Raw genomic sequence first — 72,089 nt, forward strand, 5'->3', positions numbered from 1 at the left:
GGGGGGGGGCACAACTTGTAAATGTACCGACGAAAACTTTTTTTGCCGACGGAAGTTGTGAATTGTTGACCCCAATTTTTTTGGGCCAGTGCGGTTCTCGAAAATCTAAAAAGTGTGTGTGGGGGGGGCAAAAATTTCCAAAAAACATTCACAGCGTTTTTATGTTTATATATCAATATCCTTCATGTGCTAACGTAAAAAAATGAAGAGTCATATCCAAGATTTTGAAGTATTTGAACGACATGCTCTATGTTTCTTCAACTGAGCGGGGGGGGGGGCACCCCCCTGGTTACGCCACTGAATACCCTATATCTACTGCTGATAGCAGGTAGCTTAGCAATGCCCTCTATCTACTGATGATAATAGGTAGTTTATCAATGCCCTATCTACTGCTGATAGCAGGTAGTTCATCAATGCCCTATACTATATCTACTGCTGATAGCATGTTGTTCATCAATTCCTATATCTACTGCTGATAGCAGGTAGTTCATCAATGCCCTATATCTGCTGCTGATAGCAGGTAGCTTATCAATGCCCTCTATCTTCTGCTGATAGCAGGTAGTTCATCAATGCCCTATATCTTCTGCTGATAGCAGGTAGTTCATCAATGCCCTATATCTTCTGCTGATAGCAGGTAGTTCATCAATGCCCTATATCTTCTGCTGATAGCAGGTAGTTCATCAATGCCCTATATCTTCTGCTGATAGCAGGTAGTTCATCAATGCCCTATATCTTCTGCTGATAGCAGGTAGTTCATCAATGCCATATATCTTCTGCTGATAGCAGATCCAATGTCATATATCTACTGCTGTACTGTTCGCCAATGTCTTATATACAGCTGATAGCAGGTAGTTCATCAATGCCCAAATATCTTCTGTTGATAGCAGGTAGCTCATCAGTGCCATTATATCTGCTGCTAATAGCAGGTAGTTCACCAATGACCCTATCACTGCTGCTGATAGCAGGTAGTTCACCAATACCATATATCTACTGCTGTTAGCAGGTAGTTCATCAATGCCCTATCTCTGCTGCTGATAGCAGGTAGTTCATCAATGCCATATATCTTCTGCTGCTAGCAGGTAGTTCATCAATGCCCTATATCTTCTGCTGATAGCAGGTAGTTCATCAATGCCCTATATCGTCTGCTGATAGCAGGTAGTTCATCAATGCCCTATATCTTCTGCTGATAGCAGGTAGTTCATCAATGCCCTATATCTTCTGCTGATAGCAGGTAGTTCATCAATGCCCTATATCTGCTGCGGATAGCAGATCCAATGTCATATATCTACTGCTGTACTGTTCGCCAATGTCTTATATACAGCTGATAGCAGGTAGTTCATCAATGCCCAAATATCTTCTGTTGATAGCAGGTAGCTCATCGGTGCCATTATATCTGCTGCTAATAGCAGGTAGTTCACCAATTACCCTATCACTGCTGCTGATAGCAGGTAGTTCACCAATACCATATATCTACTGCTGTTAGCAGGTAGTTCATCAATGCCCTATCTCTGCTGCTGATAGCAGGTAGTTCATCAATGCCATATATCTTCTGCTGATAGCAGGTAGTTCATCAATGCCCTATATCTTCTGCTGATAGCAGGTAGTTCATCAATGCCCTATATCGTCTGCTGATAGCAGGTAGTTCATCAATGCCCTATATCTCCTGCTGATAGCAGGTAGTTCATCAATGCCCTATATCTTCTGCTGATAGCAGGTAGTTCATCAATGCCCTATATCTTCTGCTGATAGCAGGTAGTTCATCAATGCCCTATATCTGCTGCTGATAGCAGATCCAATGTCATATATCTACTGCTGTACTGTTCGCCAATGTCTTATATACAGCTGATAGCAGGTAGTTCATCAATGCCCAAATATCTTTTGTTGATAGCAGGTAGCTCATCGGTGCCATTATATCTGCTGCTAATAGCAGGTAGTTCACCAATACCATATATCTACTGCTGTTAGCAGGTAGTTCATCAATGCTCATATCTACTGCTGATAGCAGGTAGTTCATTAATGCCCAATCTTCTGATAGCAGTAAGCTCATCAGTTAATTACCCAGCAAACACAAAAACGTTTTTAAAACGTTTTAAATAAGTTATGTTTTGGGTTTTGGTTTAGGTAAAAACGTTTTAATAACATTAAAATGTCGGGTTATATAAAGGTCATGAAATCGTTTTAAAATTTAAAATAAAAGTTTCCGAAATCTGGAAAGTGCCCACACCTTTCAGTGGCGTGCGCAAAGGGGGGCACAGGGGGGGCACGGTCCCCACTTTTGTTGGCCATTCGGGGAAATCAGTCATTTCCCCCGAAATGACTGATTTCGCCCGCACCGTACACTCCTAATCAGACTCCATTCGGGGGAACTGAACAACCTGGCCCCCCACTTTCAATGTGCTGTGCACGCCACTGGCAACTTTACTACTTAACTTGTTACAAAAACATGTAAAAATTGATTTAAATCACGATTTAAATAATAAAATGATTAAAAAAAAATATTACATTAACTTATTCAATTTAATACCATTTTGATCAATTAAAGTCAATTTCATTCTTTAATAAATTGACTGTTTTACTTTATTCCAAATGCTTCTACACCTTTTGGATACAATTAAAATGCCTGTATGGTGTCATTTTATCTAGTACTAAAAAATTTCCCATGATTTTACCAATTTTTTTCTTAGAAATTTATATCACATGTAAAAACTTGATTAAAATAAAAGACCTGATAGAATTGCACTAGTCTATCATTCCACTGGTCTCTTTTGAATTTATCATGGGGTAGCTAGCTATTTTAACAGTTCTTGGAATGATTTTTTAAAATCGATTTAAGGGCTCTAAAATGAGCGTTTATTGCGTTTCGACAGTATTTTTGTGGGACATGAGAGCACCTCAGACCTATCGAATTGCATTCTGAATACGAAGCATGTCTTTCTGATATCAAATAATTTTCATTTTTGAAAATCACAATATAATACAAATTTTATGACAAATTATAAAAATTTGATATTTTTCAAATTTTGATATATAATAGTCCTCGAAGTAAATTATATAAATCTAATGACATATTCTTAAAGTGTATGTAGCAGGAGTTAAAGTTGACGGTCAATTGAAAATGTTGACCTTTCATATTGAAGATATGGATTTTTTCCCAAAAGACCTAATTTTTTTGGTGTTTTGGGAAAAAAATCCATATCTTCAATACGAAAGGTCAAAATTTTCAATTGATCGTCGGCTTTTCATCACACCTACATACACTTTAAGTATAAATCATCAGATTTATAAAGTTTACTTCAAGTACTGTTAAATATCAAAAATATCAATTTTAATGATTTGCCATAAAATGTATTAAATTGCGAATTTCAAAAATCAAAATTATTTGATATCAGAATGACATTCTTCGTATTCAGAATGCAATTCGATATGTCTGATGTGCTCTAATGCCCCACAATAAATACTGTCCAAACGTTCATACCCCAGCCCTTAAATATAAAAAAATCTGATCAAAAATCGCCAACCCTGATAAAAGATAAAACATATAGATTCTCATCACGTTGGTTGTATGTTAGACTACCCTGTAGTCCACTTGCCCATTGTGCATACTCTGTATATTGTATTTAAGCTTAAAACTCTGATTTAATTAACGTGTGCACAATTGATAGATTTTCACATCTGATCTTTTCAATCACCCTACTCCCTCTGTTTGTTAGCTTCCCAAGTGGACTACTGACTTTGCCTTGCGGTGAAGATTTTTAACACGGGACTCTATGGAGAGTTAGGCCAATTTCTGGCCTAACTAAAATTGGCCATGATGTAATGCATCTTAAAATGAATCTGCCTTGTGATTGGTCGCCCATATCTCGCTATGGTTTAAATCTTCTGGGCCCGCGCCATTGAAAAGGGGTATAATCCTTCTTGCCTTCCATGAGCAACCGCGTCACATCGGGTATAATCTTCCTTCCAGGAGCAACCACTGTGCATGATTGACGGGCTATTCCATTGCTCGTAATAGGGTAGTGTATTTTAGCGGGACAATGCTGGATCATAGTGGTGCACGCGCGCGTGCACGATGTGCAAGGTAGACTTTCGCCCCTTGGCATGTGGTTGTTGGTGTAGGGGTGTGGGGGTGTGTGTGTTGGGGGAGGGGGCGTGTTGTCCGAGATGTTAGGAATGATTTAATAATAGTTATTAATATTGGAAGAACGTTTTAAACTTTTAATTTAAGGCATCATATAGGCCTAAGATTTTATACTATTTTAGATTTAGACAAAATAATAAAATAGCATTTAAAAATTATATTAATAGGCCTATTTATTATCGCACGCCATGGTAACAATAAAAAAAATGGCACACTTTCCGATAAAAATTTGGGAAACAAATTAATTTAAAAAAAAGAAAAATAAAAACAATCTTTCTTAAACCAAATTTTCATGAAATTGAGGGCCAGCAATAAACCATAATGCACCCCGAATCTGTCGCACATCCCCATAGTAGGCCTACCTTCCTTTCCACCCCGTTGCCCTAAACTAGACGTGTAATATAACCGCCGCGCCACGAGTATTTTTTTTTTACCTGTAGGCAAGCTCACCCCTACAGTCGCAATAGTTCTAGCCCAGATAGCTTTTAACTCACGCCTACTAATAACGTACTTATGGCGCTATAAGGTTTACCACGGAAGCTGTTTGGTTATACCGTGGAAGAAGATTATACCCTATATGGCGCCATTACCATTAACTACACCGTACACAACTGTCTGTGGTGTTTGCGGCGCTTTTGTGTTGACGCGAAAGTTAATCTCTCATCAAACATCTAGCGCGTCTTGTACTATACCATGCTTAGCACTTGTGGTTAATGGACTGATAAACAAGTATGCTTGACAGTGTATTTTTAGAGAGCAAAGTCCAGGGGGTAAAGTTCTGCTTAAAATTCAAAGTCCATAGTCGGATTTTCGGGGTTCGCTATCAATAAACTGGTAAATTCCAAAATCAGAATTGTTCAGTATTAAAGTGAGCCATTATAATTATGCAAGATAATGTTGCATTCAATTACTTTTATTGTCACTAATCATCTGATATTTTTAACTCTTTATGACCATTTTACTATTGAATAGGCCTACTTTAATTTTAATAAACATCAGTATAAATTTGAGTGGGTTCATCATGACTAATAATAACATATTTTTAATAAAATTCGACTATGGCATAGTCTAGTTGTATGTGTGCTTTTTTATGCTTTTATCTTTTTATTTATTGAAAGCCTTATGTAGGCCTACGATTTCCTTCAAATTTTAAATTTGTTCTTCTATAGGGCCTACTCAAAATGCTGAAATAATACAAGTAATAATTGTCGGGAAGGGCTTCTCCGTGTCCACTGATTTTGTAAGGTCCAAGGTAGTAGCTTATTTGGCCGTTTCAGTTCTAAAAGTCATAAGGCCAAGTAAAAAATAAAACATGTTTCACGTCCGGGTTTTCGAAAAAAAGGAGGAGGAGGGGGCTTTTTATTTTCTATTTTTTATCGCAAAATTTGTGTAAATACCCATACTTAGAGCTGTTTTAGCGTATATAATAATGCCTGGAAAAAGAAGGAGGCCCTTTTTTATTTGTTGTTCTGAGAGTTAAACCCCCTCCAATGATCACAAAACCTTCTTAAAATGTTTCTTGTATCTTAACAAGGCTATAGAAAGCATCCCAACTTCTAGACATATTTTTTGAAAAGTTATAACTGAATTTCAAAAAATAAAAATATATTTGAGGAAACCTCAAAAAAGGAAGCGGGAGGGGACGTGAAACATGTTTATTTTTTTATTTTGCCTAATTATGACTTTATGTCAAACTTTGCTCTGTTGGCTTTATACAAACACAATTGGCTGATTCCATTTAGGAATTGGGACATGTATAAACATTACAAATTACTGTGCCAAAAAATCAGGTTTGAAAAAAACTAACCAATTTCATATAAATTAGGCCTATTAGGCCTATCATGATTATAGCTCGTAGGCTACATTTATAGCTATTTATGGCTTTAAAAAAATTCAAAGTAGGCTACATGAGAGAATATTTTCACCAGGTTCTTGCAACGACAATTTTAATAAATCAACAGTTTTATTTTTATCTCATTAATTCTTCTTGTAGCCAAGCCCACTTGTAAACAAAAGTTTTTGTCGTATCAATGTGTCATCAATCAATGTTGTACACACTTCTTCCACCGTGTAACATCCGGGACCCTTTATATGCAGACATTACGTCACCGATCTACAAGAACAGCCGTACTAGCCTAAGTAACAAAACCCTCAATATTTTTATGCTATATATTGAGTTTAAGCTGCAGTGCGTATGGAATAGTAAACAACAGACGCACTGTAGGGGCGTTCGAGATAGCCGGCCGCCATTGCAAATGGTGGATATATTTACAATCGGAGAAGAACTATAATCAGTTGGGAATCGTAATCATCCAGCCGATTAAAACATCAAAGGGAACATTTTTGTTATCCCAGATAAATGTCAAGGGATCATAAGACCCTTTATTTTATTATCGTGTATAGTAGGCATTTTTAAAGGTATTTATTTTGTTAGAAGGGAGTAATCCGGAAGTTGAACTTCTCGATAGCTCTATAACGTAAACGTATCTAACCAAGCCCAGTTCACAAAATGGGAACCAAAGACGACGAATACGATTATCTATTCAAAGGTAGGTGTAACACGCTGATAGTTACAGGTAGAAACAAATACCTACTGTAAATTGATATTAATTTAAAAGTTAATTAGTGAACGAAAATGACAAAATTAGCTTGTCTGCTGACATTCATTTGCAGGTTGTTTACCATGTTTACGTACCGTCCGTACGTGTATACACTTCCTATTTGACTTGGGTCTTGGGGGGAAAATTGGATTGATACCTGACTTCTGTACAGACATGAGAGATACAGTATATCTTCTTCTTTTAGTTAAGTCGGTAAATAAAGGTGCACAATGTGCATATCACACCAACTGAAATGACCTGGTGACTCGCGTGAAGATTTAGTGACTTGCGAAATGCTTTGTTGTGATGAAAATGGGAGCGATCGCAAGACACGTCCGCCTTCTGCGAAGTCACACAGGTCTATGAATTCTCAATATCTAATAACTTGATTCTGATTTAAGATACAATGCATTCATGACCATGATCACTGCAGAATTAACTTGTCAACTCACTCTCAAATGATAACTATCGCCGCTCACTTTAATTTAAAATTGTGATTATCTGTATCTGTCGTCGTCAGCAGAATCTCCTCTTGTAGAGGCAACATCGCCAACCTTGACTAAAGAGCATGACTTGGATGGACGTGCGGGTTAAATTGAAAATTTTTTAGTTGCATAATTCTTTGTTGACTTGATTCTTGAAGGCTTCAATCAATGGTAGCGGCATTTACAGTTGCTGCAGACAAGTTGTTCCATAGGGATGGTAGATGGAAAAAATGTATCCCCATAGCGCCTGGTTTTGTATCGGATCTGGCTAAAACTTTTGTTGTGCCCCTGGTTTCTCTGGTTTGGTGAACAAGGTGACTTCCAAGTGAAATGTCGACTAGCCCATGCCGGATCTTGTAAAGCATGGATACTTTCTTGATCTTTCGTCTGGTCTCTAATGGTTGCCACTCTAGTTCAGCCAAGATTTTTGTAACAGTACCCTCCTCTCTGCTGTAGTTATTTTTACAGAAACGTGCTGCTTGCCGTTGTACTCTATTAAGCTGGTTGTTGTTTGATTGGATTTGAGTATCCCACAAACTAGCAGCGTACTCCAGCAATAGTCTGATGAGGGTGGAATATGCCGTAGATTTGACATGGACGTTACATCCCCACAAGTTGCGGCGAACCAAGCCTAGCACTCTTTGTGCCTTCTTACATACTTCCCTGACATGATCATTCCAGGTTAAGGTGTTGTTGAAACATACCCCCAGGTAACGGTGTGAATCGACAGATTGTAGCTGCTCACCACAGAAACTGTAAATATGCTTAGGTGGATTTCTAAACATTAGTTTTCCTTAGTACTTTACTACTAGCAGTTTCAGGCAGGTGTGGCAGAGCATGAAGGTTATATTTTGAGTTGTTTCATGATCACAGAAACTTCATAAAGTAGAACAAGGTCCCACAGTGACAGTCGCACAATTGAAATATGCATGATTCACCATAACAATACATGCGCGAAGCCGTAGGCAAACGCACTTGAACAAATTGTGTTGTTGCTAAAGGCTCTCACCAATTCCTGGGTATTCACTAGTTCCCGCCCGTCCTGGCCTACCCGGGTCAAAATTCCAGCCCAGGTAACAGGTTAGGCACTTGAAACTTGATTCTGAGTTTAGCATCCACCGCCCGCGTTATGAATTTTGTGCCGTGTTTGAGATGTAAAATCTGAAAATAATTCATTACCCGGTATTTTGCAAATTACTACTAGTACTAAACCAGAAAGAAAATTTGTTCTGCAAATTTTTTAAACCCCTTTTTTGTATTTGAACCCGTCAAAAACTATAGAAAGCCTTGAGAACTATTAGATGAATCCATCTAAATATTTTAGCATTAAAAATATACAGGTTTTTGACCCTTGCTCTATCCAATTATTTCAATTATACCTTTGGGATACCAGGGTAGACTACAGTAGAAGGGAAATCAACCTAGGGTCAGTCCATGTCGAAACAGATTGAGTGTACACCCACCCTCTTGGATTTTGCTCTCCTTTGGCTCAGGGGTACCTTTCATGGATCCCTAGGTGAGGTCACAAGAAAAAAAATTAAATTCCATTCGTTTGCGAATGGCCGGCAATCAAAGTTTGGCGACCTCGACCAAAATTGTGAATTTAAGGGGTCCAAATGACAAAGTGCTCTCTTTGAGGGCACTTTCTTCTTAATTGAATCAGTTGTGATCCTCTTTTTTGAATGTGGTCACTCACTGGCTGTGTCTGAAATACCTAATGCCAAAAAAGATAGATTTCGTTGTTGGGATTTCAGAGGGGGTCAAAATCAGCACTTCGTACTGTTCAATCAAATTATCTTGATTTTGAAGGACCCATGATAATGTCACAGTGCACTTATAGGTCCTAATTATGTTCAGAATAGATTAACCATATGCCAATGTCTATGAGCAATTCAAAAAAAGAGAAATTTCTAGACCCTACAGAATTTTAGGCCACCCCTAAAGTGGTTCAGCCACAAATGGCACTTAAAGTCGGCAAATTTTGACCCCTAATAACTTTAGGTGTACACCAGATATGAATTTCTAGTCTTTTGCATCTGAAAGAATGTAGTTTAATGTTACTAGGAACATAAGATTTGTTTTGTATTTTTTGTGTTTTAGTATTAAGTTGACGCTTTCAAAAATAGTCATTTTTGCCTAACATACCATGCATACAGGATACGGTACAAAATGCCAATTTTAGTATGATATTTTTTTATATTTTTGATCACTTTATAGCCATTTGTATTATTTATCCTGATATTTCAAGTTGCTCTTGAGTCAAGTAATAAGAAAAAACTACTTTCTAATCCTCTGTATGGATTTTTAAGGGGTCAAAAATGCACTTCCTGGCAACGATGCACATGCAAAGTACAGGTTATGGGGGTCAAATTTTCAGAATGCTCCCAATTATGTCAAGTAATATATCAAATTACTCGTATGGTCATGAGGATTCCAAAATGTATAGTTTGTTATGTGTCAGACCTTTCAGGAGGGCGCTATGATTTAAAAATGTTCATAGGTCAACGACCTATTTGAAAGTATCAAAACACAAAAAATACAAAACAAATCTTATGTTCCTAGTAACATACGACTACATTCTTTCAGATGCAAAAGACTAGAAATTCATATCTGGTGTACACCTAAAGTTATTAGGTGTCAAAATTTGCCGATTTTAAGCGCCATTTGTGGCTGAACCACTTTAGGTGGGCCTAAAATTCTGTAGGGGGTCTAGAAATTTCTCTTTTTTTGAATTGCTCATAGACATTGGCACATGGTTAATCCATTCTGAACATAATTAGGACCTATAAGTGCACTGTGGCATTATCATAAGGCCCTTCAAAATCAAAGATAATTTGATTGAACGGTATGAAGTGCTGATTTTGACCCCTCTGAAATCCCAAATCGAAATTCAAATCAATCTTTTTGGCATTAGGCATTTCAGACACAGCCAGTGAGTGACCACATTCAAAAAGAGGGTCACAACTGATTTAATTAAGAAGAAAATGCCTCTCAAAGAGAGCGCTTTGTCATTTGGACACCTTAAATTCCCAATTTTGGTCAAGGTCGCCAAACTTAGATGGCCCGCCATTCGAAACGAAATTGAATTTGAATTTTTTCTTGTGACCTCACCTAGGGATCCATGAAAGGTACCCCTGAGCCAAAGGAGAGCAAAATCCAAGAGGGTGGGTGTACACTCAATCTGTTTCGACATGGACTGACCCCCTAGCCAAAATGTTTTTACCAGATTGTTGATACAATTGTGTATTAAGAGTTGTAAATAATTTAACTAGGAAAGACCTAGTTTTGACAAATTGGTGCCAAAAATTTATTTCATTTAATGTTCTGCATGAGTGTTATTTTTGTATTTAATGAGTCACCCCCCCATTGCCCCTATCCTCAAATGTATACGGAGAGGTTAGTACAAATTGGAGTGAAGAAGACTGATATGGTATTCTTCGGAATATATTTAGTTTGTTTTAAAACTTGAAAAACAAAAAGCAAGATAATTATACTTTTATAAATGTACATGTGTGTTTGTGACATTATATTGCGACTGGCGATACCCAATTAAAATGTACAAAGCGCATAAGCATTGGTAAAAGGCCGCTGATAATGAAGCCTTGAAAATAATGAATAATGAAATAGTTGCCTCATTATGAGCTGACAAAATGGGACGCTAAACACAACATCAAGTTTCAATAGCCTCACCCGAATCCAAAAAAAAGAAAGATTTTTTTTTTTGTTTTAAAAAATTGTGAAAGCAGTTGTAATATATTATAGGGCCTATGCCCTGAATTACAAGTTATTCAAGGTTGGAAACCAGAGAAATACTAACTGCTAATAAAACTTATGTTTTAATTACTTTTACTTCAGTTTAACTTCTTTTGAGTCCCCTGCATACCAGTAAACCTTGTTTGCCGTCGAATAGCAGCGAAACTGTCAGTTTTCACTGCACATTGTTTACCGGGAAATGAACAACATCGATTGACATGCCATCAAAGTTTGCTGGTGAAAGGTCGTGTTCTGGGGTCAATCGCAAAGCATTGTAGATTCTATAAAATTTTAAAGACACAGATAAAAAGAATTTATCGCGTCTGACGTCATCTGTCAATCAAATTCGAGCACGTTTTGTTTACAAGTGTCGTGATTTATAACCGGGCGCCTTATTGTTAATTTTGCACCTTTCAACATGCAAACCATCTCAAAAGTTAGGTCTTTATAGTAGGAAACTTTCTTAACGGAAGGCACCATGTCCACAATGCCTAGAAAAGCTGCTTTTTGCCTTGTAAAAGTACGGAATTTTTCACCATTTGCTGCTATTCCTTTTCTCCGATCAGCACCAGATAGATCGGTCTTCCTTTTACGCGCTGATTAACCTGTGTTAACCAATCGAAGATCGTAATTGACAGTGACATTAGACACGATAAATTCTTTTTATCCTTGTCTCTAATTATAGTATTGTAGTATTTTCTTGTTTGGCTATATGAGCCTGTAGCAAACTTGAGAAAAGAACACTGAAGATTGAAGAATATATGTTTTTCTTTTTAAATATAAAGCGTTGTCATTCGTTCTTGTATCATGCCATTGGGGAAATCCTATTCCTTATCAGTTCTTAAATCGACCTGAGGATTCAGTATTGTTGCGCACATTCCGCGCAAGAAAATAACATCAAAAATGGCCTCAGAATTTGATCCACACATGTAAACAATATCAACAACATAATATTAAGGGGTTACTACACCCCTGCCCAATTTTGTGCCTATTTTTTGCATTTTTCTCAAAAATTATAGCGCATTGGGGACAAGTACATGTAAGATATGTATATTATAGGGGCAAGGACTACAACTACTGCACTGGAAATTTTTATTTCAGCACAGACAATAGTTGTGGAGTTACAGTCAAAAATGAGGGAAAACCAATATTTGATCAATAAATCAATAACTACTTGCTTTGAGTTGCTGAATTTTCAGTACAGTAGTTGTAGTCCTTGCCCCCATAATATACATATCTTACTTGTCACCAATGCGCTATAATTTTTGAGAAAAATGCAAAAATAGGCACAAAATTGGCCAGGGGGTGTAGTACCCCCTTAAAATCTTTCTTATTTTCTCTGAGCACTATATTTTTAAAAAGTACCGTACAATGTTTCTACCTACATACAATGTAGGCTACCGGTATACAACTCGTACATTAGTGACTGATAGTGAGAGTCCCTGGGTGACCTAATCTACTAAACATTAAACGTTTCCCCTATGAACTCTGACCTCTTGCAATATGGCGCCTTGTCTAGTCCTAGGATGCACACACTTGAATCGTCACAATTCCAGTGATTCCCATCCCATTATTCAAAATCCCTGACTTACTGTAGACATCACAACCAAACCTCCTTTTTTCAGAAGTAAGCAATAATGCTACACCTGTTCGGTGTAGCATTAAAGCCTTAATGTACGATCTTTTTAAATTTTTAGATTTTTCTTTTTTTCTTCTAAAATGATAATATGCAATCATTATGAAAGTTCCCAATACATTTGGACGCAAAAAACATTGAGAATTTGCTAAGAAACAACATCATAAACTTCACCTCTATCACTCAAACATCTCGCACTATTTGGATTAGGACAGTTTGGTTATAATAATAATAATAATAATCTTTCTTTATTGAGGGTAATTCCACTTCAGTGTCAAGCACTGCTTTCCAAGCAGGCCCTCATACAATTATAAAATACTGTAATACATATTGATACATATTGATACATAGTAAATTTACATCTTACACATGGTAAATCAATAACATAATAACATAATAAATAGTATTGAACTCATATGGCAAAGATTATACAAAATACAAGCTTAAGCTAAAATGTCCTTATAAAAAGTACAATTTATAAGGGAATAGAAATCCCAAATTATTTAGCAGAAGTATTTGTTCGCGCTTTAAATTGATACAAAGACATATTATTTAATTCTTTATGGATTTGAGGTGCAATTTCATTCCAAGTATTAACAGCTCTGGCATGGAATGTACGCTTGGCTTAATTTGAATTACATTTTGGTACAACAAGAGTATTTGATGAATGATTCCTGGTAATTGTATGCATATGACTATCATGAACAAATTCAAATTTAGATGATAGATAAGATGGACCCAGGTTTCTTAAACACTTAAAAACTAAAATAAGAAGTTGATTATTCCATCTATCATTTAGTTTTATCCACTGTAGTGCACTCATTAAGTTACTTATTGGTGTTCTAATATCAGCAGATAAAATTGTCCTGGCTAGCTGATTTTGTAACACTTGCAGCCTTGCTTGAGATTCACAAGAAAAATTACTCCATACAGAACTACCATAATCAAATTGAGGCATAACAAGTGCATTTGATAACATAACAATGGTTTGACGAGGCAGGAAGTATTTAACACACCTAATGACATCAATTTTTTTAGAAACATTTTTACATAAATAATCTACATGAGCTGACCAAGAAAGTTTAGAATCAAGTTTTACTCCAAGATATTTAAACTCGTGAACACGATCAATAATAAAAGTATCCTCATATGTTAGATTTATATCATTAAACTTTTCAAGCATTTGGTTGGTACCAAAGACCATAAACTTGGTCTTATCAACATTTAAAGTAAGTTTGCTTGCATGAAACCAATTTGCTACACTGCAAAGACTTGACTCTAATTTAGCTTGCAATTCCAAAACATTCTTTCCTTTACACATTAAACTTGTGTCATCTGCGTACATGATAGTTTTACAGTTAACAGCATCCTCCCTCCACAGTTAACAGCACGCTTCCTCCACATGTGGAGGGAGCGTAACCAAGCTAGTTTTGTACGAGACTACGGTTTATGATCGGTGGCCGACATAAAGTCATAATCTAAAATTATGACTTTATGTCGGATTTAACAGAAAATCGTCCCGCTTTTACTACAAATAGGGACTTAATTTGACAGTTTGCTCATATATTTAAGTTAGAACATGTGTAAGTATTACAAATATGCCAAAAAATCGGTTTTGTAAAAAATAAAGGTAAATTCTGAAAAAAGATCGTACATTATGACTTTAAGTCACCCCTTGATTTCTTTTCCCCATAAACATTTCAAACTTTCTGCTGGGAAATGGCCAGAATGTCTATTGTCCCTTCAATCCTGACGCCTCAATTGGATTATTCACACTATGAATGTGCTTCATGACTAAACTGCATTGTAAATCTTGCCAGACACATCTGAATTGATCTCAGTGTCACTGTGTCAATCAAACTTACATGTGGCATAATGATGACTGCATATTGATTTAAGATGTTGCTGATGCATTTGAATGTTTGTTTAGAAGGAATCATGTCCAATACTGTATGTTACATCATAGCACGTATATATTGTACAACAGGACAATTACATGTACGTATGTGACCCAACATGGGTAAATGAAGCTGAATGAGGGAAAGGGCAAAACTTTTGATATATCACAGTGTTGAATCAATGAACATTTTGATACTGAAATCAGTGTTACATCATGATCATTCCTTTCAAAAGTTATGAATAATTGAGAATCATGCTGTCATCACATGAAGTTATATCACCATTTGAAGTTTTCAATTTGGTAATAAGTCAGTGGAAGAAATAAAAACAACTATGTTTACATACTAATAGAAAATTAATTTTTCTCTGCTGCAAGTGCATTATTATAAAGTTGACCCACATTGATGGTTTGACCTTGTTCCACAATTTGTGTTCATAAATCAAAATGGCATTTGCTGCATTCAGCTAAAATTCACTTGTGTTGGGTGACTTGGGTCACATAATATGTCAAGTGAAGTTGTTCATGTCTAGAACGGGAGTCCCGACCTTCTTTTGAACAAGCCAATTCTTGACACTAAGGCTTGCAAAATGTGTTGAATGCCCCCCCCCCCTACTCCTGGGTAATCTCACAACCCCAGTTTTAAGATCGTAATGGTAACCCCAAATGGGATTGCAATGATTTGACAGGTTTTTAACAAAGAATTCCTGTAGATTTATGGAGAGGGCTGTTGTGTGTAACTGTGTATACATGTACATGGTACATGTATGTGTGATTGTCTTTTGTAGTGAATCCATTCAATTCTTTATATAGCTCGACAATGATGTATTACAAGTATTTAACGTGAATCGCTTCCTTTTTTTTTCTTTTGTGTTTTTGCTTTGCAGTTGTTCTCATCGGAGACTCAGGAGTAGGAAAGTCTAATTTATTGTCCAGATTTACAAGAAATGAATTCAATTTAGAAAGTAAAAGTACCATTGGTGTGGAATTTGCAACACGGAGCATACAAGTTGATGGTAAAACAATAAAAGCCCAGATTTGGGACACAGCAGGCCAAGAACGGTATAGGGCCATCACTAGTGCGTAAGTATCATACATGTACCCTCAAAATAAAGCACACATCTTTATAGAGTCAGAGTTTTGCATGCTTTATGACAAGGCTGTCGATTTCTGTATGATAAAAACGGGAAATAAATATATCACAAAGTACTCATAAAATATGCCAATTTCATATTTTATGCATTATTAATTACCTAATTTGCATAGTGCAAATTATGACAATTAAAAAAAAATTGTAGCTCTGCAATAAAACATCACAGAAAGCTGGTTGAGGTGTCATATGAAAGCCTTTGAAAAGATCTATGCATTGGTCATACTTTGGGAAATATACAAATATCCCAACAATAGAGGGGTGTGATACTATTCTGTCGGTCCGTGCCACGTCACTTCCGGTTGATGATGCGACTCACGGTCGAGTGAAAACAAGTCCCTGATTCGATTTTTGTTGATGATTTCTGTCATTGGTGTTATGTAAATTTCGATCGCAAATAGTCAGTGGAATCAAACAACCGCTTTCTAAGTCTTCAGAGTGGAAGAAACTTACTTGATTTACCGCTTATATACTGACAAACTTAAAATTAAATTCCATGGTCGAGTGTCTTTTTTTCCGAAATTGAATGTCACTCCAACAACATCGCTATGTAGCCTCCTTCACAGCCGGTTTCTGTTGTTCATAACAAACCGTGAGCCACATGCAGTTTGGGCCCGAGACTAGAGCCCGGATGTTGGACCGACAGAATACATGAAAATTCCATTTGTCCTCGCATTTGTCCCACCTGAATTTTGGAGAAAATGATCAGTGATAAAGGGTGTGCACTCAGGTATTTCCAGGTATTGGCTCCTACATTTTTTGGAAAACATATCGGAAAATCTACTTATACTGCTTAAAATTTGAATATTAATTAGCTAATTAGCATATAAGTAATATTATAAGAGAAATTCTAAAAATTGTGTTTTTGGCACCCAATCCATCCCCTTATACCTGAATCAAACATAATATTTTTGGCCAAAAAAGCAAACTATTGGAGATCCAAAACAAGTCAACAATACAAAGGCTGGAACCCTTTTAAAACAATTTTTAAAAAGTGCACACTAAATTTGAAAAGTGCACACAATATTATTGTCAGTTAAGGGGGTACTACACCCCTGTGGTAAATTTGTAATTATTTTTGCATTTATCTCAAAAAATAATAACACACTGATAACAAAAGTTATGTATATTATTGGGGCAAGGAATCCAATTACTACACTGAAATTTCAGTGACTCAAGACGAGTGGTTCGGTATATATGATAGGAAATGAGGTACATCCTAGCGGTAGGCCTACCTTATTTTTTATCATAAATAACGAACGGCTTGTCTTGGGTCACTGAAATTTCAGTGTACTAATTGGATTCCCTGCCCCTATAATATATGTAACTTTTGTTACCACTGTGTTATTAGTTTTTGAGAAAAATGCAAAAATAGCCACAAATTTATCGAGGGGTGTAGTGATGTAAATATTATTTGAATACTTTCTAGTATATTTGGCCAATACATATAGAATGGGGGTACATTATAGTGTATGTCTTGATTGTAGAAATGAAATCCAAGTTCAACTTGTGCCCACTACTAAACTCGGATCGTTCGAGCTAGTGATGTTCAAGAAAATATCTCATTCCATCTCACCTTGAAACTGAGTAAAATAAAAAGCATGTTTCGCGTCCGGATTTTTGAAAAAAAGGAGGAGGAGGAGGCTTTTTATTTTTTATAGCAAAATCGGTGTAAATACCCATAATAAGAGCTGTTTTAGCGTACACAATAATGCCTGGAAAAAGGAGGAGGCCTCTTTTTATTTGTTGTGCTGAGAGGTAGGCCCCCTCTCAATATCTCAAAAAGTGTTTCTTGTATATTAGCAAGGCTATAGAAAGCATCTCTACTTCCTAGACATATTTTTTGAAAAGTTATAACTGAATTTCAAAAAATAAAAAATAATTGAAGAAACCTCAAAAAAGGAAGCGTGAGGGGACGTGAAACATATTTATTTTTTTATTTGGCCTAATGCGTGGTCATGATTTTAAAATATGTTGGTTGAACAAAATGGAGTCTCACATATTTTATGACCAAAACCGATTTATATCCTGGCTTCACTAGCATTGTTTGTGTGCATTGATATTTAACCTGATGACCTCTATTATATTGATATCACTTGTTAGAAGTGTTTACATACTTGAGCAATGAGGTGTCACTTGCATGGACATCCATCTTGGCATTCCATTATCACTAGCAATAAATACCTGCACAAAATACAGTACATTGTTTTGGGAAATAATTAAAAATAATTGAAATACTGAGTAGATGCTTGTATTTAAAGCTTTAAATGGGGTCATATGTACTAGTTCCATGCAAGGGTAAAAAGACTTGATAATGACGGCTACCAATCCATATTCTAACACCCTGTGTGGAATTTTTCAAGTAACAAAGTCTGTAGCCCCTTTTTAATGCAGGTCTGCACAACTAAATTTTGTGAAATACCTACATGTAAAAATAAAATTACCATAAATAGAGTTAACAGCACATCTGGATTTATTCATAAAGTGTTACACAATCTCAGTATTTTATGGATTATCATAATCCATGATAATGAAAGTGTCCAACTCCTCAAGGTCTTGACCATCTAAAAGAACATTGTGATACTATTACTAAGGACAAGGTTACCCGCCTAAATCCTATAATATTTAGTACAATATTTTGGTATTTAGTTCATGCATAAACCTACCAGTTGACCAGGCCAATGATGTTAGACCTTTTCCTTCAAGCTTTAAATACTTGGAATTACATGTATGATGATTTTGATCATTGCATGGATTTTAATGGGTGCATTTTAATTCATGAAAGATCCCATTGAATTGGGCATTAAAATTTTGTTTTTAAAAAAATCAGGCATGTGAATTTCCAATCAAAACACTGGAACCAGACTTTTGTGATGTCAAAGTTCATGGAATTTTATTTATTTTTAGGTGTTTTTGTCCAATTTTACAGTTCTTTCCAGCTTTCTTAAAACAATTTCTAGACTTTTTCATGAATGTGTATTCCCTGCCTGATCAATAATTAAAAAGTCAAATTATGCTAATATTCAAGGCTTATATTAGGGGGGTGTATTAACCCTAAATTTTTGAGACCCCCCCTCAAAATATGTGACTACATATACACCAAAAAATAAAGTTTTGGTTGAAACAAACCCCCCTGTACATTAGCCTCTCACAGTGTAATTTACCCATTACCAACTTCAAAGTAATGCGCCATATTGCCTTACCTCCAAAGCTGCAGCACCCATATTTATCCAACAGTCAAATATGGTGAAAAATCACTCATGAACTTTCATGTTCATTTATTTTTCAGGTTCAAATTATTGTTAAATTATTCAAATGCTTATATTTACCCCATAACGTATTTGAGATTAAACATTGAATTGGTTGTATATTTTACACCCTGCTACGATTGGTACACTCAGTCAGCAGTACTAGTGTTTATGCATGCAGGTCGTTATTAACAGAATCCATGCGTGCATAGCTGACCCCCGTTCCCACACACACACACACAGCGGCCATGCGAAAGATGGATTTTAATGTCACAAAAACAAGAGAACCGCCAAATTTGCAACGGACCCGCCTCACAAGCTTCAGCGCATTCAACGCTACGATAATACATGATGTTAATTTGAGATAGACATTGACATTCATACACACAAAAATTAAATATTTGCAATTAAAAACTTGTGTTTTTGAATGATTTTGAATTTTATCAATGAAAATGCAGCGATGACGTCATTGGGTTAACGATTTTCCAACTGCTGATTGGTTGATTGCGGCACTGTCAGTGATCTGTGCATGCACGGTATGGTCCGTACGGAATGATTTTTCGTATGGGTAAAATAGTTGTGCCTCTGAAAGGCTCCTGTTGTCGAAACTCGTAATGAGATTTAAAAATGTAAATGTCAAAAACTAACACTCAGTAACATGAAAATAAACTTTTCAATAATGATGGAAAAAAATCATGGAATAGGCAGACAGCTTGATTTATGCATTACTTTGCTGACATCAAGCTGTTTCCCCACTGATTAATTTTGTAGCTCTGGTGCAGTATGTGCATATAAAATGTATACATGTATTATGTACAATGTATCCACAGTTTGGCCAAACACGCAACTTATATGATAATTATGTGATTGCAATCTTGGTCAAGAATCCAAAGTGAAAATGAATAATTCACACTTACAAATGTAGTAAAATAAATACCCTGTGTTAACACACTGATTCTTGCCTCGCCAACTTTGCAGGTACTATAGAGGAGCAGTAGGAGCATTACTTGTATATGACATAGCCAAACACTTGACATATGAAAATGTTGAACGGTGGTTAAAAGAGCTACGAGATCATGCAGATAATAACATTGTTATCATGTTAGTTGGTAACAAGAGTGACCTTCGACATTTGAGGGCAGTACCTACAGATGAAGCTAAAGCATTTGCAGGTGAGTAGCCTCTTAACGCATGTATACACGTACCGTAAAGATTCACCTAATGGTGTATATGGGCTACCAGGGATGTGAGAGTTCCTTAACTTCCTTGTACGCACAGGGATGTGAGAGTTCCTTGTTTCTGCGGAATTCCACCTTATATTGCTTCATTTTTATTTGTCCCAAACCTTATCAGCCTTTCAGCTATGTAATGAAGATAATACATTGTATGTCCCTCTGTGTTGTTGTATAAATGTATGAATGAGACTTAAAGGAAGGTGATCTGATAAATTTGGAAAATCAATTTAAACTTACATGTATTATAACATAAAATGTCATCCCTTTCAAGCACTCATGCAAAAAGAACAGGCAAATGTTTTTGTACATTTGTAAATGTGACTAATTCCTTATTGAATTACTGACATTTATACAGCGTGATATTGGTAGTCAGCAGTGTTTTTATTAATGATAATCATGTAATATATTGATTTCAAGTGACAGACTTTTTTTTTCTCAGTACCATATTGATATTAGAAGTTCCAACTTGGTGTGTTTCAGAAGATATCATCAAAAAACTGTCTAATTAACTAGTCTCAAATGTGGTATACCACAGTTGAGACTAATCAGGGTTTGCAGGGTTTTCCAAGAGGTTGAAAAAATCTGCAAAACCGCATACCAAAAACAGTTTTTATGAGTTCTTGAAAATGGCAAAAACTAATAAAGTGATTTATAAGTTCAGTTTTTCATCTCAAAACAAACAAGTTTCAAAAAGAGTGTAACAAGGCCAGATTTTGTAATTACCGGGTATAAGTAACATATTAAGAAATTAATGGCATGCGTTTTCATTGCTTGCTATAGTGGGAATTCCAATTGAATGAATGCACCTTTCAATACTGTAGTTTTTTTGCATACACTGCACGATGTATGCCAGCGTGTGCGACTGTGAGTGAGTAACGTGGAAGTGAATCCAACCATGCCAACGCACTCGTGATTGGTTAGCATTATATCCAAGGTTGTGCACCCATGATGCAACCAGCCATAGTCATACATGTATACCGTATGGCGCTATGGGCTGCCTTGACATAAATGGAATTTTAGGCACAACCTAAAAGTGCCCTCTCGTTAAATTCCCACCAGCAAATTAGGGCACAGAACCTTAATTTTTGTTAGGATTTCAGAGGAGGGAGCTCTCTAATTTTCACAAGAAATTTACCCCAAGGCAAAGGAGCCCAAGTGCGCCATTGGACGAATCTTTACAGTATACCCACATAAATGCTGGCCATGCCAGTGAAATCCCAGTGGCTACAAGTTGGTAAATGCTGATCATGTGCTTGTCACCCGAGGGGTCTAAGGTTCGAATCCTGGGGTGCCAAGTAACTTGTTTATTCATCTTCTCTCCTTTTTTGTTACTTCTTTCTTTACTGATAGCCAAAAACCACATTTAGCGTTAGGGTTAAATATATTTAAATATTCAGTGTATTTATAATGAGATTTGCCATAATGGAACTAGAATACTCCTTCAACAGTAAGTTTTTATTTTATATGTGACAGGAGCTAAAATATTTTATGTCGGATCTATTTTAGTTAGTTGGCTGGGAAGCGGAATCCTTATTTTTCCTTCCCAGTTCCAGCACACAAAAATATTTTGGGAATGTAGAGTGTTACAAGAAGGTATTGGTCACCTGACCGGATAGTCGGATACACACAAATATTTTTGTCCAGCCTTACAAACACATCACAAGAAATAACAAAATTTTGTCATAACATCGTAAAATAAAACTGTACCATTAAAGCTAACTTCAAAATAATTATATGACTGTTTACTAAGTGTTTTGTGAAAATGAAAGATGTCCATGACTTCATGGCAGAATGAGCCCAAATTAAAGACAAAAACTGCCCTTTCCAAAAGTCACAAAGTACATGTAGGCCAATGTATGTTAACTGCAATGTGTATTGGGACAAGGAATGGGACTAGCCAATTTACAACTCACTGTGCTGAACTCTGCACCAAGAAGGGGATTTGTATGGTTGAATGATCAAGAATTGATACACAATTACACATTAAGAGTAAATACATGTTTAAACTGCACTCAACCATGTGGGTTTTTCCATCAGTAACAGGCCATGAATCAACTTTTGTGACAAGCATACATGTAGGTAGGCCTACTTTGTGACTAGCATACACCTACTTTGTGACTTTTGAAAAGGGAAGTTTTTGTCTTCAATTTGGGCTCATTCAGCCCTGAAGTCGTGGACATCTTTCATTTTCACACAACACTTAGTAAACGGTCATATAATTATTTCAAAATTAGTTTTATTGGTACAAAACGAAACCTTACAATGTTATGACGAAATGTTGAGAGGGGGACTTCTTTATTCTGCTGTGTTTACAAACCACCAGACCTCATGCTAGGATTCATCTGTTCATTTGCTGTTTCAAATTATATTATGTACTGTGGAACATACACATTAAGAAATATTGAACTTAGAAATGAACTTGTGGTTTTCTCCTCTCGCATCCTCTTCGGCCTTCGCCTTAATGTTAATACCTTTCCCTAAAAAGTACCCCTTATTGACTTTCAAACTGGCAGCTGTTCACCCTAATGCACATACAAAGTGGAATGGCATAAGTTATTTCAAAATGATCTGGACATATGAGTTGCATCACCTGTAACATTTGTTTGGGGTATTGTATAGGGTTACATCAAATGTTGTTTACATTTGTAGACTCAATAGTTATTAAAACAATTGAAAAAAAAGGTGAAGTTCACTTTGAATTATCCAATTTACAGTTCTTTCCCTTACATACATACATGTCATACATGTATGTACACAGTGATATGCAGGTCCTGCTGTGTTGACAAAGAATATTTTTTTAATGATGATTGCATTTTCTTGTTATATGAATTTACAGAAAGGAATTCACTATCATTTATTGAGACATCAGCCTTGGATTCAACAAATGTGGAACAGGCCTTTGTGCAAATATTAACAGGTAAGAAACATGGAGGAAATGTGATCATGCTATAATTTGGTATTACGCTGGCCGCAGTAGTGAATGGCATACGTAAAGTTAATCACATTGACCATACACTTACGTGTACTAGAGCGCTTTGATATCAATTGATATCACTGCCAAACTTGAAGCAATTCAAATTATGCAGTAGGTAGGTGAACCTCACAAGAGGTGGCATCACAGGTTTAAGGGATGCAGCAGGAACAGCCAGGGATGCATTTCTTTATACAATTGTTAAGGGAACAACCCAAAAGTTCGATGAAGCCCTATAAATGAAAGTCCTTTCGTTAGGGAGGGAGGGGGTCAAAAAGTCCGATTACGTTTGTAAAGAAGTAGTTAAAACATCAGTCAAAGTTGATCTTTTTTAAGGATTTATTGTAAAATTGTAAAATTTTAGTAATTTCTGAAGTACGATATTGACATTTTACAGTGGTTGATTCAAAATGATTTCAAATAAATATAGAGTGCAGGACTCGCAACCTGCAACTTGTAAGTTCATTTTTTAAAGCAGCTGTACCACACTGTGATTCTTTTTTATTTGAAAAAAGTTAGTTTGGTCCAAGTGTACATGTAACACAAATTTTAGCATCTCCTCTAAGCTGTTGACCAAAATAGGAAATTAATCTGTAACACTTTTTTGTTTGTTTGTTTGTCTGTCCACAGAAATCTATAAGATAGTATCACAAAAGAATATTCGCGATGGCGGCAATGGAGAAGACTCACCCAGCTCTGATGTTAAACCAATCACAATTCCACCAACAACGGACTCAGAACCCAAGAAGAGAAACTGCTGTCAAACATAAAGTGCACCCTTGTTGTTTTATTGTCATAGGTTTTTTTTTCTTTTTTTTTTCTTTTGTTTAATTTGTCTGTTCCATTTATGGAATAAAAGCTGTTGGGGATGTACACATAACCAAGATACTTAGGAGTGCCCTTTGGTAAACAGACACAGTATAGCATTGGAGTTGAGCACCTGTTGCCTACCTGTATGGACATTAGTGGCATTGGACATTGTAATGGATATATTTGCTTTAAGGTCCCTCTCTCTATTAAGCCTTATACAGAGAGAGGGTCCCTAAAGAATGCCAGTGTTTTACCACATTTAAGCCTACTATTTCTTCTGGTGTATTTTTTTCCAAAAAGAAAGGAACTTTTTCCTGTAAGGTATCAACCTATAGGCTTGTAAGCAGAGTTGCAGAGACACGTACATCTGATTTGCCCCTTTTCATGACAATGAGGTATAGGACATCATTTTCTGGTGGGCAGTGGCTAGGAAACTATTGAATTTTTATACCTGTATGCTTTACCATCGTACATGGCTTATTCCTGTTTTGTACATAATGTATCCATCCAGTCAATGTTTTGGCAAAGTGCCAAAATTAAGCTATGTAAAATAGGGCATGACATGAAAATGGAGATCAGCTTGGTATTACCTTCAAGTAAGCACACTCAGAGTTAGCCTAGTATCAAGACAGGATTTAACAGCTTACAGAATAAAGCTGTCTAATCCCTCAATCAAGTCTTGACAATAGGCTAATTTATGTGCTTACATGAAGGAAGATGAATGTTAGCATTTGTCATAGAAAGCATATAGACCTTGTAGGTTCAATTGTTGTGCGAGTACAAAACGGTTGTAAGTGACATTTCTGGCAAAAACACGAGGAATGCTGCAAAATGACAAAAATGCAGATATGACCTGCTTGCACTCACATGACAAATTGAAAACAATAATCTGTTGCATAGGTGTTCAATACTATTTGCATCCTTTTATTGTACTGAAATGTGATTTACATTTATTTGAATGAGGTAATTCTAGAAAATTCAAAATTAATGTTGAAAGATGAAGAACCAAAACCTTAGTGTTATTTAAACCAAGTGATTTTGTAGTGTACTAATTTAATTGATGTACCTCATCCAGTACAATAGCATGATGCAGTACAAAAATATAAAGACTTGGTGTATCAGGTTATAACATGAATGGTTAAGCCATACCAGGTAACACCACTTATTTTTTGGTGATATTTATTGTGGCAAGATGGATACAACACCACATCAGGGTTTGTGTGGTTATGTGCCTGTATCATATCAAATTGAAACGATGCTTGATCATGTGTATGTTAGCAAGGACTTATACATAAGATGCTTGTTAAAACTATCGCTCATGTATAACTGCTTCGGGTATATTGTGTGCTTTGTTATAAACTCTACATAGTAGATATTGGTACAGTTGTGTGGATTTTTCTGTATCATTCTTTAGCATATATTTGTATTGTAAACATGCACATCTGGAATAATGAACTACATAATTGAGTTATGTGGCCCAGGGCATGTCAGTCCAGACACCAATAAAGTCCAGACATGTATACAAGTATACAGGAGGGTGATCTATAAGGACAAGGTCGCCTACCAACTGGCCAGTTGACCAGGCCAACGTTTGTTCCTCTTTAACACCTAGGGTCCATCTGATGAAGACATGCTACACATTCAAAGTCATGTTGCCATTACTTAGTATATTTTTGCACCTGCTGAGACATGCTGTGATAACTGCACAAAAAATGTGACACATACACTGCAATTTGCTTCATGTGCCAAAATGCCTGTTAATTGGTCACATGGTTCAATTTGGTATTGAGGACGTTCTCAAACAATATGGCTAAGACACAGAAATTTGCTGTATTTTATTTATAAAAAAAGTGAAACTAATTTTACAAACCAATCCAGAATTTTCTTGTGATTTGTGTTAATTACATGTATGTTATTATAACTTTAATTTCTTTCATTCAAATTCATTTGAACTAGATGCAGGTCTTTTGCATAGACTGCATTGTGGATCGTATAATTTTTATTTTTCATTTTCCCAATAATAACCTTTCTTACTGAAACAAAAGTATTTGTATCATGAAATTCCTTCCCATAGAGACGAGTGAGTATATCAAGATTGTAGAAGCTTATAATGCTGTGAAGCAAAAATTTATATATATATTGCTTAATGTACTATATTATTGATTGCATAATTTCAGGTCACCATGAGGGTAGTATAAGACATGTCAACTTATTTGCCTTTCTACAGAGTGAAATGATTTCTTGTTTTTTTTAAGACTTTCAAACGTACTAGTAATCCTATGGTACGTTATGTGACTTCCCATCTAGAGGAAGACAAATTCACTATCATGGGTGTATTCCTTGAGTTTTCATGCACGTGAGACCCATTGATGCTATGAACAATTGCAATAAAATATGAATCACTGCCCTTACAGCTCTCCTACACTTTCCCAAGACAGTTTTGTGTAGCTCACCTGCAACTATAAAACCCAAGTTCTTATGGTTTATGGAAAGTGTTGGAAATGAGGTGGCCCCTTTGGCCAAATGCCCATCAAAATGACTGCGGGCTGTCGATACACCACCCTTCAGGCCCACAGGGACCATGAAATTTTGATAACTAAGTCAGCAAGATGAACTTGTTTGTTGATTTCTGCCCTTTTTATGCCATTATTATTTGTTGATCTCTGTGTCTGACATACACTCTTTATTTTTGTAAAATTTGAGTGAGGGCCCGTAGAATTTTAGACAGTCCATTTTGGCTTATTTCCAACACTGCGTATGTATATGGATTAAGTAGGCAGTCAGTACTTAACAGACCTTCTTGGAATATAAAGTTACAAGGTGTAAGGGTCTGTCAAAAAGAAGAATGCATCTTGGAAGCCAACTGACATTTTCTAATGGATTTAATGCTGTCATGTTTGCAATGTCACCCATGGAATGACAGGTAACCACATTTTTTTCCACACCTGGTTGTCCATCATTGCATCAAAGTGTGCTCTGTATTTTGTGAAGCCCTCGTCTCATACCATAACATTATACACAAGGCATAATTAATTGTGTACTTCTGGCATTCCACATTTATTTCACATGCACTTTTTTAAAAATAAAACACGGGGTGGAATCACTCCCATGCATTTCCTTACTTCAGCATATTACCAATGTGTTTATTTCAAATAAAACAAAGCTTGTTAGGTTCAGCAGTTAGTGCTTTCATCAGCAAAATTCAACATTTTATGGGTACCTGTTAGTTGTGCAAATGATGCTAACATGTAACTGATGTACGCCAGTCAAGATGAGTGGCAATTAATGGTTTAAAACACTGTTCAGTTTGATGATATATTGAGCTTGGTTTGCTGCAATGAAAACCAAATGTAAAAATTATATGTAATCAATGGAATTGTGGATGATGTCACTGCTATTGACTTGATGATTTCTTGGGAATTTAATTTGATTATTATAATTATGAATCACACTGAAAACATTCCTATCTGCAAAGACACAGTTCTTAAACCTCAATGTTTGTACACTCATACAATGACCTTTCATTGCGTTGGGTACACAAACTCGCGCTCTACAACTTGAGGTCAACGTTTGTGCTATGAAGGTATTTGAACTGTGCCATTGGGAATAAGAATGTTTTTGTTCATGAATATTGTGACACGCTGTAATGTCATGGTAGATGGCCAGTGTATGGATTGGATTCTGTCTGTACCAGCTACATTACCCCATAAGTTTGCTTGGATCTTTGGATGAATTATAATAGATAATAGGATTGTACTTTAAAAATCAAATTAACCAAGTTGTAGCACCAGTTAAAAAAATCAACACATGCCCCACCATCCTACCCAGTACAATATGCACAAGGTGTCACTAGAGCTCAAATATTTATCATAATATGGTGGTATGTGTCGCATCTGTAATGCATACCCACCAATATTGGGTATATGATACAACTTGTAACCTGATATTAGTTGTGCTTCTTGGTATATCTTTTGGTAATTCTGTTAATTGAGAACAATCTATGTCATCGTATCCTCCACAGCTTTCATTTTATGAATGGACTTATCTCAACTTTGATGTAAAATTTCCTTGCTTATGTGTGTGTAAAGTCTCTTCCACCTCTGGTTTGATTCCACACATACTGCCTGCCAATTTTAATGTATAACACCATTTTTGATTGGATATACAGATATGATACAAGAAAGTTACATCCGGGACTTGAGATTGATATTAAAAAATAGCATGAATAAGGCTCTATGGTATTTAATCAATCCACTTAACTATTGTCACTGATGGTCTCATGAATATTAAATTAATTAGCTGATTATTGAAATCTAAGTCAAGACAATTCTAATGTGATGCAGTCTACTGCTTAATTGGGGTATAAAAGATCCAAATCATAAAAGCCTTGGACTTTCAAGTCATGCTTGATGATATCGTGGGAAAATCTTTGGTAGACGGTTTGTGTGGATTGAGTGGAATCAAACCGGCTGTAAAGGAGACTAGTGTGAAGGTGGCAGGCAGGAATGAGTTACTTACCGTATTGTTTGTATTAAACGGCCCGGGAGTATTGTATCTTTTCAAATGGGGCATTTATTAGAATTGAATTTTCAGTGAAAAATCTTCAAAATTGACAGCGAACGTCGGAAGAATCATTCACTGCCGGGTTCAAATTCAAAATGGTGATGCACACTGAACCATGTGGAACATGTTTTCTTGGTAAATACAACAAAATTAAATCCGTAAGTGCATCATCAAACAAGAATCTGATGAAATTAGTGAAATTCTACCATAATTGGGCAGTGAGCTGGGTGAAAGTTTTAAGCTTACTCACCTGATATTTCATGGCGATTTATTAATTTTTGTCCATTTTTCATTGAAAAATTGGAAGGGTGGATTATTAGAGGGGGCATTCAATACAAATAATATGGTATATGGTGACAGTGGTATAAAACAACAGCATTTTTGTGATGTGTTTTTACATTATTTAGTTGACATTCACAAGGGAATGAACTTCCACTTTGAGTTGAAACATTCATTTCTATTTAAGTCATTTTTTGTTAATTTTATATGTATTATGTATAGATAGTGTAGTGTGGTTATAATTCATACAAATATATTAAACATCAGATAGCCTCTGATTATTACTTCAATCTGTTTGCCCAGAGAAGATATCTCACACTTCCCACAATGCATTTCATCTGTGTCAGCTTTCTGTGTCAGCTTTTAAGTGCAACATGAGTCAATAGTGATAAGTTCCTCAATGAACAGAGCACATCCAGATCTGTTTATTTCTTGACTTTGCAGTACAAAGCAATGGGAGTATAATTTGATGAAGTGATGCATCATGTTGCAATGGATTCTGGAAATGGTAAGATATCTTCTCTGCTTTTTGCCAATCCGGTATTATAATCATTTCTGAATCATCTCCAATGTATTGCAAGCCGTTGAATACGGGCAAGAAATTTGTTAGGGCAAAGATCAAATTGTAATGTTTAAATGCCTATTATGTATTCTGATCTGATCCACTTGTCATGTCACCATATATTTGATTAAATAAAGGTATTAAACCTATAAACCTAACAAAGCATACATTTTCTAATTGTGAAATACCTTTATGGCAATCATTGTTTTGTACTTTTTCATTTGAACCATCTTATCATTGCTGACGTCGTACTACTTGGATCAGATCATGTCTCTGAAAATTGTTGCTCGCTAGCAACTAAGTTTGATGTTACAATTTGTATTTTAACAGTGAAGAATGCCATTGGCTTAACTGTATTGGTTGGAAGTCCTTTAATCATGAACTTTTTTTGTCAAAATACACATCCAATATAGCCAAGAAATGTAGAAATAGTTGCATCCATGGCTAAAAGTACAATATTTTGTGAGAGTGAGTTAATAGATATGAATTCCAAATGTCTGTTGCTTCCTTCCTTCATTTCACCGGATTTGTTACGGTTACATTTTGACAATTTTGTAACAATGACTTACTTGGGTGTCATTATCAAATGATGCATTTTTGAATAATTATCCTTAGGCAAAGTAGAAATAGATCAAATGTTGTTGTCATTGTATCCGTAAATTTGACCTGAAATGGACTGGAAGCACATATCAAATGGCACTTCTAGGTGTGATCCTGGACAGTTCATGCAAACTACTTTGATGACCTGTAATCTGCTGTACCTGAAACAAGCATTCAAAAGAGTTGTAAAAAGTTTGGTTATTTGTAACAAATATTTTATTATTAATAACATTGTGTTGCCTTTTTTTCCCACCCTTATGGTGGGTTGCACTCTGTAAATTGTAATGTGTCTTCTGCCATATCTTTGAAAAAGATGACTAGGGAATTGAGTATAGATTGGACACTGCTGATTGGTAATAGGATGAAAATAGGCTGGTTTTTGTCTGGTTATTCTTTTTTTATCAAATTTGGTTGTCAGCTGACCTAACATGAATAGATCTCTAACCGATAGGCTTGCAATAGTTAGTAATGATGAAAACCAAAGTATAAAAATTATGCATTGTGATATCGTGAATACGGTCAAAACTGCCTGGCTTTGGATAAGGGATGTATTCAAGGGGTGGCATTGGGGTGATAAATGAGGTCCAGGGGAAATCCTCTATAGCTGGGGGGGGGGGGTACGGGGCAAAGGCTTCAGAAGGTGGAGTATTTTTGACATGGAATATACTAGAAACTTTGAAACAATTGTATTTTTGCTGGATACAATATTAATGACATGTATGGCGACAATGTCAGATATATAAAACTGGTACTTCATGTTAAAACTAGACAAGAAGTATTGTTTGTTTTTTCCTCAAATTATGACCATCACTGTTTAATTGTACCTGTTGCATACTGGCCTAATGAGTCAATATGCATAATTTGTTACGACATTATGCACAGACACTGTCAAGAAAGTTGTATGTGCAGTGAATGGATTTTGCAGTTTGGAATTGAAATTACATATTGGACAAACGAATCACTTGTCAAATGTTAAGCTTTATACTATATATTGGGTTTGTTTGAGATGATCTTAACACTTGACAAAAAAGATTTCCAAAAAGTCAAACATATGACTGCAAATGCAGATGCAACTTTCTTGCATAAAATGGCACAATGTCAGTGAAGATGAAAGACTGGTGTAGTCTTCAGACTCTTCACCATCAACAATACTGTGTATGTATCATAATCTCATGTATCATAGGTGTGTATCAAATGTGTAGTTTGCTGGCTACTGATGTAGGATTTACACAAGACAGACATTGATGTTTTGTTACCATCCATAGGGCTGTCACATGCTATGAATCTATGGGGTAAGAAACTGATATTTTGCACCCATAAAATTACCAAAGATGAGAGCATTCTTTCTTAAGCTGTGACAAGCATATGCACTGTCAGAGATACAGAAAGGCCCAGTGTATGAATTGTAGAACTTCATGGCCATAAATAATTATATCACTCATACATAAATTCTAGACAGTTCATTGGTTAATTGCCATTTATCATTTTTACAATCAGCCTCTACGTGTGATAGTTTTTACCATCACAGTGTTGCGCTGTAGTACATGTGCGCCAGGCCAAGAGCCGACTCTTAAAGACTCACCTATTTCATTCTGGCGTTCCAACATGTGAAGTGTGTCACAGCCAAACATGGTGGTGTTACATTGATGAAAAAATGTATAACCTAAATAGTATTTTTAAGTAATGGAATTTATGATATCAGTGATATAATACAAATATTAACTGTATAAGTTTGTGTAATGGTCGAAATACAGTCACTCAGTGAAAGGTGTTTGCATTGTTCCATTCCACACATCATTCCAGCTTGTGGAATGGAACAATCCATCTTTCATGATTATATTTCGACCATCGCTCTCATGGACAGTTAATACTTGCATACTTCAAAATGCTATCAATCAGTAATGAGTATTAGGGTCGATTGCCAGTGTCATTAGAGAACCTTGTATGTGTGCAAGGTATCTCTGTCATAAACCAATGCTGTGCATGTTTTGTGTCTTGTCATGCAACTTGCAATGTAAAAATTCAAGCCTTAAATATCAGACAGCTAATTTACATAAAACAAATCTTGGGCAAATGTAAAAAAAACTGTGATTTTAACAAACTTGATGATGCCAATATATGGCATAATAATGATGACAAATTTTTGTAAGTAATATTATATGTTTGAAATTTAATGGGAATTGTATGCTATAAACCTGTATTAAAGAAATGTACAAAAATTATACCTGAAAATGTGCTCAGATGTTTGGATGTCAGTGTACAATATATTGGTTTTGTTTTTAGTACCCCTTTTATTTTATTTTCTTTCAGTGTATTGGGATGTTGAGGGTGTGTAATGCATTGTGGGGGTTGATTTGCGATGCCTGATTGATTACTTTGCCTTGACTGGTTGAGGGTGGGTACATTTGAGTTGTATTTGCAACTGGAAGTATATTCAACCCAGTTTGATCCTCTTTGGTTGATTTGTTGATTTGAGTAGCTTGATTCTCTGTTTAAGCCAGTGGTTCCCTACCAGTGGGTCAAAACTCAAGGCCATAAGGACTGGGGTCTGGGACTTTCAGGTTTGATTATATCACTGGGAACAGTAACACAATTCTAACATGGGGTCATAAGTGGTCCGAGTTTTGACAAATGGGGTTGTGTTTTAATAAATTGGGAACCATAGTTTTCTATGCAAGCCAACCTCAAGAATTGTGACATTAGTGTTAACTTGGTATCACAAAATCATACGGTGGAAATCTTTACACCCCCTGATACTATCTTCTGAATAAAATAAAACATTGGTCCATGGATTTTATTTCCTGTATAGATAGTACAGAAGTATTGCTGACACAAAGACTTTTACCCAATATCACACTAGATCAACTGTTGGAAATAGCCTGTATTTGATCATTTCTGGGGTGTCATCTCAGCAGCATGATCGTACAGGAGGACTCGTGTATTTAAATCTGCTTGGTTAAATAAACTATGTGAGTGGTAATAGAGGCATTGGTATCAGGACAGAGTAATTATGAGGTGCATCTGTGCCCTTGACCTATTTCAAGCAAGAGGCATGCTAACCAAAGTAACACACTCTTCATTGTTAATATTGTGGTATCTCTTGGCCAAAATAAAATTGTTAATTATTGTATAGTGTACAAAATGGATTATCTGTAGAATATTACCATAATTTGTTAATATCAGTTTGATAAAGGCCTGATATGCCAAGCCAATACACTTTGATATAAAGTGATGACATGGCAGCAGAAAGACACAGTGGCTTTAGCTGCTGTTTGTATGGTTGCTGTGATGTGTACATGCATAGATCTGGTTATGCACTGTCTTGCATATCTAATCATACATGCTAATCATACATGCAAAAGGTAATGCACATGTCCTGCTGCCTCTTGAGCCATCACAATTATGTCAAGTATGCTTAGAGTGAATGAAGGCTTAAAAAATCTGCAACAGTACATAGTATTCTATCAGGTATATTAAAATGCAATGCCTGTCACACACCTTTGGTAGTTGCCAACATGGGCATTGTGTTTGGTAAATGCATGCATTAAATTTACTAAGTGCATATTTGCTTGAACAGCCAATGAGATGCCAATATTTCACATCCTGAATCAATCAGAACTCTACTTCTGGTTTTGCTATCAGCAACATAAAAAGGTTGAAGAATTGTAAAAAGGAAAGCAAATGACCACCATCATTGATATTAAGGTGGTACTGACCTGTCATCTGGTTTTGAAAGTAATTCAAAATTTACAAAAGACCTTTTGCCTTACTGATGGTGGAACAGGTTCAAAGTTACCTCGTTTAACTACAGTTCTGCAAGTTTAAATATAGTTAATAAGTGGTACTTAAAAAAGAGGGGCAGCATTGTGCATTAAATAAATAAATAAATTCTTTTCTAATAGGGCCCTGTCGCTATAATACAAGGCTAAAGGTCTCTTATTAAATAGTTTGAGGATCCTAAAAGCACCTTAATTGTAAACAAGAATTGGCAAACCCGAGTATATAATAAAAATTAATAAAATGAGTTTAATCTAAACTAGTTGAAACCAGTTGGTGTCACTTTAAGGAAATGGTTTATATGGACAAACTTGGTATAAGATGATACCCTCTTAATATCCTCAACACATTTATTTTGTGTAGATGTTTGTGATATCCTCAATACACCTTTTATTATGTGTAGATAGTGAGTTCTAGTAGGTTGAAGTAGTTAAGTATGAACCATTCCATTATTTCCCTGCACCAGTGGCTGGACCATGCATACAAAGGCAACTGGCTGGTATTTTTTTGCACCAGATAAGCAAGTCAGTTATTGTAGAATTGTGTAGGTAGGCATTGTCAATTCTATAATGAGGTACTTCTGTCATGAGTTCATTTTTATGAAGAGAAACAAAGAAATATGGGAAATAAAAACAGCAGCTATTGCTAGCTGTACACTGATGATTACAAATAGAACTAAGTGTAATTGTTGCTTTATTTACCCCGCATATTGTGGTCAATATGGCTACAACATTTTTAATGCAAAGACCTTTGGCACTGGCCGACCGCTTGTCCTGATAATAATGTAAAAAGAACTAGGTCACACCTGCGTCACGCGATGGTACACAGCTTGTTCGGCAAATGAGGTGCCAATGTGATGGTGACTTGGTTCAATTAGCCAATCAGATCAAACTCCTGTTTAACACTTGGATGGTGAATTAAGTTTGGGGAACGGTGAAACCTCTGGTGTATTTTTAATCTGCAGTAAAGAGGAATAATCAAGCTGCAATGTAAACTTTATTTCACTTCAATCGGTGGTTTAGAACAAAAGATATGTGTCAGCAAATAAATTAGTCAAAATCGACTTTGGGAGATTTTTCTATTCATCAGAGGACGTTACACTAATTAAGGATGCTGTAACTTTTTAATGAGAAAAGTACACAAGAGCTGTCACATTCGGAGCCTATTTTTATATAGCTTTGTATGCGTTTAATAAGATAAGCAGCATTCGAAATTTTGGTTGTCCGGTTGCCCGGGACAACTAAAAAAGTCGCCGGACAACCAAAAATACTGATTCGGTTGTCCGCCGGACAACCATAAATCTAGCCAAAAGTCACATTTGTAGGCCTACGGACAACCAAAAACTTAGACGGACAACCAGAAATTGTAATCTGGTTGTCCGTGGGACAACCATTTATTTTTCCTAAATTCGAACACTGAAGATAAGCACCCCGGTACATCTGTGCAGGTGACAAAGTAGGGAACAATTCACCTTTATAATGAAGATTACCTCTGTGTAGATAATTGTTCTCTGTGATCCCTGGATCAATTTAAACAAGACAACAAATAAACACAAATTCCATTTGTGGATAGAGCGTCCGTCTGGTAATCGGAAGGTTGTGGGTTCGAATCTCGTACCGGCACATTCCCTTGCTTTTTTCCAGTTGGGTTGTGTGCCGGTTGGGATTTGTGTTTATTTGTTGTCTTGTTGGGGGAAACGGTGAAACCTCTGGTGTATTTTTAATCTGTACCATTTGTGGATAGAGCGTCCGTCCTGGTAATCGAAGGTCATGGGTTCAAATCCAAAGCCGGCACATTCCCTGCTTTTATTTCCAGTTGAGTTGTGTGCGTTGGTATTTGTAAACTATTCTTTCTTTCTTATTAATTATATTCAGTTTCCCCTTGTAGCGAGCAATCATTCCCCATTGTGTTTCTTTTCGTCATGTGCAGGATGCATAGCCCCATTACCTACTTAAATTGTATTATGCTGGGGAAACGATTAAGCATCAGTTATGATCTCCTGTACTTGTGTACTTGCGTAATATTTGTTTGTGTGTATTGTATACCTCGACTGCTCACATTAGACCCAGTTTTAACCACCGTTTATCAGTGGTAGCTGGTAGGTTAATGTATAGAGCATCCATCTGGTAATCGGAAGGTCGTGGTTTCGAATCCCATGCTGGCACATTGACATTCCCTTGCTTTTTTCCAGTTGGGTTGTGATTTGTGTTTATTTGTTGTCTTGTTAGGTGAAACCTCTGGTGTATTTTTAATCTGTACCATTTGTGGATAGAGCGTCCGTCTGGTAATGGGAAGATTGTGGGCTCGAATCCCATGCCGGCACATTCCCTTGCTTTTATTTCCAGTTGGGTTGTGTGGCGGTTGGGATTTGTGTTTATTTGTTGTCTTGTGTTTATTTGTAACACTTTGGGTTGGTAAACTATTCTTTCTTTCTTATTAATTATATTAAGTTTCCTCTTGCAATCGTTCCCCATTGTGTTCATTTGTTCATGTGCAGGATGCGTAGCCCAATTACCTACTTTACTATTTTTGTATAGAGGTATACAATACGACGTCACTCATAACAGAGTCATCCTCACTTAATTCTGTCCTCCATAAAGCACTATTCAGACTTTTTATTGTACGTGAAATATTGTATGTACAATATGTACGTTATTTAATCTATTGCCATTCTATTTCCAGTAATGTTTAAGTTCTAACGAATGTTTGATGACGTAAAATCGATAATATATTTCTACTAGATATTGTATGTAACATATTATCGATTTTTCGTCATCAAACATCCGTTAGAACTTAAACATTACTGGAAATAGAATGGCAATAGATTAAATAACATAGCTATGTTACATAGAATATTGTACGTACAATACTCGGAGTCTGTGGAGCGCTTAAGGTACCACGGGAAAATTCGCATGATAATACACTAAAACGTGTGATAGGTATGAATGGATGTGAAATCGATCTAAAGACCTGTCCCTCTGTCATCTTAAGTTATCTTAGAACAGTCCCAAGTACAGTGAATAAAAAAAAGGTTATCTTCTGTCCTCCAGCATGGCTGCCATTTAAATTGTTATACCGTTCCGGTTGGTTTATTGCATACACTCTATATTACTTTGGACATTCAGAAATAATGAAGTCGGAAATGGATCTTGTTCTCTCCCATTACACGGTTGCTTGATGTGATCCTTTATAACCTTGACCTCTACAAAAGTTATCACACCAATATGCACATATTTTTAAAGCAATTTTTAACATGGATTTTCGTTTCTGTATCAAATATTCACATTTTTCTAATTTGTAGTAATTTTTATTCTATAAACTGTACATTTATACTAACTGCTTATTTAAAATGGTTGTCTGATGTGGATAATTATTATAAAAACTTTAGACAGAAACATGAAATAACTGCTATCTACTGGAGATAACATCGGGATGGTGACTATCTATTCTGATTCCTGATACTATCCAAGGTATTCATGTATACCAAAATCGTTGCTATTAATCAAGGTCGAATAAAACAACGCAGATCACGAGGGATGAGGGTAAATCCCAGTGGGGAGATCTATGCAATCACCCCTCCCCCATAGCACTTTTTAGGCAAATGTGTGTGTTTTTACCATTTGTTTTAGTAACTAACCATTTGATTAGCTTCAAAATTACAATATATCGCTTGCATTTGTTCCAGGAGGAAGTTATTCTGCGAGCTACAAACGATCCGTTTACTCTATTTCATGGAATTCAAACCAACCTTCATCCCCAATGTCAAAGAAATGTACACCACTGTAATCAAATACAGGGTGTCCTAGAATGATATATACCGTGTTTGAACAAAATATCAAAAATATCAACAGTGTATCTAATTTTGATAAGTGCAATACAATGCCACACATGTCTCCTACTTATTCTGTGACTTTCATGGAAATAGCTTGATTCGTTTTGGCGTGACATTGCTATTACTAAAAATGGACCAAAACTACATGTGTGTAATTTACAGTGCAAAGGCATCATAACACATGGATCCTTTATCACCATCGTCAGCCGCACTGTGCAATATATTGGAGAAATCCTACATTCTTTGATAGGAAATACACCAAATTTGGCACAGATGTAGAGCTTACAATGCTTAATAATCCTTGATATGGGATTAAGTGAAACATTTCAATATGGCATCAAATATTTAGGATGAAAAACATACTTTTTATGTGATTTTTACCCAAATATTTACCCAAAAATGTCATTATTACAGAGGATATAACTTCCTCAAGGATCCTCCGCAGTAAATTTTAATCTTCTTCGTTACGTAGCTGTGGGTTTGCCCATATACTGTGGACATAAGTGCATGCTGTGACACTAAGGACATGAAGGACGAACCTTCTCTATACCTTTATGAAAAATCCATCTCTGCCGGCATTTCAAATGATGAAACTCACCCACCTCAATAATTGTCTTTAAAACTGCCGCCAAAGAAAGAATAGTTTAAGGTCACTCAAGCGTAGTAAATCCTTTATTGCATACAATGATTGCTTCGTAGCAAATTTTACAGATTTTCAAAATAGGTTGCTTTGTCAAACTTGGAATTCACCATTTTTACGCAATCCTCTCTAACTTCTACTAGAAACGTCCGTCCATTTTTTTTAAATCTACAAAATCTGAGAAAGCTAAATATATGTAAAACTTAAAATGCAAAACAATATGACCAATAGAAATGCCGTTCATACCTAAATAATTCCATCTTTCTCGGTATAAATCATTCTGGGACACCTTGTACCATAAAACTACCATCTTCAGTAGATAGCACACGGTGTACATGGTATATGCCCCAATAAAATACACTAAAGCGCTCTCTAAAGGTAACTAAACTCAACCCAGAAAGTATCGAAACGATTATAGATGGTCAGATATATCGGGAACTGAAATATATAGCAAAAACTTATTTAATATATATAAAGCGCAGCTTTCTCCTACACATTTTGATACCTTTTTTTGTTGCTCTCCGATATCATTTGGTCGAGTTATGGGCACTTGAGGGGCTTCAAGTCGGATTTTGAAAGTTGCACTTAGCTCCTATTCAAGCCAAATGCGTTCGTCGTGTACACCCCCCACACACAATCATGACAAAGGACACCGATGTGCTCTGTTTACTTAACCATGAACTTTATTTTGATTTTACTTCTTCGACTTCGACTTCCAACTTCAATACTTGCTACCCTTTACTTATCTCATGAACTCTTTCTGCTGACACCTCAATACTTGGTGTGCACACCATCACTGTCTGTCACTGCCTGGATTCGTGGTCTAAGGTCTTGAATAGGAGCTAAGTGCAACTTTCAAAATCCGACTTGAAGCCCCTCAAGTGCCCATAACTCGACCAAATGATATCGTAGAACAACAAAAGAGGTATCAAAATGCGCAGGAAAAAGCTGCGCTTTATATACATTAAATAAGTTTTTGCTATATATGTCAGTTCCCGATATATCTAACCATCTATAATCGTTTCGATACTTTCTGGGTTGAGTTTATATACCTTGCAAACTGGAAAAGGAAGCTAATAGAAAAGGCTAGAAAAGGAGAGAGGAACACATTATCTTTAATTGATAGCTGTTATCATTGATGAAATTTATACTTGAACCGAGAGTAAGTAATTTACTTAACATGATAAAAACACGCCAGGGAGGGCTGCACCCATCAGGTATAGGTTGCATACATTTTCAATTATTTCAAGAACCTCTGTATTTGAACCGCTTTGAGATTTGTACGTACAAGCTCGTACATATGAGATTCTTGCTTGCATCCGAATTAATATAGGAAATTTGAGTATATTCATGTTTAATGTAATATAGTCTATATTTGCCGCGTGATAGTCTGTGCTCTAAATGTAATTCGTCTCGTGATCGTTGGTTTGCATAACGATGTCAATATGATGACGTCACTTAATTTATTTTCTGAATCATGGCCGTCATGAAATGCTGAGTGTACTTGGTTTGATGAAAACGTTGATATTTACATATTTACACCATTCTCGTATCATTCCGGTAGGCATGTTACAGCATGAAATACACGTACATTAAAATATAGCGTGCAACATTTCTTATCAGCAGTATTTTCCATTTTCAATTTATGTCTTGTGGATATTTCGAATTACTGTATCCCCGGACTGTATCTAGGTTGAAATGGCGACCGCCTCGTTTTCTGCTGTAGCTCAAGAGGATCTCACATGCCCTGTGTGTTTTGAACTGTTTACGGATCCCAATACACCCAAGCTTATGGATTGCCCTCATCTGTATTGCGCCCTGTGTATCCAGAAATTGGTAGTAGATGGCAAGCAAGACATAGAATGCCCTGAATGTAGGTATCCTACTCGAATTCCAGATGGAGGGGTTGATGCTATGAGGACCATTTTACGAGTACGTAACCTCGCTGAAAAACATAAAGAAATGAGAGGTATGAAACTGAAAAGTGTATATCTAGATATAAATGGTGGTGAGGACAAAAAGACTGAAGTATATGATACGACTGTATGTCCCGCACACAATGCTAATAATGATATCTACTGTCGAAATTGCAATATTACAGGTTGCCATTTATGTATGACGAGTCACATTGGACAAAATCATGAAACAAATAACATCCATGTTGCACGACGCCGACAAAAAGAACATATGGAACAAGTTTTAGAGGCGGCGTCAGTCAAGATTGGACAACTTCAGAATAGTGCTCATGAACTCAGAATTCTTCAGTCCAATATAGAGTTCACTATTATCGATCGGCGCAAAAATATTAAAGATCGAATTGACTATGTCATGAAGAAAGTTCAAGACTTCATGATTCATCCTATAGAGCAGAGAGCAAAGCCAAGGCTTGACCGCATCAATCAGGAAAGAGAACTTTTGAAGATGAGGATAGAGGAATGTACGGATGCCGTTGTATTAGCAAAGGACACTGAAAAAACAAGCGAATCAGCACAACAATTAGTTATGACACACAATGATATTGTGCACCATGTCACCTGTATTGTGAACAAAGATATGATGATTAAGCACAAACATGGGAATCCAGTATTAGGTCTGAGAAAGTATGAATGTAGCAAAACATTTGATATGAACGATATTCTTGATTGTGTATTTCCGATAAGAAAATTTAAATGTTTGCTGGTCACTTCAATTCGCCATACATTCAAATACGTTGATGATGTGGCAGCAGCACCGGATGGTAGGTTTTTGATTCATGATCATAAGAAAAAGAAAGTCTATATTTGGGGTGCTCACCATGATGATCCGGATTCATATCCGGTCACCCGAATGTTACTTAGAAAAGGCACAATCGATACATCAGGTGTTGCTGTCACTTCAGAAGGTGAATATCTGGTGGCAAGGCAGTCGTGTATTGAGATATATGAGCCTTCTGGGAAACATATTAATACTCTTGATATAAGGCAAATTAAAGGCAAGGTCTATGAAAACAGTTGCGCTTCTAGAGTCGCAGTATTGCAAGATGATAGAATAATCATTGTGGATGAAGAGATGCATATGCTGATTATTATGTCCAAATTTGGGGAAGTTCTGCGCTCAGTAATGACCACGATTAGACCAGTGCGTATTGGTGTTATGTCAAATGGTATTGTGGCAGTAAGTTGCGCGCGGGATGGGAAAGTGGGTTTGATTGATATCGAATCAGGCACGGAAATTGCAATATTTGAGATCCCACGTGCGCATGCGTTATGCTATCACGAGCCTTCCGATTGCTTATTGGTTGGTAGACTAGGGATTGATGTGTACCAGGATCATGACTTTGTTGCGGTTAATGGGAGCATTGAGCAATATTGTGCCACATCTGGGAGGCTTGTTGGGTGTCTTGCAGAAGGCATGCGTGGGCCACAAAGTATGTGCATTGCACCAGATGGCACACTTGTTGTAGCAGACGAAAAAACAATAGATTTGTTTCAGCTGAGTACAAAGGACATTCCTAGTATTCACTGATTCTAGAAGGATGGACAAATGAATAACTTCTTTATTTTTAAAGTCAAATTTTAAGCTCTATACTATATGTTGGATTTTGAGATGATCTTTAATAACACTTGACATCATAAGCAATTTCCAAATGCAGATGGTACTTTCTTGCATAAAATGGCACAATGTTCTTAGAGCTCCTTTGTCAGTGAAGATGAAAGACATAGAGAATAAAGGTATTGTTTTAGCCAATTATTTTAAGTAAAACAACGAGGCGACGCAAAGTTGTTTTACGCCAAAAATAACGGCCGTTGATAGATGTTTATGAATGAGTGATATAAAATAGGTATTAACTCTCTTATATAATGGTCGAAATATAATCACTCGGTTAAAGATGATTGTATTGTTCCATTTCAATCGTCATTCCGGCTTGTGGAATGGAACAATACATCACACTCATAGATATACTTGCATACCATATAAAATGCTATCAATCAGTAATGAGTATTAGGGTCGATTGCCAGTGTCATTAGAGAACCTTGTATGTGTGCAAGGTGTCTCAGTGTTGTAAACCAATGCTGTGCATAGAAAGCAAAATAATACTTCTACGCTATTTGGTCACCTGAGCGCTTTCACCGGGTCAACCGGCGTCTTCAGAAGGATGTAATTGCTCTGAAGATTGTAGTTGCTAGTGATGTAGTACTAGGACACCTCCGATGACATCACAGATGTTGATGACATCAAACTGGGAGATGTTTTGCCGCCCCTTGGTTCCGGGGGGTCAGGAGGTTGTCCTGCAGGGTCGATGTCTAACCCTTTGTCACGTCCAGTCTGGGTCTTTTAGTTCTAATATGGATTGCTTCCAAGCCCGGGCTTCCAAGACCCTACGAGGGAAGTCCTTGGACTCCCTCTCTAACACTTTTACGTTTTCCCAGTCAATCTGGTGCCCTTTGCTCCTGTCGATGTGTTCCTTGATCGCTGACTTGGAACTGCCGCTTTGGATTTATGTTCTGTTAGCCTCTTTTTGAGCTTACGTCTAGACTCGTCAATGTTCGGGTCAATGTATAGGGAGTCACAGTCTTGGCAAGGGATGCTGTATACGACACCAGATTGCTTTTCTTGTTCAGTTTTTTGGGGGAGACAAGAGACCTGCGTAAGGTATTCTGAAGTTTGAAAGCTGTACTAACACGTGCAGAGTTGAAAACCCTGCGCAGCCGTCCCGAAAGTCCTTCCACGTAAGGCAAGGTGACAAAAATGCCGGTAGACCCAGTGAAATCGCTCCGGTGAGTGTACCAAATTTGACTAGCGTGCAATGTAGTCTATGTAGAAGAATTAGTTTGCTTTCTATTTACGTTTACCGCTACGTATGAATATACATCATTATAGCTGTGCATGTTTTGTGTCATGCAATTGTGTCATGCAATTTGTGTCATGCAATTGCAACGTATCTTGCTCAATCTGGTTTGGTGATCTTGATGACGTGACATGGGTTGGTTGCCGATCTGAATCTACGGATCAGATCATCAATCGGCAAGCAACCCATGTGACGTCATCAAGATCAGTCACAAAGATTGTCGATAACATCTAGAAACACTACCACTCACCAAGCCAGAGTGAACAAGATTCCTGATAGGAATCGAAATATTTCTAGTGAGTACTTAGACTATGCCATAGTCGACTTTTGATAAATAAAAATATGTTAATCATGATGAACGCATTCAGTTGAACTCGAAATTATTATTATATTTTACGCTCAAAATTCCAGTAAATGGTTATGAAAAAGTTTATATAATTATATTAGTGACAGTAAAAGTAAAGTATACGTAGGCGCATATTAATGCAACATATTATAATAAATGGCATTTCAACTGAACAATTCTGATTTTAGAATCTACCAGTTTATTAATCGCGAAAACCCGAGTTAAAAATCGACTATGTACTTTGCATTTGCACACACTATATCAACCATACTTTATCAATCCAATTTAACAGCAAGCATAAAGCCTGGACGTACAAGACGCTCTCATGCTCCTAGTTGTAAGCGCCGCATAGTTGTATACGATGTAGATATCAATAGTAATGTCACGTGCCCGGAGGATTTAAACCATAACGAGATCTGGGCGACCAATCACAAGCCAGATCCATTTAATGCATCACATCATGGCCAATTTTAGTAGGCCAGAAATCCGACAATCTCATCCATAGACAACCGTGTTAAACATGTTAGCCACGATCCAAAGTAAGTAGTCCACTTGGGAAGCCAACAGACAGAGAGAATACGGTGACTAAAAAGATCAGAAGTGGAAATATATCAATTGTGCACAAATTGATTAATTTTAAGAGTATGCACAATGAGCAAGTGGACTACGGAGAAGTCTAGTGAGTACTCAATTACTTTTATGAACGATCTTAATGAATCTGTTTAGAGTGGTACTGACCTGTCATCCAGTTTTGCAAGTAATTCAAAATTTACCTAAGACCTTTGCCTTACTGAAGATGGAACAGGTTATAAATTACTTTGTTCAACTACAGTTAGTTCTTCAAAGTTGTAAATAATTATAATTAAAGCCTTAATGTACGATCTTATAATATGAAATTGGTTAATTTTTTTCAAACCTGATTTTTTTGCATATTTGTAATGTTTACACATGTCCTAACTTGCACCTAAATGGAATCGGCCAAATTTGTTGTCTTTGTAGGTCAACAGAGCAAAGTTCGACATATTATCATAATTTAAAAATTATTATAATATGTCCTCCCATAGAACTGCATATTAAATGGCCAAAATAACTAGTGGGGTTTCATTCACGTTACCTGGCCTTGTTATTTCAACTTAAAATGGACAGCAACTCTTCCCGGCAGTTATTACTAAGTGTTATTTCAACATTTTGAATAAAGAATAACAAAATTAAAATTTGACGGAAATAGTACATTAAGGCTTTAATGATCGGTACTTGAGTGAAACATTGCGCATTTTCTTATAGGACCCTGTCACTATACAGGGCTAAATGTCATATATTAAACAGTTTGAGGATCCTAAAAGCAATAATAGTGCACATTGTAAACAACAATGGCTAAATCCGAGTATATTTGATCAAAGATGCACATAACAGATTAATCAAAACTAGACAAAAAAACCCTACTTTTTCAGGCAATTAGGCAATAATAATCTGTTGAAGAAAGTTGAAATGGTTCAAAAGATGATACCCTCCATCGGCGGCGGAACCGGGCCAGGGGGGCCAGTGGCCCCTCCACTTTTTGAGCAGGGGAGCCTGGCCCCCACTTTTAACCCATAATGTGCTGTGTGTAACATGTCTGGGTGAACATAAATAATCAAATCTCTATTCTAGACCCTTAACATGCTTAAAGAAAGTGTAAAAATGATGCACGAAATGGCTTCAATTGGATCTTCATTTTGCACAAATTTCCAACTCCCCTGTGTTAATAGGCCTACACAGTATGCCCCCCACTTTCAAAATCGTTCCGCCGCCGCTGATACCCTCTTAATATCCTTATTACACATTTTATTTTGTGTAAAATCATTTTCGTTTGTGTATCAAATTATTCATATTTTTTTGCCTTTTTGTAGTAATGTTTATTCTATAAAGTGTACATTTGTGTGCAAATTGAGGGCGCTATTTACATGTTTTAATTTAAATTAGCCAAATAATATGTGAGTGATTCCTTACATTTCATGAAAAAAAAATTTTTGAAAATTTCCCTAACATTTGTTAGTTTTTTCCTGATGTTCTTATACCATTATACAAGTGTATATATACAACTTGTAAAGATGCAAACAAGATTTAAGATAAAAAGCGCCATCATTGTTAACCTTTAATAAAAAATGACTGCAGTTTTACATGGCATCAAACAACTGTGCAATGTACTCCACAGGGCTATTATAATAAATGAACTGACACGCTATTAATTTGATTTGATTTGACTGCTTAAAAGTGTTTTTCTCTCTTTCTCTCCAAAGGTAGCACTTTTTATGTAGACACTTATACTAACTGCTTAATATAAAATGGTTGTCTGATCAGGACAATTATTTATAAAAATCTTTAGACAGAAACATGAAATAACTGCTATCTACTGGAGATAACATCGGGATGGTGAAGGTATTCATGTATACCAAAATCGTTGCTATTTATCAAGTTCAATACGATAGGGGTAAATCCCAATAGGGAAGGTTTATACAATCACCCCTCCCCCACGCACACCTATAGCACTTTTAGGGAAATGCGTGTGTTTTGACTATTTGTTCCAGTGCAACATCATAAGTAACCATTTTATTAGCTTCAAAATTACAATATATCGCTTGCATTTGTTCCAGGAGGAAGTTATTCTGCGTGCTAAAACGATCCGTTCACTCTATTTCATGGCATTCAAACCAACCTTCATCCCCCCAATATCAAAAGGAAATATACACCACTGTAATCGAATATCATAAAACTACCATCTTCAGTAGATAGCACACGGTATACATGGTATATGCCCCAATGAAATACACTAAAGCGTACCTTGCAAACAGGAAAAGGAAGCTAATAGAAAAGGCTAGAAAGGGAGAGAAGAACACATTCTCTTTAATTGATAGCCGTTATCATTGATGAAATTTATACTTAAACAGAGAGTAAGTAATTTACTTAACATGATAAAAACACGCCAGGGAGGGCTGCACCCATGAGGTATAGGTTGCATACATTTTCGCGTGAAGACGTTGAGCGCAATTATTTCAAGAACCTCTGTATTTGAACCGCTTTGAGCTTTGTACGTACAAGCTCGTACATATATGAGATTCTTGCTTGCATCCGAATTAATATAGGAAATTTAAGTATATTCATGTTTAATGTAATATAGCCTATATTTGCCGCGTGATAGTCTGTGCTCTAAATGTAATTCGTCTCGTGATCGTTGGTTTGCATAACGATGTCAATATGATGACGTCACTTAATTTATTTTCTGAATCATGGCCGTCATGAAATGCTGAGTGTACTTGGTTTGATGAAAATGTTGATATTTACGCCATTCTCGTATCATTCCGGTAGGCATGTTACAGCATGAAATACACGTACATTAAAATATAGCGTACAACATTTCTTATCAGCAGTATTTTCCATTTTCAATTTACGTCTTGTGGATAATTTATTTAGAATTACTGTGGATCATAGGTTGAAATGGCGACCGCCTCGTTTTCTGCTGTAGCTCAAGAGGATCTCACATGCCCTGTGTGTTTTGAACTGTTTACGGATCCCAATACACCCAAGCTTATGGATTGCCCTCATCTATATTGCGCCCTGTGTATCCAGAAACTGGTAGTAGATGGCAAGCAAGACATAGAATGCCCTGAATGTAGGTATCCTACTCGAATTCCAGATGGAGGGGTTGATGCTATGAGGACTATTTTACGAGTACGTAACCTCGCTGAAAAACATAAAGAAATAAGAGGTATGAAACTGAAAAGTGTATATCAAGGTAATGGTGGTGAGGACAAAAAGACTGAAGTATATGATACGACTGTATGTCCCGCACACAATGCTAATAATGATATCTACTGTCGAAATTGCAATATTACAGGTTGCCATTTATGTATGACGAGTCACATTGGACAAAATCATGAAACAAATAACATCCATGTTGCACGACGCCGACAAAAAGAACATATGGAACAAGTTTTAGAGGCGGCGTCAGTCAAGATTGGACAACTTCAGAATAGTGCTCATGAACTCAGAATTCTTCAGTCCAATATAGAGTTCACTATTATCGATCGGCGCAAAAATATTGAAGATCGAATTGACTATGTTACGAAGAAAGTTAAAGACTATATGATTCATCCTATAGAGCAGAGAGCAAAGCCAAGGCTTGACCGTATCAATCAGGAAAGAGAACTTTTGAAGATGAGGATCGAGGAATGTACGGATGCCGTTGTATTAGCAAAGGACACTGAAAAAACAAGCGAATCAGCACAACAATTAGTTATGACACACAATGATATTGTGCACCATGTCACCTGTATTGTGAACAAAGATATGATGACAAAGCACAAACATGGGAATCCAGTATTAGGTCTGAGGAAGTATGAATGTAGCAAAACATTTGATATGAACGATATTCTTGATTGTGTATTTCCGATAAGAAAATTGAAATGTTTGCTGGTGACTTCAGTTCGCCATACATTCAAATACGTTGATGATGTGGCAGCAGCACCGGAGGGTAGGTTTTTGATTCATGATCATAAGAAAAAGAAAGTCTATATTTGGGGTGCTCACCATGATGATCCGGATTCATATCCGGTCACCCGAATGTTACTTAGAAAAGGCACAATCGATACATCAGGTGTTGCTGTCACTTCAGAAGGTGAATATCTGGTGGCAAGGCAGTCGTGTATTGAGATATATGAGCCTTCTGGGAAACATATTAATACTCTTGATATAAGGCAAATTAAAGGCAAGGTCTATGAAAACAGTTGCGCTTCTAGAGTCGCAGCATTGCAAGACGATAGAATAATCATTGTGGATGAAGAGATGCATATGCTGATTATTATGTCCAAATTTGGGGAAGTTCTGCGCTCAGTAATGACCACGATTAGACCAGTGCGTATTGGTGTTATGTCAAATGGTATTGTGGCAGTAAGTTGCGCGCGGGATGGGAAAGTGGGATTGATTGATATAGAATCAGGCACGGAGATTGCAATATTTGAGATCCCACGTGCGCATGCGTTATGCTACCACGAGCCTTCCGATTGCTTATTGGTTGGTAGACTAGGGATTGATGTGTACCAGGATGCTGACTTTGTTGCGGTTAATGGGAGCATTGAGCAATATTGTGCCACATCTGGGAGGTTTGTTGGGTGTCTTGCAGAAGGACTGCGTGGGCCACAAAGTATGTGCATTGCACCAGATGGCACACTTGTTGTAGCAGACGAAAAAACAATAAATTTGTTCAAGCTGAGTACAAAGGACCAGAGGATGATTTAACCACTACCCAGCAAGTCTTGCGGTTAACATAGCTGTGTGAGTGAACATGACACCACTGCCCGCCCACTGCATACACGTGCATGGTTAAATTTGAATTTGGACAGATATATTTACAATAAAAACACCTTCAAAAAGCTAGTCGATTTCACATTTTATGTTATCTACAGAAGGTGTGAATTATCCTTCATGCATACATCACTTTAGATCTGAAATCGACAAAGTAATAATGACACACACACAATTCTAAAACAACATCTTTTGCACAGAATTCAATGTGATTTGAAAAGTAAAGTGGCAGTTGAAACTCTAGTGATAACACTTTTACAGTGTATGATGGGGCTTCCTTAAATCATCCTCTGACAAAGGACATTCCTAGTATTCCTTGTATTCACAGATTCTAGAAGGATGGACAAATGAATAACTTTTTTTAATTTTTGAAGTCAAATTTTAAGCTTTATACTATATATTGGATTTTGAGATGATCTCAACAAATTCAAACAAATGGTTGCAAATGCAGATGGTACTTTCTTGCATAAAATGGCACAATGTTCTTAGAGCTCCTTTGTCAGTGAAGATGAAAGACATAGAGAAATAAGAGAATAAAGGTATTGTTTTAGCCACTGTCGTGCATCTATCGTCTCATATAACACGGGCGGCATCATTATTTTAAGTAAAACAACGAGGCGACGCAAAGTTGTTTTACGCCAAAAATAACGACGTTGATAGATGTTTATGAATGAGTGATATAAAATAGGTATTAACTGTCTTATATTTATGGTCGAAATATAATCACTCGGTTAAAGATGATTGTATTGTTCCATTCCACTCGTCATTCCGGCTTGTGGAATGGAACATTACATCTTCACCTCATGATTAGATTTTGACCATCACACTCATCTAGATATACTTGCATACCATATAAATAGCTATCAGTAATGAGTATTAGGGTCGATTGCCAGTGTCATTAGAGCACCTTGTATGTGTCCAAGGTGTCTCAGTGTTATAAACCAATGCTGTACATAGAAAGCAAAATAATACTTCTACGCTACTCAAATTTGGTCCACTCACCTGAGAGCTTTCACCGGGTCAACCGGCGTCTTCAGCGGATGTAATTGCTCTGAAGATTGTAGTTGCTAGTGATGTAGTACTAGGACACCTCCGATGACGTCACATATGTTGATGACGTCAAACTGGGAGATGTTTTGCCGCCCCTTGGTTCCGGGGGGTCAGGAGGTTGTCCCAGACAGGGTCGATGTCTAACCCTTTGTCACGTCCAGTCTGGGTCTTTTAGTTCTAATATGGATTGCTTCCAAGACCCTACGAGGGAAGTCCTTGGACTCCCTCTCTAACACGTTTACGTTCTCCAAGTCAATCTGGTGCCCTTTGCTCCTGTCGATGTGTTCCTTGATCGCTGACTTGGAACTGCCGCTTTGGATTTATGTTCTGTTAGCCTCTTTTTGAGCTTACGTCTAGACTCGTCAATGTATAGAGTCAAAGTCTTTGCAAGGGATGCTGTATACGACACCAGATTGCTTTTCTTGTTCAGTTTTTTGGGGAGACAAGAGACCTGCGTAGGGTATTCTGAAGTTTAAAAGCTGTACTAACACGTGCAGAGTTGAAAACCCTGCGCAGCCGTCCCGAAAGTCCTTCCACGTAAGGCAAGGTGACAAAAATGCCGGTTGACCCAGTGAAAGCGCTCCGGCGAGTGTACCAAATTTGACTAGCGTACAATGAAGAAGAATTATTTTCCTTTCTATTTACGTTTACCGCTACGTATGAATATACATCATTATAGCTGTGCATGTTTTGTGTCATGCAATTGTGTCATGCAATTTGTGTCATGCAATTGCAACGTATCTTGATCACTCTGCTTTGGTGAGTGGTAGTGTTTTTATAAATGTTATCGGCAATCTGATGGCTGATCTTGATGACGTGACATGGGTTGGTTGCCGATCTGCAATCGGCAAGCAACATACTGCAGTTACTGTCCGTTTTCCTATACATAATACACAGTGCTCTTTCCCATTGACGCGTGACCTCTACAAATAGCCTACGTAAAAAGTATGGGGATATGCCTAGTTAACGTCGCTGTGTGAAAAATAACCGGCCAATATTAAAGGGGCACTTCGTGATCCACAGCCTCATCCCCCCACTTTTCTCAAAAAAAGTTGAGATTTTTATATCACTGGAAACCTCTGGCTACATAATGTGATGTACAAAATATTTCTTGCAGATTAATTCGTTTAGCAAAGATATCGTGAAATTTGAATTTCGTTCTGGTGCACCAGAACGAAATTACAACGTATTGTCTATGGAGCAGTGTAATACACATAATCATGCATAACTCGCAAACGCAATATCGGAATCAACTGAAATTTTGGGAATATGCTTTTTTCGTGGATATGTACTGAAAAATGTCATAAAAAGAGGATGCTAGGATCACGAAATACTCCTTTAAAAGTACTCTTCTAAAGTTCTAGAAAATATAGTTTTGTAACATGTCCTAAATTTTTAGCTAATTTAGATGTTTGGAAATATTCGCACTTTGGTGTTTTAGTTAATGTTATAGGTAATAGTACATTGCCTAGTTAACGTCGCTGTGTGAAAAATAACCGGCCAATATTAAAAGTACTCTTCTAAAATTCTAGACAATATAGTTTTGTAACATGTCCTAAATTTTAAGCTAATTGAGATGTTTGGAAATATCCGCACTTTGGTGTTTTAGGAAGGATATGTAAACGACAGATAACACCAAAAAATATGAAGAAATTATTTCCAAACCGTGTTAAGTCTGCAAACCACCATGTTTCTCATTTTCAAGAACGCTGGTTAACAATAAGCACGTATTGTCTCATTTCGTAAACAAAGACCACACACAATTGTTCTCTAGCGCTCGCTTTATAATCGTTCACCCATCTGAAAGGATAATCCCAGCGCATTGCTCCATTGTACGTGTAAAAGCAGAAACATATGATGTGTGTATTTAACCAGAGAAGATATGATTTAATCAGTTGAGCTGTTTTCAATGAGTGTTATCTTGGTTTAATAGCTTTTAATGGGGTTTAAGTCCTGCAAAGGTCGAATTGAATTCTACTGTAGACATGACTGCATCATGACCCATGTGACATCATCAAGATCAGTCACAAAGATTGCCGATAACATCTAGAAACACTACCACTCACCAAGCCAGAGTGAACAAGATTACTGATAGGAATCGAAATATTTCTAGTGAGTACTTAGACTATGCCATAGTCGACTTTTGATAAATAAAATATGTTAATCATGATGAACGCATTCAGTTGAACTCGAAATTATTATTATATTTTACGCTAAAAATTCCAGTAAATGGTTATGAAAAAGTTTATATAATTATATTAGTGACAGTAAAAGTAAAGTATACGTAGGCTCATATTATTGAATGCAACATATTATAATAAATGGCATTTCAATACTGAACAATTCTGATTTTAGAAACTACGATCAAATATAGACATTGCAATTTAAAACGGAACTTTGAACGGGCAAAGTCCCTAACACACACTATCAACCATACTTTATCAATCCAATTTAACCGCAAGCACAAAGCCTGGACGTACAAGACGCTCTCATGCTCCTAGTAATAAGCGCCGCATAGTTGTGTACGATGTAGTTAGGCCAGAAATCCGATCCAAATCTCATCCATAGACAACCGTGTTAAACATGTTAACCGCAATCCAAAGTAAGTAGTCCACTTGGGAAGCCAACAGACAGAGAGAGAGTACGGTGACTAAAAAGATCAGATGTGAAAATATATCAATTGTCTACAAATTGATTAATTTTAAGAGTATGCACAATGAGCAAGTGGACTACGGAGAAATCTAGTGAGTACTCAATTACTTTTATCAGAGAAGATGTAAAAGAAGGAGATAGATCCAGCCTATCCTCAAACAAAATATGTGTGTTGCCGCTCATTCAAAAGCAATCACGCTATTTAGGTTTAACAATAAAATACAACAAAAGGGTTCGAACCCGTTGACGGGTGTGATACACAAGTTGCTGCTTACTGGTTTTAGGAAAGGTCAGTGTCTGTATACCATCAATACTATGCATACCATGCATGCAGATCCTAACATCCAGTTTATTTCAAATAAAATATGACCGAAGTTCCATGGCAAATAATAATTTTGCACGCTTTGTTACGCTTTCAACCTCTACGATTTATGATACAGACTATTTTCAATTATCAAAATATCTTTATTAGGTTTGCAGGAAATGACAGGAAAATACATTAAAACAATAAAATATAGATGATCAAAAATCCTCCCGTTTCTAACAAAATCCTAAAACACTCTCCTAAATAATTAATATATGTTCCAAAATGGGCGGATTTTTTTGGAATCTTTACAAAACTACATTTCTTTCTTATAGTATCCACGTGTGGTATCCCTGCAGAGCAACATCAGGTACTTAACACACACGTGTCATACTTTCAAGGAATTATCTATAGAAACATTGGATATGGTTTCAATTCTGGAGTGAAAATTAATCAACCGTAGTCGGCAACACACATCACATCAAAGGCTACTTTCAAGTAGATGTGTAACTACTTGAGAATAAAGGACTACGAATAGGTGCGACAGGATAACCTACGGGATTATCTCACGGATATAATTCCGTTCTTCCTCCTTCTTTTTCAACTTTCCTGCTTTTATGAACGATCTTGATGAATCTGTTTAGAGTGCTACTGACCTGTCATCCAGTTTTGCAAGTAATTCAAAATTTACCTAAGACCTTTGCCTTACTGAAGATGGAACAGGTTGTAAATTACTTTGTTCAACTACAGTTATATAGTTCTTCAAAGTTGTAAATGATTACAGTTAACGAGCGGTACTTGAGTTAAACATTGCGCATTCTTATAGGACCCTGTCACTATACAGGGATAAATGTCATATATTAAACAGTTTGAGGATCCTAAAAGCAATAGTGCACATTGTAAACAACAATGGCTAAATCCGAGTATATTTGATCAAAGATGCACATAACAGATTAATCAAAACTAGAAAAAAATCCTACTTTTTCAGGCAATTAGCCAATTATAATCTGTTGAAGAAAGTCAGTATCACTTTAAAGAAATGGTTCATAAGATGATACCCTCTTAATATCCTTATTACACATTTTATTTTGTGTAAAATCATTTTCGTTTGTGTATGAAATTTTTTTTGCTTTTTTGTATTAATTTTAATTCTATAAAGTGTACATTTGTGTGCAAATTGAGGGCGCTATTTACATATATTTTAATTTGAATTAGCCAAATAATATGTGAGTTATTCCTTACATTTCATGAAAAAATATTTTTTGAAAATTTCCTTGACATTTGTTAGTTTTTTCCTGATGTTCAATACCATTATACAAGTGTATATACAACTTGTAAAGATGCAAACAAGATTTAAGATAAAAAGCGCCATCATTGTTAACCTTTAATAAAAAATGACTGCAGTTTTACATGGCATCAAACAACTGTGCAATGTACTCCACAGGGCTATTATAATAAATGAACTGACACGCTATTAATTTGATTTGATTTGACTGCTTAAAAGTGTTTTTCTCTCTTTCTCTCCAAAGGTAGCACTTTTTATGTAGACACTTATACTAACTGCTTAATATAAAATGGTTGTCTGATCAGGACAATTATTATAAAAACTTTAGACAGAAACATGAAATAACTGCTATCTACTGGAGATAACATCGGGATGGTGAAGGTATTCATATGTATACCAAAATCGTTGCTATTTATCAAGTTCAATACGATAGGGGTAAATCCCAATAGGGAAGGTTTATACAATCACCCCTCCCCCACGCACACCTATGGCACTTTTAGGGAAATGCGTGTGTTTTGAATTTGTTCCAGTGTAACATCATAACTAACCATTGATTAACCAAAATTACAATATATCGCTTGCATTCGTTCCAAGAGGAAGTTATTCTGCGAGCCAAAGCGCTCCATTCACTCTACTTCACCGAATTCGACACGAACCTTCATCCCCCAATGTCAAAAAGAAATGTATGCCACTGTAAGGCCGTGTGTCCTGAACTCGCCACCCTTAGCGTTACATGACAAATATTATGAATTTTTACACCAACCGGGTTTCTAATTAGATTATCTCGACAATCATCAACCCTAAACTAGCAAAAGTATAAATTTTTGGAAAGCTGAAGGCATAAGCAATTCAAATATATACATTTCAACGCATTATACAGGGTGACCTGCAAGTTATACAGGGTGGAATAAAAAAGATTTTGATAAAGAATGGGTCACTCAATGCATTGCTTATTACCAACTTACAGTAATAAACTGGAAGTAAACAACATTCATTTAGTTAGAGGATATGGAGAGCCAACTGACTTTGGAAGAAACCAAAATCACAGCTGTTTGGTAATCTAGGAATATAAGGTGTCCCCAAAGTATGTTAGATTTTTTACAATTCAACATATTTTTGAACCTAAACATTTCCCCTAACCCATACAGAAAAAATATGTCCATATTTAGATTCCTCGTCAAATTTCCTTCAGAAAATCTATACTTTGACTATGATAGGATAAGTAATTAAAATTTTACAGTAACTTTTTGATTTTGAAGACATCTGCATTACTTACTACAGTGTTTAATATGACAACGGGTAGTTTTGTATGGAAAAATTTGTATTTTCTAGACTAAACCAATCATAAATTATTAAAAACAATTAGTAGAATTGTTTAGCTGTAAGGCCATGAGTGTTTTAGATGCTAAATAGAGTCCAAATCCAATTTACAGCCTTTACAGAAGCAGATTACGCACTAAAAATACCAATCCCATAGAGTTTGTGTGTACCACATCCCCCACCACCACATCCCCCACCACCGCCACCGCCACCCTGCCCATTCTGAATTCTATGAAGCACAGTGTCAGTATTAAAAAGGTTCAAGTATTTCTTTTACAGGGTTGAAAGTGCATTTTATTTAGCAATAAAATGAGACCACAAGCATGACAATACCTTCTTGCTTGACAGAGATATCATCATTTGTTTTGAGTCGACTTTGGCAAAATGTAACGTCGCCACCTTTTTTTGGTGGCGACCTCAAGACACACGACCGTAATCGAATATCATAAAACGATCATCTTCAGTAGATAGCACGCGATATATGCCCCAATGAATACACTATTAAAAGAGCTCTCTTGCAAACAGGCAAAGGAAGCTAATAGAAAAGGCTAGAAAATTTAGAGGAGGAACAAATTATTGATAGCAGTTATCATTGATCAGTGATTGATGAAAGATAGTTATACTAAAACCAAGAGTTAGTAATTTACTTAACATGGTAAAAACACGCCTGGGAGGGCTGCATCCATCACGTATAGGTTGCATACATTTTTTGCGTAAAGACGTTGAGCGCAATTATTTCAAGAACCTCTATATTTGAACAGTTTTGAGTTTTGTATGTACAAACTCGTAAGAGATTCTTGCTTGCATCCAAATTAATATAGGAAATTTTGAGTATATTCATGTTTAATGTAATACCGTAAACGTTCGCCTAATGGCGCTATGGAGTGCATGGAAATGAGAGAGCGCCATCCCTGTAAAAGCCGACTATTATCACTGATCATTAAGGGTACGTGTAGTTAAAGGGTGAAACCTATCGACACATACAATTATGAACAAGATCGAACAATCTTGTTCATGATAATGCGGTAATCATTCACCTGATACGTTGTGGCCCAGTGAGCAGAGCATTAGACTATAGTGCGAGGATAAAGAGAACTTGTGGAGAAGATTGATGGTTCGAATCTCATGCAGTAATTTCTGACAGATTATGATGTCTGTCAATGTTTTTTTTCTGATTTGAGGAAATTTTATTCTCTATTTTATCTTTAACATTGTTTATATAATTTTATTATTTTATCTTGTATGTGTCTTTTTTCATGCTTTGTTTTTATCGTTTCATTTTAATCAAATGTTGTAATGAACCTATTTGATTGTATAAGCATTTGTTATGTGTGTGAGACGAACTGTCGTGTGCGACAAGTCTTTCAATTCGCGTGAGTGTCCTTGCCTATGCATCAGTGGTCATAAGAGGTATATCATTTTATTCGAAAGGGGCGGGGGTCCCAAATATACGGGGGTCATAAAGGATTGGAAAGAATAATATGACGGGGTCATAAATGTTTTATGACCAAAATGTAGGGAGTCACACGATGACCACAGAAAGTGTGTTATTTTATTCAAAAAGACTGATTTCAATACAATTTTGGGGTTTGGGATCATAAAATTGTTGTTGCCGAAATAGGGGTGCGCAATTTTATTGACGCAGACTTTTGTAAATTTGGGACCCCTTCCGAAAAAAATGATAGCCCTCTAAGAGGATTCAAAAGATAACCTCTGCCCCAATAATCCCTAGCTATATTTGTTTGAAACTGTTCCACGGAGAAGGTATCATAATAGGCTCAGTCTTCAAATGATATAAATAAAATTTGAATGAGTGAACGAACAAAATCATACAACGACCAACTGAATAGAGGCTGTGCATATGACGTATCATCCCGTAAATATGGCGGACTACTCAAATGTATTCAACAAAAGCATGATTGCATCTACCGCGACAGTTTGTCTCACACACATAACAAAATGCACTACGATCAAATTGGTTGATGACAACATTTGATTGAATGGACTGCACTGCGCCATGATAACGGGGAAGAAACCGGTTCAAATCCTTTGTTTGGAGCCAATCGATAAACGCAAGGCCTCTATAGCTATCATTGAATACTGGCTAGGATTCCACAACACAATGAGAACATGTTATGAGGCGATTTGGAAGGCACACAATACCCCAATGGCTTCCATATTATGTGCACTCAACAACTATTCAGTATCGAAGCCCGGTATCGAAGTTACGTAATGTTACTATGTCAACGGGATCACGCGCTTAAGAAATGAACCACGATCGAAACAATCACTAAACAAAAAAAGCATACCAAAATAGCGTGATCGTAATGATCGCCATACAAACAGTGCTTGGTTCCGATACCATCACGGAGTTACGTAACTACTTCGTGGTCTGATAGTTATATGATCAATGGTCTGATCTACTTGGGTTCGATCCTTTTAATAAAAGAAAAAATAGCTGATCATTTATAATGCATAAATGAATAAAGTAATGTAGTTACACATAGAGCCTGTTTATAGTGGTGTACGGTATTTATACGGTATCCTTATACGCATATGGGATTAGGCTGGAATGTGACCTATCCGTTATCTCGGCTGTTTACAGTGGCGAACAATAGCGCTATTCTGAATCCGAAGTGGTTGAACTCAGCGTGTTCGAGGTCACCGCAATGCAATGTGGGAGACACAAATATGTTGCCAGTTTCAAATAGTGTGCCGTCGAAACGATACCGGCCTACTTTTAAAACATTATTGCTACAGTACCGTACCATATGTGTTGGTGATGTGTTATTACAGTGACAAATTTGAGCACGGAGAGTTATATGACCCTGCTCCACTTCCTTGAATAACGGTATCGTTAATCCCTGTCTGTTTATAGTGGCCGTATACGGAATGAATATACTGCAATATCCATCGATTTCGAAGGATATCAGTTCCGTATAATATGTGCGGCAAATAGCGCTATTGGCCTGTTTATAGTGGCGACCAATACCGTATAAGATGTACTTATACGCTAAATACCGGATAATCTGGCTCACTATAAACACGCTCAATATGAAACATTGAGGCCGTTCTATTTTTCAAAGGTCATTTAACTGTTAAATGTAGTGGAATATATCACGCATTGATAGGTAGCAGCTGGAGCAAATTTTGTCAGCGGTTTTTGTTGCCGTTTGTTCGCAGTGCCTATTTATCTAAAACAAAATAAGAAAATTAAAATTAAATTAAAAAAAATACACAATATTCATTCGTAAAATGGGGACAAAATCCAAAAACATTTCTTGACCCTTCTTCACATAAAAGTGGGAGCAAAAATCAAGATTCGAACAAGTACCATTCACCATTCAAGGCGCACCCTCTACCGACTGAGCTAACGTGTCAGACGATAGCAGGGTGTAATTTTCAACTGAAGAATATTAAAAAAATATGAAGAAATTACAATGTTATAAAAAGATTTAACAAAATGAGTTAGGTATAACGTATGAATCGATTTACAAATTAAGTCCAATGGCACTTTGAGAAAGAATACCTGAAGAAACCCCAAAACATATGCTGCTCTAGCAATTAACCTAGTGACCTAAAGCATTGGGTCATGTCACCATATTTTTTTCTGAGGCATTATGTCCAGGTTGCTCAATTTAACATACACGTATCCTTAATGCTGTTGAGATTTTACAAGGATGGCGCTCTCACATTTCTAAGAATCCAAAAGCGCCATTAGGCTGCGATCACATAGAAGTATACTATTCGGGTATACGGTGCACGTTTTGCAGGTTCACGCGTATAGCTTAAATCGAGCAAGGCAATTTCATAGTACCGGGTCACATAAGGCTACGATCCCATAGAAGTATACTATTCGGGTATACGATGCACGTTTTGTAGGTGCACGCGTATAGCTTAATTCGAGCAAGGTAATTTCATAGTACCGGGTCACATAAGAGCTATTCGAAAAGGCCGTATACCTGCGTTTAGTATAGTATAGTGGGAATCGCGCGTGTGCGATTTTAGTGCAGCGTATACCGTCCAAATTTTAAAAACCTAAACCATATGTGGGTAAATTCATTTTTTTAATAGATGCACTATCTAATTCTGCACATTATGACACCTCATTGAATGCAATGCGACCTCAAGAAGTAAAGTTACAAGCATTTGATAAGACGAAAAAATGGGTAAACTGACATACTCGCTATTCGCTATACGAAATACGCTCATTCGATCAGGCTGAGTTCACATAGTATACTCCTATAATGAACTCGGCCTGATCGAATGAGCGTATTTCGTATAGCGAATACCGTATACCGTATACTTCTATGTGAACTCAGCCTTAGGCGAACGTTTACGGTATTGCCTATATTTGCTGCTTGATAGTCTGCATTTCTTTAAACGTATAGTGCTCTATTGTCTGTCCAAATAACTTAGACACCCGGTTTTTAGGATATATTTCGAAAAGTTTTCACTTTGGAAAAAAAGTCATGAAAGAAAAGTTGCTAAACACGGTCAGACCTAACAGAAATTATTAGTAAAGCGATGAAAAAATATTCTTCCTTGTCTACTTTTATTCAATTTTGACCGATTTACAGCAAGATATCTGGGTCCAGCCGAATATTCCCCCGAATATTCCTAATGACTTGAAACTTTTGATGGGATAATCTATTTACAGTAAGGGGTGTTTGAACATTGTAATCATGCATATTGATCAGTGATTCCACCCTTTTTTCTTTGATCCTTTTATTAATTCACAATAATGGCGGTCTACTCAAATGCATTCAACAAAAGCATGTTTGCAATCTACCGCGAGAGGTCGTCTCACACACATAACAAATACACTACGATCAAATAGGTTGATGACAATATTTGATTGAATGGACTGCACTGTGCCATGATTTCGGTGAAGGACACCGGTTCAAATCCTTTGTTTGGAGCCAATCAATAATTCCATGCACAACCTCTATAACTCAAAAGATGTCACAGTTGGTGCATTATAACAAATGATAGAGCAAGTTACTCTGCGGCTGGAGTGTATTGTGAATTATACTCCTCACCAATAACATCAGAACATTTATAGTGCATACAATTGGTATTTTCTTAGAATTGGGCCAAGCCAAAAGCATGCACAGAAGAAGATTCAAATACCGCGCCGAATTGTTGTAATTGGTTGAGGGACAGCTGGGAGCACTTATAGTTAATACACTAAGAATAAATATGCCAATTAGAAACACTGTCTGCATTTTATGAACTGAATTATATTTTTCATTTTTATAAAATGTTTTTGGTGAGGAGTATAATTAATTTACTATTCATCCATTCACTATCCAAAATCACCATACCTACAAATCTGTATAATGAGACCTTCCAAAATAATGGTACCCAACTTCTACCGGATTATTTTTAAAGTGTTGAGAAAAACCTTCCAATTTCAATAGAATTTCTGGTAAACTCTCACTCAATGCTTTGGAAACACAAAAATCCCGTTAGGTCTCAGCGAATGTTAACACTTTTCTTTCATGACTTTCTTTAAAAGTGTATATTTTTTCAAATAAGTAACAAAAACTGGGTGTCTAAGTTAATTGGACAGACAATAGTAGTAGTGCTCTAAATGTAATTCGTCTCGTGATCGTTGATTTGCATAACGGTGTCAATATGACGACGTCACTTATTATTTTCTGAATCATGGCCGTCATGAAATGCCGAGTGTACTTGGTTTGATGAAAACGTTGATATTTACGCCATTCTCGTATCATTCCGGTAGGCATGTTACAGCATGAAATACACGTTCAATAGCGTGCAACATTCTTATCAGCAGTATTTTCAATTTACGTCTTGTGGATATTTCGAATTACTGTGTCTAGGTTGAAATGGCGACCGCCTCGTTTTCTGCTGTAGCTCAAGAGGATCTCACATGCCCTGTGTGTTTTGAACTGTTTACGGATCCCAATACACCCAAGCTTATGGATTGCCCTCATCTATATTGCGCCCTGTGTATCCAGAAACTGGTAGTAGATGGCAAGCAAGACATAGAATGTCCTGAATGTAGGTATCCTACGCGAATTCCAGATGGAGGGGTTGATGAAATGAGGACTATTTTACGAGTGCGTAACCTCGCTGAAAAACATAAAGAAATAAGAGGTATGAAACTGAAAAGTGTATATCAAGATAATGGTGGTGAGGACAAAAGACTGAAGTATATGATACGACTGTATGTCCCGCACACAATGCTAATAATGATATCTACTGTCGAAATTGCAATATTACAGGTTGCCATTTATGTATGACGAGTCACATTGGACAAAATCATGAAACAAATAACATCCATGTTGCACGACGCCGACAAAAAGAACATATGGAACAAGTTTTAGAGGCGGCGTCAGTCAAGATTGGACAACTTCAGAATAGTGCTGATGAACTCAGAATTCTTCAGTCCAATATAGAGTTCACTATTATCGATCGGCGCAAAAATATTGAAGATCGAATTGACTATGTCCTGAAGAAAGTTCAAGACTTCATGATTCATCCTATAGAGCAGAGAGCAAAGCCAAGGCTTGACCGCATCAATCAGGAAAGAGAACTTTTGAAGATGAGGATAGAGGAATGTACGGATGCCGTTGTATTAGCAAAGGACACTGAAAAAACAAGCGAATCAGCACAACAATTAGTTATGACACACAATGATATTGTGCACCATGTCACCTGTATTGTGAACAAAGATATGATGACAAAGCACAAACATGGGAATCCAGTATTAGGTCTGAGGAAGTATGAATGTAGCAAAACATTTGATATGAACGATATTCTTGATTGTGTATTTCCGATAAGAAAACTGAAATGTTTGCTGGTGACTTCAGTTCGCCATACATTTAAATACGTTGATGATGTGGCAGCAGCACGGGATGGTAGGTTTTTGATTCATGATCATAAGAAAAAGAAAGTCTATATTTGGGCTGCTCTGCACCATGAGGATCCGGATTCATATCCGGTCACCCGATTGTTACTTAGAAAAAGCTCAATCGATACATCAGGTGTTGCTGTCACTTCAGAAGGTAATTATCTGGTGGCGAGGCAGTCGTGTATTGAGATATATGAGCCTTCTGGAAAATATATTAATACCTTTGATATAAGGCAAATTAAAGGCAAGGTCTATGAAAACAGTTGCGCTTCTAGAGTCGCAATATTGCAAGATGATAGAATAATCATTGTGGATGAAGAGATGCATATGCTGATTATTATGTCCAAATTTGGGGAAGTTCTGCGCTCAGTAATGACCACGATTAGACCAGTGCGTATTGGTGTTATGTCAAATGGTATTGTGGCAGTAAGTTGCGCGCGGGATGGGAAAGTGGGTTTGATTGATATAGAATCAGGCACGGAGATTGCAATATTTGAGATCCCACGTGCGCATGCGTTATGCTACCACGAGCCTTCCGATTGCTTATTGGTTGGTAGACTAGGGATTGATTTCTACCATCAAGATGTGGACTCTAATGAGGTTAACGGGAATATTGAGCAATATTGTGCCACATCTGGAAGGTTTGTTGGGTGCCTTGTAGAAGGACTACGTGGGCCACAAAGTATGTGCATCACACCAGATGGCATTCTTTCTGTAGCAGACGAAAAGACATTCCATTTGTTCAAACTAAGCTGAACTTAAAAAGATGATGAAACGTTCTCATATTTAAAGCTCTTTGCTTGAACCTTTCATTTGTATTTTAAAATGTACAGGGTGTCTCAATAAAAATAGGCCCTATGGAAATTGGTGCATAACTTAAAATATCGGCAGTAAAATAAAAAAAATCTTAAAGATTCAAAAACCATGAAGTGTCTGCTTAACAATGGTGCAAAAATGATCCAAATCCGTTCACGCGTCACTGAGCTAATTAAATGTGTACAAATAGACACATTTTTGGATCATTCCAATGGGGTAATACACATAAACAGAAATGTGTAGTTTATTATAAAAGAAATGAAAGGAAACGCCAAGTGTTGCTGAGTAAGAGTTCAAAATCAATCAATCAATCTCCCAAAGAATGTTCTTCACACGTTTCTCTTTGGGTTAAGGGCTCGGATAGCAACGTTTGCGCAGTAATTTTTGTGGGACCTGAGAGCCCATCAGAAATATCGAATTGAATTCTGAATGCGAGGAATGTCCTTCTGATATCAAATATTTTTGTTTTGTTTTTTAAATTCACGATATAACACACATTTTATGCAAATGATTAAAATTTGATATTTTTTGTGTTTTTGATATCTAACCATCCTCGAAGTAAAGTTCATAAATTTTATGATATGAACACCTTTCATATTAAAGATATCGAGTTTTTTTCCCCAAAAGACCTATTTTGTGTGTGTTTTGTGTTTTGGGGGGAAAAAATCTTTATCTTCAATATGAAGGTTCAAAATTTTCATATGATAGACGGCTTTTTGTCCACATACACTTTAAGTATACGTACATATCATTAAATCTATACAATTTACTTCGAGGACATCAAATGGCATTATATCGCGAATTTAAAAAGAAATTGATATCAGAAGGACATCCCTCATTTTCGAAATGCAATTCGATATGTCTGATGTGCTCTCAGGTCCCACAAAAAATACGTGAAAATGTCGCTGTTCATACATCTGTTAACCATACAGTAGGGCTGAACTTTATATTGAAGTGGCTGAAATATTTCATTCAAAAGAAATTGGTTCCCTCAAAATGAAATGTCCAAGTGATAGTATTGATGGTGAAATAAACAAAAATTGATAAACAACATCAATAACAGAAAAGAGGCATAGTTGCAGATCAGGCAAGTTAGTTATCTCCTGCATAGCAACACTATTTCAAACTATTGTGATTTGGTAGTTCACAACATATTGCGAATGGTAGTGAGCTTTGGCAAAAATTGCATTGATATTACAGATATACTTTTGTAGGTCCTTTTGTTCTCGAGTTATGTTGTAAATATGGATGAATCAACATCACTTTTGTAAAACGTACATAACTCATTAACAACAATAAATCAAGCAAGTTTTCAAAGTATGAAGTTTTGCAAAACATCAAGGTGTTATTTTCCAATAATATATTGATTAATATAATGAAAATCGATCTTTTTGGCTGTTTCGCCCAACAATACTTAGTCAACCCTTAACTTCATTAATTTCTTCAATTCTAAACTACAATGCAGCACATTATTGTTAATGTGTATTGTCCCATTGGAAAGGTCCAAAAATTAGTCTATTTGTAGTTTCCCAATTATCTCAGTGACGCGTGAACGGATTTTGATGCTTTATGTACCAATCTATAGAAGACACTTCAATGATTTTGAATCTGCAAGAAACTTTTAATTTTACGGCGGATATTTTAAGTTATATCCCCTGATCCACAGGGCCTATTTTTATTGAGACACCCTGTATGTGCACTAAAAATCATGCAAATGAAAACGTAACACTCGGGCATTTACACACATTGTCGCAATCCACTGAAATTTCAAACTATCCAGTGGCTCCGGAACCGGGGGCAGGCACCCGAATAATTTTGGTGAGAGGCCCAAGTAACCTAGGGCCCCAAAAGTTCAAGGTAAATTTCATAATTTTAGGGTAAAATTCATAATTCCAAAGTAAAATCCTTAATTTTAAGGTATACTGCATAATTAAGATTCAATTTATGTAAAATGATTGCATTTCAAAATGCTTCCGCGCAATCCCTCTCGCACCCCCTCAGCGTTTCGCGCCTCGGAGAAGTCCTCATCAGTATATGCCGTAAAAGTGACGTAGTTAATCGGATTAACTACCATAGCAATAGATGAATACAGTTTTGACTATATCGCCCTGCGCTACAACGCAATACGGTACCGATGCATTGAACCATAGATGTCAAAGAAAGGCTGATCACTCGCACCTGTAAGATTAGTATCTTTGAAATGAGCGGTATTGTATTCAATCTATGTTTGCTGACATACACAGGTGATTAGTGCAATTTGCTTGTAGTGCACACTGAATTATACAGCCCGGCGCATAAGTGTATCATTTTGAGCAAAACCCAAGAATCGGTCGCTATTCCCTACCCATTCTTGGGTTTTGCTCCCCAAACTAAGGAATAGCTCAGCAAAACTCAAATCGGGTAGCGATTCAGTTCTTTATCATTTATTTTTTGAAATCACGTAAAATGCACATTTTAACACATAAAGTGAATTGTTTGATTGTCTTCACGATTACATTCGCTTCCAAGAAGACCCGCTATTGATTTAATTAATTTATTAATTTATTTATTTATTTATTTATTTATTTATTTATTTATTTTTATTTTTTATTTTTTTATTTTTTTTATTTTTTTTTTATTTTTTTTATTTATTTATTTTTTTTTTTATTATTATTATTATTATTTTAATCAATGAATAATGGTAATGAATACTGTATCTAATTGCGGAACAGACCCGATTCATGGTTTCCAGGCCCGATTCAAGGTTTCCATAAATAAACCGGAATGGGGAGCGAAACTATAGGGTTTAGCGGTTTAACCCTGGTTTTGCTCGCCATTCCTAATAGCCCAAACCCTAGATTCGCTATCCGATTTGCGATGTACAGAAGCAAATTCCCAGATTGGGTGCCGAATCTTTGGTTTAGCAGAACAAGTGTATGTTATGTGCCCCAAAATATCATTCCATAATATTCATGAAAAATTATGTATTTTGTCATCAAACGTTACTTTTCACTTGTTTTGATAATATTTATCTCCATTTGAATTTGGAATATTCTGGAAATTCGTAGAATATTCTAGAATGCTAATTATTAAGGCGATATAATACCCTGATTTTCATCAGTACCCATCTTCTTTTTTTTGTTGCAAATGTATTAAGTATATTTATATGTTCATCATCTCATGTCCTAAACTTATAAAATATCTCTACATACAAAGTAGTTTTAAACCATTTTAGAAAATCATTTTAGCCCTATATATTTTTTTGTTTACTGTATCCTGGTAACTGAGATGTGTGTTTCATAACAAACCATAATTTATTCTATTGAACATGTCCAAGTAGAATACATGAATAGAATACATTAAATCCTTTGTTATACTATCTATAGAAATGTACTCACTGATTATAACACTGAATAAATTAAATAGGCCTAATCTCTTCCACATAGACAATTTAATACTACACCATGTTTTTATCTTCTATAATATGTTGTTAGGAAAAGAGATTAAAAAAGGCTATAAGGTCATCAATGGTCAGGTTATAGGTCAATTGGTTCAGGTCAAATTCAGGCATCAATTTGGAATACATGTGATATCATACATGTCATAATGAGGCATCAATTTTGATATTTTGTCTGTTACTGGATATATAATGGAAATGTGTGAGGTGGATATACTAAAATACCTTGGGATGTAAATGTGATGCGATCAAGCAAAATCAGTCGGAACTCGGAAATATTGATTTTGAGATATAGCCAAATAAAGGAAATATTTCCTTTTGTTTCTTCTTGTTTTGGAAACTCTTTAATTGCTCATATCTTTGGAACTGGTTGTTCAATTTCAATGGGGTTTTCTGCAAAATCCAGCTTTGTAAATGTTTTTTACTATCCTGTAAGAAACTGAAAATGTATTATTGCCGAGTTCCGACTGATTTTGCTTGATCGCATCACAAATGGTGAGTACAATTTAGATTGCCTAGTTGAGATGGATTGGGCAAATAAATATAAAATAGTTACCAAAATCACAAAAATGAAGCTTACGGAAAACTACCTAATATGGTGGTATAGGTGACAAAAATACAATCTTTTTCAACATTGCTGTAGTGTGGTTGTGGTAACCTGTTACCTATGGCTTAATTAAGTTTCAGTGACACAGTGTCGCAAGTTCAAAATACAAAATATAGCTCGACATTGAAAAATAGAAGCATTTTAACCGGTTCGTTTTTTGATAGTTGTGGAGCATCAAGTTCATGAAGTCATAAAAGAAATCAGGGACCACTTATTCCCATTTTACATATCAACATTATTTCCCTAATGTGTTAGCAACACATATCCAAAATTTTAACGAAATCCGCTGATAGTAAGCTTTCCAAAATGAAGTGAATTTAAATCATCAGTGATGTACCTCCTTTTGGCTTCTATCTTCAAAAGCATGTAAGCTACATTGATACCGATGCCACCAATAAAACGAGAAGATTTGCCCCTTCATTTTGCATACCACTTTGCCCAATTTTTTTTGTAATTTCTTCACAAAATGCAAAAAAATGCAAAAAAAAAATCAATGGGTGTAGTACCCCCTTAAAGTGAACAACAAATTCATATCTAGTTACATGTAGACATTTCTGGAAACATTTGGATATTACTATAATGATCATGAAGCTTCTAGAACATTAAGTGGTGGAGCTATATCAACCATATATACACACTCTAATGAAATATGATTGGTTTGTGTTGAGGTAATGTACTACTCCTCAAAAGAATTAAAGGATCAGTTGAATTGAATCAGCATTTTTGAAAACATTGGATATGATGATATGATTAAAATATGATAATATTATTGATAATAATATTGTGCTTGATCTTTCATTACATGACTTGTTCACTAACCTGCAGACAAAATTCACTCATTACAAATATCCGCCATCACCCACATCGTGAGGGGGAGGAAAACGGAGGCCAACATTTCGATTTTGAAGCCATTTTTCAAACGGCACCACGGTCAAGTCACATATTGGGGTGGAATTGTGTATGTGATGTGTGTGTGGGTCTATACGTCACATTAGTGGGTGTAAGATGCCCTAAATGTATCCCCGGGGGTTGGGAAAGTCATTAATGTAACCGTTCAAAAGACGATCACCTGGCCCCCTCCTCGTTTCTCTGAGGGTAAGGGTCTTAATCGGGATCATTAAATGGTACAGAACGACAGAAGATATAGAGTTAATTTATGCATTACGTTGCACTATTAAGGGAGCTCAATTATGACCCCTACCCTCAGATATGTGAGCAGGGGGCCGGGAGATCATCTTTTGTGCGGTTACATTAATGATTTCCCCACCCCAGGGATACATTGAGGGCATCTTATACCCACTAATGTGACGTATAGACCCCAAACACACATCACATACACAAACCCATCTCAATATGTGACTTGACCTTGACCGTGGTGACGTTTGAAAAATGGCTTCAAAATCGAGAATTTAGCCTCCATTTTGCCCCCTCCCCTCAAGATGCGGGTGATAGCGGATATTTGTAATGGGTGAATTTTGTTTACAACAAGTTTAATGTAATGAAAGATCAAGCACAATTATCAATAATATTATCATCATATCCAATGTTTTCAAAAATGCTGATTATATTCAACTGATCCTTTAATTCTTTTGAGATGATGTACACAGATTAATGATTGTGATTGGCTTGTGGTGATCTAATGTGCTATTTTTAGAAATGCTTGTAATATGCCATAAACATGATAAATAGTTAAGATTATTCTAGAATGGTAAGAAAGGATATATATAAAGCCTGGATTGAAAATGATTGCCATGATTGGGGCAGCAGACTAGAGTTATAAGAGGGAACTCTTTGAAACTTATGTTAGCCAGTGTTGGTACAAAAGTTACCATTATTGTGTGAAGTCTTCAAACTTAGGTTCGCGGTTCATGTGCTTTTGTTTGTCGACTCAAAGAACGGCAGACTGAAATATCTCCATCAACGAACTGCGATATTTTGCTGGACTAACATAATAGTGTGTTATCTGTCTGTCAATTGGAGCAGAAAGTTTCACCGTGCTAAACTTAAGATTCGGGGGCTCTACCCTGGTTTTGCGGGCTATTCCTAGGAATGGGCTTCAAAACCTTAGAATAGCTACCCGGATTTGAGTTTTGCCTGGCTAAACCCAAGATTCGGAGGCTTTACCATATATATATATAGTATTGCTGCCCATTCTTAGGAATGGACCGCAAAACCCTAGAATCGCTACCCGATTTGAGTTTTGCTGAGCTATTCCTTAGTTTGGGGAGCAAAACCCAAGAATGGGCTGTCGAAACCCGGGTTTTATAAGCGAACGATTCTTGGGTTTTGCTCAAAATGATACACTTATGCTTCCATATAGGCGCACAGTCACAAAACAGAGGATGATTTAAGCACTACCCAACACGCCACTGTGTTGACTTGCGGTTAGCACAGCTGTGTGAGTGAACATGACACCACTGCTCGCACACTGCATAGACGTGCATGGTTAAATTTGAATTTGGACCGATATATTTACAATAAAAAAACATTCAAAATGCTGGTCGATTTCACATTTTATGTTATCTGCAGAAGGTGTGAATTATCCTTTATGCATACATCACTTTTGTTCTGAAATCGACCAAGTAATAATGACACACACAATTCTTAAACAACATCTTTTGCACAGAATTCAATGGGATTTGAAAAGTAAAGTGGTGGTTGAAACTCTAGTGATAACACTTTTGCAGTGCATGATGGGGCTTCCTTCAATCATCCTCTGGTCACAAAAATACTGCTTGGACGCATTTAACTATGACAAATAAAACTTTTCTTTTCCTCATAATTAATATTTTTATCAACTTTTAGGTTTATGATATTTTTGTGATTATGGATGTCTACTCTTTCTGATTATGAAACAAGCAAATCTTTTGGCAATTCCAAACCTCTTTCTTTCAAGTAGTTGCCTCATTTAAAATGGTTTCCACTTTGAGATAAAACCACCAGACTTTTTGGTGTGTTTTAGTGTTTGCATTAAGTGGTAAGTTTTATGTGTCAATTACATAAGAATAATTTGAAATTGTAATATGAATATGAAAGGGGAAATCTAGGTCAAAATCTAGCCGATGCCATTTGTTCCAACCAAACCACTATGCATGCCAACCAACCTTGCACCGAGGAGACGATACCGGAGAAAGAGTCCTTTTATTTTCTCTAAGATATCTGAGGAGGATGCTCTTAGGCTTCTTAACGGTATTGACAGTAAGAAAGCCACTGGTCTGGACAATATCAGTTCAAAACTCCTCAAAATTATGTAAGCCACTAACCTACATCGTAACCCTAACCCTACCCGTGGTTTTTTTGCTATCGGAAGGAAAGAAGGAACGAAAAAGGAGAGAAGATGAAGAGAAAAGTCACTTGGCACCCCCGGGATTCGAACCTCCTCGGACCCCTCGCATGCCACGCAGAAGATCCCCAGCATGTGACGTTGGTCCGGCCAACGATTCCCTGGGTATATATGACTTGGTCTGATTGCGTCATCAAGTCCCGTGGAATGCATGCACGCAGAGTGGTTTTAATAGTGAGCTTTAGTGAGACCTAGTTGGGTTAGGAATAATAGACAAAGGGATAGGCATCCTAGACTGCTGCCCTCTGTTGAAATATGTATCCTAGGTCTAGACAATAGGCGGATTAGCGGCCATTTTGTCTTCGACATGATTTTATTCACGTGTCCTTATACTTTAGTACACAAATATACAAGTTAACAGGTTTACAATATTAAAATTATATTTTGAATAATCAATTATATTCTGTAGTAAATCGATCAAATGACGGTGATTGTTCAGGTATTATATGCTTGATAAAATTAAACTGTCTGACCAGCTAGTATTCTCCTCCGCCGTCAGTGGGATTCCAGACATTCCACGTACCGTGTTGCGAAGGTGGAGGAGACTAAAGCTGTATTAACGAACACGCACGCGTTAAAAATGATGTAGTCTAAGTCGAACAATAGCGTGACGTAGTTTCCGGCATTGTTCCTATGCACTTTCACCCTCCTGGTTGGGTTAGGGTTAAAGAGGGTGACCACATGGACACTAGCAACTATAGGCCAATATCAGTCATCCCTGCCTGTATGAAGGTGTTTGAAAAGTTGGTCCACGGCCAGCTTTACAGCTACATCATAGATTGCAATCTTTTGTCTCCAAACCAGTCGGGCTTCAGGGCCATGCGCTCCACTCAAACATGCCATCTTGGGGTCACCGACTACCTTCTTGACAATTGAAAACATGAATACAAAACCCACCCAAGTCCATGGGAAGTGATTTTGAGAGAAAAACATGTGTATCATTTTAATTCCTTAAGTTAGATTTACCTGGTCAATATGGTAAGTTTTACGTGCAAATGAGTGGATTAAACTGTATAAAGTATAACGATTAGCATTTCAGGGACTTCATTTTAAATTTTGGACTTGGGTGGTTTTTTGAATCATATACAAAGACAACAACGTTGGAATGAGATTACCACTAGTAAGATAATACAAAATGAAGCACACATGTATGTATAATGTTGATAAGCATTCTGCCATGTAATATAAACCACACACGTTCCTTTATTAAACCCATTTTTTTTCAAAAGTCAATCTCCAGCAATGAATGTGTTACAAGTGGACTTTTATACATACTGGATTTCAATCAATGATTTACAAGACTCAAATCACGGGAATTGGGTGGTTCTTTCATACATGCTATTTCTCACATGCTCAATAGACACAGATGATGAATTTGAGTTGTTCTTTCATACATATGACAGGCCTATGTATAGCAACAATTTCCCATGCTTAACTCAATTTGGCCAACGTGTTTGACTTGGGTGGGTTTTGTATTCATATATTCAATTTTAACTCTGGTTTTTTCACTGTTGCCATCTTTTTAGACATATAGGCGTTTGACCTATGCACCACAACGTCCTCACTGCAAAAACAAGTGTTTATATTTAAACACCATATTGTGTTTATCAGAGCAACACTTAATAAACACATAATTCATGTTAATGGTCTAACACTAATGTTCATAAATTAACACTTAGTGTTATATTACAAACACTAATGTT

The 72,089-nt window shown here is 36.5% G+C and overlaps 1 protein-coding gene and 1 long non-coding RNA gene across 2 annotated transcripts; both read left to right on the top strand.

Annotated features, from left to right (window-relative positions):
- The first annotated feature begins 6,355 nt into the window (after positions 1 to 6,355).
- Positions 6,356 to 25,355, top strand: LOC140151997 (ras-related protein Rab-11B). Its single transcript, XM_072174300.1, has 5 exons — positions 6,356 to 6,687; positions 15,397 to 15,592; positions 19,886 to 20,079; positions 22,979 to 23,059; positions 23,744 to 25,355. The coding sequence occupies exons 1-5, from the start codon at positions 6,648 to 6,650 to the stop codon at positions 23,881 to 23,883; spliced, it is 651 nt and encodes a 216-aa protein (XP_072030401.1). The 5' UTR covers positions 6,356 to 6,647; the 3' UTR covers positions 23,884 to 25,355.
- Positions 25,356 to 25,530: 175 nt separating this feature from the next.
- On the top strand, positions 25,531 to 34,379 carry LOC140152004 (uncharacterized). Its single transcript, XR_011859013.1, has 2 exons — positions 25,531 to 27,064; positions 27,095 to 34,379. It is a non-coding gene; the product is annotated as an uncharacterized lncRNA (long non-coding RNA).
- The last annotated feature ends 37,710 nt before the right edge of the window (positions 34,380 to 72,089 follow it).

Source organism: Amphiura filiformis, chromosome 1, assembly GCF_039555335.1.
Source record: "Amphiura filiformis chromosome 1, Afil_fr2py, whole genome shotgun sequence".
In the NCBI taxonomy this organism is placed as follows: Eukaryota; Metazoa; Echinodermata; class Ophiuroidea; order Amphilepidida; family Amphiuridae; genus Amphiura; species Amphiura filiformis.

Bases quoted from the DNA above. Each gene is read 5' to 3' on its own strand.
- LOC140151997 (XM_072174300.1), top strand. From the start codon at position 6,648: ATGGGAACCAAAGACGACGAATACGATTATCTATTCAAAG. The intron at 20,080-22,978 runs GTGAGTAGCCTC...ATGAATTTACAG, and splicing joins TGAAGCTAAAGCATTTGCAG to AAAGGAATTCACTATCATTT. The intron at 23,060-23,743 runs GTAAGAAACATG...GTCTGTCCACAG, and splicing joins CTTTGTGCAAATATTAACAG to AAATCTATAAGATAGTATCA.